We start from the raw sequence: 72,089 nt of genomic DNA on the forward strand, positions 1-72,089 counted from the left end.
CCCCCATTTGTACCGCTTTGGCCACCATAAGTGGGGCAGGGTATGCTCAGACGTGAGTCCCTTGCTCACTTTGCCACTGGATTCAGGCAAGCCGGGCTGAAGACGGCTGGAATGTCAGAAACCGGTCCTCGGAACACTTGTTTCCGGTCCAGGGGAGGCATGGCTTGGCAGTTCGGGCTGGACTGTTCCCATGAGGCACAGGGTCAGACTGATTTGCATGTAGCCATGTCTGAACTGGGGTGGCACAGTGGGCTAAAGAACGGTGATGGATCAAACCCAGATCTTTTGTCTGGGTGTGAGTGTTTGATTGATTCAGATGCTCCGTCCATCACCACCCCCTTTTGTACCGCTTTGGCCGCCATAAGTGTGGCAGGGTATGCTCAGACATGAGTCCCTCGCTCACTTTGCCACTGGATTCGAGCAAGCCGGGCTGAAGACGGCTGGAATGCCAGAAACCGGTCCTCGGAAGCTTGTTTCCGGTCCAGGGAAGGCCTGGCTTGGCAGTTCGAGCTGGACTGTTCCCATGAGGCACAGGGTCAGACTGATTTGCATGTAGCCATGTCTGAACTGGGGTGGCAGAGTGGGCTAAAGAATGGTGATGGATCAAACCCAGATCTTTTGACTGGGTGTGAGTGTTTGATTGATTTAGATGCTCCGTCCATCACCACCCCCTTTTGTACCGCTTTGGCCGCCATAAGTGTGGCAGGGTATGCTCAGACGCGAGTCCCTTGCTCACTTTGCCACTGGATTCAAGCAAGCCGGGCTGAAGACGGCTGGAATGCCAGAAATCGGTCCTCGGAAGCTTGTTTCCGGTCCAGGGAAGGCATGGATTGGCAGTTCGGGCTGGACTGTTTCCATGAGGCACAGGGTCAGACTGATTTGCATGTAGCCATGTCTGAACTGGGGTGGCAGAGTGGGCTAAAGAACGGTGATGGATGAAACCCAGATCTTTTGACTGGGTGTGAGTGTTTGATTGATTTAGATGCTCCGTCCATCACCACCCCCTTTTGTACCTCTTTGGCCGCCATAAGTGTGGCAGGGTATGCTCAGACGTGAGTCCCTTGCTCACTTTGCCACTGGATTCAAGCAAGCTGGGCTGAAGACGGCTGGAATGCCAGAAACTGGTCCTCAGAAGCTTGTTTCCGGTCCAGGCAAGGCATGGCTTGGCAGTTCGGGATGGACTGTTCCCATGAGGCACAGGGTCAGACTGATTTGCATGTAGCCATGTCTGAACTGGGGTGGCAGAGTGGGCTAAAGAACGGTGATAAATCAAACCCAGATCTTTTGACTGGGTGTGAGTGTTTGATTGATTTAGATGCTCCGTCCATCACCACCCCCTTTTGTACCGCTTTGGCCACCATAAGTGTGGCAGGGTATGCTCAGACGTGAGTCCCTTGCTCACTTTGCCACTGGATTCAAGCAAGCCGGGCTGAAGACGGCTGGAATGCCAGAAACCAGTCCTCAGAAGCTTGTTTCCAGTCCAGGGAAGGCATGGCTTGGCAGTTGGGGCTGGACTGTTCCCATGAGGCACAGGGTCAGACTGATTTGCATGTAGCCATGTCTGAACTGGGGTGGCAGAGTGGGCTAAAGAACGGTGATGGATGAAACCCAGATCTTTTGACTGGGTGTGAGTGTTTGATTGATTCAGATGCTCCGTCCATCACCACCCCCTTTTGTACCGCTTTGGCCGTCATAAGTGTGGCAGGGTATGCTCAGACGTGAGTCCCTTGCTCACTTTGCCACTGGATTCAAGCAAGCCGGGCTGAAGACGGCTGGAATGCCAGAAACCGGTCCTCAGAAGCTTGTTTCCAGTCCAGGGAAGGCATGGCTTGGCAGTTGGGGCTGGACTGTTCCCATGAGGCACAGGGTCAGACTGATTTGCATGTAGCCATGTCTGAACTGGGGTGGCAGAGTGGGCTAAAGAGTGGTGATGGATCAAACCCAGATCTTTTGACTGGGTGTGAGTGTTTGATTGATTCAGATGCTCCGTCCATCACCACCCCCTTTTGTACCGCTTTGGCCGCCATAAGTGTGGCAGGGTATGCTCAGACATGAGTCCCTTGCTCACTTTGCTACTGGATTCAAGCAAGCCGGGCTGAAGACGGCTGGAATGCCAGAAACCGGTCCTCGGAAGCTTGTTTCCGGTCCAGGGAAGGCATGGCTTAGCAGTTCGGGCTGGACTGTTCCCATGAGGCACAGGGTCAGACTGATTTGCATGTAGCCATGTCTGAACTGGGGTGGCAGAGAGGGCTAAAGAACGGTGACTGATCAAACCCAGATATTTTGACTGGATGTGAGTGTTTGATTGATTCAGATGCTCCGTCCATCACCACCCCCTTTTGTACCGCTTTGGGCTCCATAAGTGTGGCAGGGTATGCTCAGACGTGCGACCCTTGCTCACTTTGCCACTGGATTCAAGCAAGCCGGGCTGAAGACGGCTGGAATGCCAGAAACCGGTCCTCGGAAGCTTGTTTCTGGTCCAGGGAAGGCATGGCTTGGCAGTTCGGGCTGGACTGTTCCCATGAGTTATAGTCAACAGTTGGTCCTAGACGTAGATTCAACATGCAACACAGTTCCTATGATACTACGTTTCAAATTATTTCTTTTTCAATCAACTTTGGGTTAAATCACTAAGGTTGATGTAAAACGTAACATGATAGATATAATAGCCCAGAATGTCAATTGGTACATGAAAAACACACCTGAAACAATGAAGTCTCAGTAGAGTCCGAGGACTCTCTTATTTAATATATATCTCGAAAAATGACAGATTATAAAATTATTTACAAAAGGTTGTAATATCAATGAATATTACAACCTTTTGTAAATAATTTTATAACTTCATTGATATTACAACCTTTTGTAAATAATTTTATAACTTCATTGATATTACAACCTTTTGTAAACAATTTTATAATCTGTCATTTTTCGAGATATATATTAAATAAGAGAGTCCTCGGACTCTACTGAGACTTCATTGTTTCAGGTGTGTTTTTCATGTACCAATTGACATTCTGGGCTATTATATCTATCATGTTACGTTTTACATCAACGTTAGCGATTTAACCCAAAGTTGATTGAAAAAGAAATAATTTGAAACGTAGTATCATAGGAACTGTGTTGCATGTTGAATCTACGTCTAGGACCAACTGTTGACTATAACACTTGATACCCAGGTCCTTCGACTACAATTGGGTTACCCCCTGTTTTAGGACTGTTCCCATGAGGCACAGGGTCAGACTGATTTGCATGTAGCCATGTCTGAACTGGGGTGGCAGAGTGGGCTAAAGAACGGTGATGGATCAAACCCAGATCTTTTGACTGGGTGTGAGTGTTTGATTGATTCAGATGCTCCGTCCATCACCACCCCCATTTGTACCGCTTTGGCCACCATAAGTGGGGCAGGGTATGCTCAGACGTGAGTCCCTTGCTCACTTTGCCACTGGATTCAGGCAAGCCGGGCTGAAGACGGCTGGAATGTCAGAAACCGGTCCTGGGAACACTTTTTTCCGGTCCAGGGGAGGCATGGCTTGGCAGTTCGGGCTGGACTGTTCCCATGAGGCACAGGGTCAGACTGATTTGCATGTAGCCATGTCTGAACTGGGGTGGCACAGTGGGCTAAAGAACGGTGATGGATCAAACCCAGATCTTTTGACTGGGTGTGAGTGTTTGATTGATTCAGATGCTCCGTCCATCACCACCCCCATTTGTACCGCTTTGGCCACCATAAGTGGGGCAGGGTATGCTCAGACGTGAGTCCCTTGCTCACTTTGCCACTGGATTCAGGCAAGCCGGGCTGAAGACGGCTGGAATGTCAGAAACCGGTCCTCGGAACACTTGTTTCCGGTCCAGGGGAGGCATGGCTTGGCAGTTCGGGCTGGACTGTTCCCATGAGGCACAGGGTCAGACTGATTTGCATGTAGCCATGTCTGAACTGGGGTGGCACAGTGGGCTAAAGAACGGTGATGGATCAAACCCAGATCTTTTGTCTGGGTGTGAGTGTTTGATTGATTCAGATGCTCCGTCCATCACCACCCCCTTTTGTACCGCTTTGGCCGCCATAAGTGTGGCAGGGTATGCTCAGACATGAGTCCCTCGCTCACTTTGCCACTGGATTCGAGCAAGCCGGGCTGAAGACGGCTGGAATGCCAGAAACCGGTCCTCGGAAGCTTGTTTCCGGTCCAGGGAAGGCCTGGCTTGGCAGTTCGAGCTGGACTGTTCCCATGAGGCACAGGGTCAGACTGATTTGCATGTAGCCATGTCTGAACTGGGGTGGCAGAGTGGGCTAAAGAATGGTGATGGATCAAACCCAGATCTTTTGACTGGGTGTGAGTGTTTGATTGATTTAGATGCTCCGTCCATCACCACCCCCTTTTGTACCGCTTTGGCCGCCATAAGTGTGGCAGGGTATGCTCAGACGCGAGTCCCTTGCTCACTTTGCCACTGGATTCAAGCAAGCCGGGCTGAAGACGGCTGGAATGCCAGAAATCGGTCCTCGGAAGCTTGTTTCCGGTCCAGGGAAGGCATGGATTGGCAGTTCGGGCTGGACTGTTTCCATGAGGCACAGGGTCAGACTGATTTGCATGTAGCCATGTCTGAACTGGGGTGGCAGAGTGGGCTAAAGAACGGTGATGGATGAAACCCAGATCTTTTGACTGGGTGTGAGTGTTTGATTGATTTAGATGCTCCGTCCATCACCACCCCCTTTTGTACCTCTTTGGCCGCCATAAGTGTGGCAGGGTATGCTCAGACGTGAGTCCCTTGCTCACTTTGCCACTGGATTCAAGCAAGCTGGGCTGAAGACGGCTGGAATGCCAGAAACTGGTCCTCAGAAGCTTGTTTCCGGTCCAGGCAAGGCATGGCTTGGCAGTTCGGGATGGACTGTTCCCATGAGGCACAGGGTCAGACTGATTTGCATGTAGCCATGTCTGAACTGGGGTGGCAGAGTGGGCTAAAGAACGGTGATAAATCAAACCCAGATCTTTTGACTGGGTGTGAGTGTTTGATTGATTTAGATGCTCCGTCCATCACCACCCCCTTTTGTACCGCTTTGGCCACCATAAGTGTGGCAGGGTATGCTCAGACGTGAGTCCCTTGCTCACTTTGCCACTGGATTCAAGCAAGCCGGGCTGAAGACGGCTGGAATGCCAGAAACCAGTCCTCAGAAGCTTGTTTCCAGTCCAGGGAAGGCATGGCTTGGCAGTTGGGGCTGGACTGTTCCCATGAGGCACAGGGTCAGACTGATTTGCATGTAGCCATGTCTGAACTGGGGTGGCAGAGTGGGCTAAAGAACGGTGATGGATGAAACCCAGATCTTTTGACTGGGTGTGAGTGTTTGATTGATTCAGATGCTCCGTCCATCACCACCCCCTTTTGTACCGCTTTGGCCGTCATAAGTGTGGCAGGGTATGCTCAGACGTGAGTCCCTTGCTCACTTTGCCACTGGATTCAAGCAAGCCGGGCTGAAGACGGCTGGAATGCCAGAAACCGGTCCTCAGAAGCTTGTTTCCAGTCCAGGGAAGGCATGGCTTGGCAGTTGGGGCTGGACTGTTCCCATGAGGCACAGGGTCAGACTGATTTGCATGTAGCCATGTCTGAACTGGGGTGGCAGAGTGGGCTAAAGAGTGGTGATGGATCAAACCCAGATCTTTTGACTGGGTGTGAGTGTTTGATTGATTCAGATGCTCCGTCCATCACCACCCCCTTTTGTACCGCTTTGGCCGCCATAAGTGTGGCAGGGTATGCTCAGACATGAGTCCCTTGCTCACTTTGCTACTGGATTCAAGCAAGCCGGGCTGAAGACGGCTGGAATGCCAGAAACCGGTCCTCGGAAGCTTGTTTCCGGTCCAGGGAAGGCATGGCTTAGCAGTTCGGGCTGGACTGTTCCCATGAGGCACAGGGTCAGACTGATTTGCATGTAGCCATGTCTGAACTGGGGTGGCAGAGAGGGCTAAAGAACGGTGACTGATCAAACCCAGATATTTTGACTGGATGTGAGTGTTTGATTGATTCAGATGCTCCGTCCATCACCACCCCCTTTTGTACCGCTTTGGGCTCCATAAGTGTGGCAGGGTATGCTCAGACGTGCGACCCTTGCTCACTTTGCCACTGGATTCAAGCAAGCCGGGCTGAAGACGGCTGGAATGCCAGAAACCGGTCCTCGGAAGCTTGTTTCTGGTCCAGGGAAGGCATGGCTTGGCAGTTCGGGCTGGACTGTTCCCATGAGTTATAGTCAACAGTTGGTCCTAGACGTAGATTCAACATGCAACACAGTTCCTATGATACTACGTTTCAAATTATTTCTTTTTCAATCAACTTTGGGTTAAATCACTAAGGTTGATGTAAAACGTAACATGATAGATATAATAGCCCAGAATGTCAATTGGTACATGAAAAACACACCTGAAACAATGAAGTCTCAGTAGAGTCCGAGGACTCTCTTATTTAATATATATCTCGAAAAATGACAGATTATAAAATTATTTACAAAAGGTTGTAATATCAATGAATATTACAACCTTTTGTAAATAATTTTATAACTTCATTGATATTACAACCTTTTGTAAATAATTTTATAACTTCATTGATATTACAACCTTTTGTAAACAATTTTATAATCTGTCATTTTTCGAGATATATATTAAATAAGAGAGTCCTCGGACTCTACTGAGACTTCATTGTTTCAGGTGTGTTTTTCATGTACCAATTGACATTCTGGGCTATTATATCTATCATGTTACGTTTTACATCAACGTTAGCGATTTAACCCAAAGTTGATTGAAAAAGAAATAATTTGAAACGTAGTATCATAGGAACTGTGTTGCATGTTGAATCTACGTCTAGGACCAACTGTTGACTATAACACTTGATACCCAGGTCCTTCGACTACAATTGGGTTACCCCCTGTTTTAGGACTGTTCCCATGAGGCACAGGGTCAGACTGATTTGCATGTAGCCATGTCTGAACTGGGGTGGCAGAGTGGGCTAAAGAACGGTGATGGATCAAACCCAGATCTTTTGACTGGGTGTGAGTGTTTGATTGATTCAGATGCTCCGTCCATCACCACCCCCATTTGTACCGCTTTGGCCACCATAAGTGGGGCAGGGTATGCTCAGACGTGAGTCCCTTGCTCACTTTGCCACTGGATTCAGGCAAGCCGGGCTGAAGACGGCTGGAATGTCAGAAACCGGTCCTGGGAACACTTTTTTCCGGTCCAGGGGAGGCATGGCTTGGCAGTTCGGGCTGGACTGTTCCCATGAGGCACAGGGTCAGACTGATTTGCATGTAGCCATGTCTGAACTGGGGTGGCACAGTGGGCTAAAGAACGGTGATGGATCAAACCCAGATCTTTTGACTGGGTGTGAGTGTTTGATTGATTCAGATGCTCCGTCCATCACCACCCCCTTTTGTACCGCTCTGGCCGCCATAAGTGTGGCAGGGTATGCTCAGACATGAGTCCCTCGCTCACTTTGCCACTGGATTCAAGCAAGCCGGGCTGAAGACGGCTGGAATGCCAGAAACCGGTCCTCGGAAGCTTGTTTCCGGTCCAGGGAAGGCATGGCGTGGCAGTTCGGGCTGGACTGTTCCCATGAGGCACAGGGTCAGACTGATTTGCATGTAGCCATGTCTGAACTGGAGTGGCTGAGTGGGCTAAAGAACGGTGATGGATCAAACCCAGATCTTTTGACTGGGTGTGAGTGTTTGATTGATTCAGATGCTCCGTCCATCACCACCCCCATTTGTACCGCTTTGGCCACCATAAGTGGGGCAGGGTATGCTCAGACGTGAGTCCCTTGCTCACTTTGCCACTGGATTCAGGCAAGCCGGGCTGAAGACGGCTGGAATGTCAGAAACCGGTCCTCGGAACACATGTTTCCGGTCGAGGGGAGGCATGGCTTGGCAGTTCAGGCTGGACTGTTCCCATGAGGCACAGGGTCAGACTGATTTGCATGTAGCCATGTCTGAACTGGGGTGGCACAGTGGGCTAAAGAACGGTGATGGATCAAACCCAGATCTTTTGACTGGGTGTGAGTGTTTGATTGATTCAGATGCTCCGTCCATCACCACCCCCTTTTGTACCGCTCTGGCCGCCATAAGTGTGGCAGGGTATGCTCAGACATGAGTCCCTCGCTCACTTTGCCACTGGATTCGAGCAAGCCGGGCTGAAGACGGCTGGAATGCCAGAAACCGGTCCTCGGAAGCTTGTTTCCGGTCCAGGGAAGGCCTGGCTTGGCAGTTCGAGCTGGACTGTTCCCATGAGGCACAGGGTCAGACTGATTTGCATGTAGCCATGTCTGAACTGGGGTGGCAGAGTGGGCTAAAGAATGGTGATGGATCAAACCCAGATCTTTTGACTGGGTGTGAGTGTTTGATTGATTTAGATGCTCCGTCCATCACCACCCCCTTTTGTACCGCTTTGGCCGCCATAAGTGTGGCAGGGTATGCTCAGACGCGAGTCCCTTGCTCACTTTGCCACTGGATTCAAGCAAGCCGGGCTGAAGACGGCTGGAATGCCAGAAACCGGTCCTCGGAAGCTTGTTTCGGGTCCAGGGAAGGCAAGGATTGGCAGTTCGGGCTGGACTGTTTCCCTGAGGCACAGGGTCAGACTGATTTGCATGTAGCCATGTCTGAACTGGGGTGGCAGAGTGGGCTAAAGAACGGTGATGGATGAAACCCAGATCTTTTGACTGGGTGTGAGTGTTTGATTGATTTAGATGCTCCGTCCATCACCATCCCCTTTTGTACCTCTTTGGCCGCCATAAGTGTGGCAGGGTATGCTCAGACGTGAGTCCCTTGCTCACTTTGCCACTGGATTCAAGCAAGCTGGGCTGAAGACGGCTGGAATGCCAGAAACTGGTCCTCAGAAGCTTGTTTCCGGTCCAGGCAAGGCATGGCTTGGCAGTTCGGGATGGACTATTTCCATGAGGCACAGGGTCAGACTGATTTGCATGTAGCCATGTCTGAACTGGGGTGGCAGAGTGGGCTAAAGAACGGTGATAAATCAAACCCAGATCTTTTGACTGGGTGTGAGTGTTTGATTGATTTAGATGCTCCGTCCATCACCACCCCCTTTTGTACCGCTTTGGCCACCATAAGTGTGGCAGGGTATGCTCAGACGTGAGTCCCTTGCTCACTTTGCCACTGGATTCAAGCAAGCCGGGCTGAAGACGGCTGGAATGCCAGAAACCAGTCCTCAGAAGCTTGTTTCCAGTCCAGGGAAGGCATGGCTTGGCAGTTGGGGCTGGACTGTTCCCATGAGGCACAGGGTCAGACTGATTTGCATGTAGCCATGTCTGAACTGGGGTGGCAGAGTGGGCTAAAGAACGGTGATGGATGAAACCCAGATCTTTTGACTGGGTGTGAGTGTTTGATTGATTCAGATGCTCCGTCCATCACCACCCCCTTTTGTACTGCTTTGGCCGTCATAAGTGTGGCAGGGTATGCTCAGACGTGAGTCCCTTGCTCACTTTGCCACTGGATTCAAGCAAGCCGGGCTGAAGACGGCTGGAATGCCAGAAACCGGTCCTCAGAAGCTTGTTTCCAGTCCAGGGAAGGCATGGCTTGGCAGTTGGGGCTGGACTGTTCCCATGAGGCACAGGGTCAGACTGATTTGCATGTAGCCATGTCTGAACTGGGGTGGCAGAGTGGGCTAAAGAGTGGTGATGGATCAAACCCAGATCTTTTGACTGGGTGTGAGTGTTTGATTGATTCAGATGCTCCGTCCATCACCACCCCCTTTTGTACCGCTTTGGCCGCCATAAGTGTGGCAGGGTATGCTCAGACATGAGTCCCTTGCTCACTTTGCTACTGGATTCAAGCAAGCCGGGCTGAAGACGGCTGGAATGCCAGAAACCGGTCCTCGGAAGCTTGTTTCCGGTCCAGGGAAGGCATGGCTTAGCAGTTCGGGCTGGACTGTTCCCATGAGGCACAGGGTCAGACTGATTTGCATGTATCCATGTCTGAACTGGGGTGGCAGAGAGGGCTAAAGAACGGTGACTGATCAAACCCAGATATTTTGACTGGATGTGAGTGTTTGATTGATTCAGATGCTCCATCCATCACCACCCCCTTTTGTACCGCTTTGGGCTCCATAAGTGTGGCAGGGTATGCTCAGACGTGCGACCCTTGCTCACTTTGCCACTGGATTCAAGCAAGCCGGGCTGAAGACGGCTGGAATGCCAGAAACCGGTCCTCGGAAGCTTGTTTCTGGTCCAGGGAAGGCATGGCTTGGCAGTTCGGGCTGGACTGTTCCCATGAGTTATAGTCAACAGTTGGTCCTAGACGTAGATTCAACATGCAACACAGTTCCTATGATACTACGTTTCAAATTATTTCTTTTTCAATCAACTTTGGGTTAAATCGCTAAGGTTGATGTAAAACGTAACATGATAGATATAATAGCCCAGAATGTCAATTGGTACATGAAAAACACACCTGAAACAATGAAGTCTCAGTAGAGTCCGAGGACTCTCTTATTTAATATATATCTCGAAAAATGACAGATTATAAAATTATTTACAAAAGGTTGTAATATCAATGAATATTACAACCTTTTGTAAATAATTTTATAACTTCATTGATATTACAACCTTTTGTAAATAATTTTATAACTTCATTGATATTACAACCTTTTGTAAACAATTTTATAATCTGTCATTTTTCGAGATATATATTAAATAAGAGAGTCCTCGGACTCTACTGAGACTTCATTGTTTCAGGTGTGTTTTTCATGTACCAATTGACATTCTGGGCTATTATATCTATCATGTTACGTTTTACATCAACGTTAGCGATTTAACCCAAAGTTGATTGAAAAAGAAATAATTTGAAACGTAGTATCATAGGAACTGTGTTGCATGTTGAATCTACGTCTAGGACCAACTGTTGACTATAACACTTGATACCCAGGTCCTTCGACTACAATTGGGTTACCCCCTGTTTTAGGACTGTTCCCATGAGGCACAGGGTCAGACTGATTTGCATGTAGCCATGTCTGAACTGGGGTGGCAGAGTGGGCTAAAGAACGGTGATGGATCAAACCCAGATCTTTTGACTGGGTGTGAGTGTTTGATTGATTCAGATGCTCCGTCCATCACCACCCCCATTTGTACCGCTTTGGCCACCATAAGTGGGGCAGGGTATGCTCAGACGTGAGTCCCTTGCTCACTTTGCCACTGGATTCAGGCAAGCCGGGCTGAAGACGGCTGGAATGTCAGAAACCGGTCCTCGGAACACTTGTTTCCGGTCCAGGGGAGGCATGGCTTGGCAGTTCGGGCTGGACTGTTCTCATGAGGCACAGGGTCAGACTGATTTGCATGTAGCCATGTCTGAACTGGGGTGGCAGAGTGGGCTAAAGAACGGTGATGGATGAAACCCAGATCTTTTGACTGGGTGTGAGTGTTTGATTGATTCAGATGCTCCGTCCATCACCACCCCCTTTTGTACCGCTCTGGCCGCCATAAGTGTGGCAGGGTATGCTCAGACATGAGTCCCTCGCTCACTTTGCCACTGGATTCAAGCAAGCCGGGCTGAAGACGGCTGGAATGCCAGAAACCGGTCCTCGGAAGCTTGTTTCCGGTCCAGGGAAGGCATGGCGTGGCAGTTCGGGCTGGACTGTTCCCATGAGGCACAGGGTCAGACTGATTTGCATGTAGCCATGTCTGAACTGGAGTGGCTGAGTGGGCTAAAGAACGGTGATGGATCAAACCCAGATCTTTTGACTGGGTGTGAGTGTTTGATTGATTCAGATGCTCCGTCCATCACCACCCCCTTTTGTACCGCTTTGGCCGCCATAAGTGTGGCAGGGTATGCTCAGACATGAGTCCCTTGCTCACTTTGCCACTGGATTCAAGTAAGCCGGGCTGAAGATGGCTGGAATGCCAGAAACCGGTCCTCGGAAGCTTGTTTCCGGTCCAGGGAAGGCCTGGCTTGGCAGTTCGAGCTGCACTGTTCCCATGAGGCACAGGGTCAGACTGATTTGCATGTAGCCATGTCTGAACTGGGGTGGCAGAGTGGGCTAAAGAATGGTGATGGATCAAACCCAGATCTTTTGACTGGGTGTGAGTGTTTGATTGATTTAGATGCTCTGTCCATCACCACCCCCTTTTGTACCGCTTTGGCCGCCATAAGTGTGGCAGGGTATGCTCAGACGCGAGTCCCTTGCTCACTTTGCCACTGGATTCAAGCAAGCCGGGCTGAAGACGGCTGGAATGCCAGAAATCGGTCCTCGGAAGCTTGTTTCCGGTCCAGGGAAGGCATGGATTGGCAGTTCGGGCTGGACTGTTTCCATGAGGCACAGGGTCAGACTGATTTGCATGTAGCCATGTCTGAACTGGGGTGGCAGAGTGGGCTAAAGAACGGTGATGGATGAAACCCAGATCTTTTGACTGGGTGTGAGTGTTTGATTGATTTAGATGCTCCGTCCATCACCACCCCCTTTTGTACCGCTTTGGCCGCCATAAGTGTGGCAGGGTATGCTCAGACGTGAGTCCCTTGCTCACTTTGCCACTGGATTCAAGCAAGCTGGGCTGAAGACGGCTGGAATGCCAGAAACTGGTCCTCAGAAGCTTGTTTCCGGTCCAGGCAAGGCATGGCTTGGCAGTTCGGGATGGACTGTTCCCATGAGGCACAGGGTCAGACTGATTTGCATGTAGGCATGTCTGAACTGGGGTGGCAGAGTGGGCTAAAGAACGGTGATAAATCAAACCCAGATCTTTTGACTGGGTGTGAGTGTTTGATTGCTTTAGATGCTCCGTCCATCACCACCCCCTTTTGTACCGCTTTGGCCACCATAAGTGTGGCAGGGTATGCTCAGACGTGAGTCCCTTGCTCACTTTGCCACTGGATTCAAGCAAGCCGGGTTGAAGACGGCTGGAATGCCAGAAACCGGTCCTCAGAAGCTTGTTTCCAGTCCAGGGAAGGCATGGCTTTGCAGTTGGGGCTGGACTGTTCCCATGAGGCACAGGGTCAGACTGATTTGCATGTAGCCATGTCTGAACTGGGGTGGCAGAGTGGGCTAAAGAACGGTGATGGATGAAACCCAGATCTTTTGACTGGGTGTGAGTGTTTGATTGATTCAGATGCTCCGTCCATCACCACCCCCTTTTGTACCGCTTTGGCCGTCATAAGTGTGGCAGGGTATGCTCAGACGTGAGTCCCTTGCTCACTTTGCCACTGGATTCAAGCAAGCCGGGCTGAAGACGGCTGGAATGCCAGAAACCGGTCCTCAGAACCTTGTTTCCAGTCCAGGGAAGGCATGGCTTGGCAGTTGGGGCTGGACTGTTCCCATGAGGCACAGGGTCAGACTGATTTGCATGTAGCCATGTCTGAACTGGGGTGGCAGAGTGGGCTAAAGAGTGGTGATGGATCAAACCCAGATCTTTTGACTGGGTGTGAGTGTTTGATTGATTCAGATGCTCCGTCCATCACCACCCCCTTTTGTACCGCTTTGGCCGCCATAAGTGTGGCAGGGTATGCTCAGACATGAGTCCCTTGCTCACTTTGCTACTGGATTCAAGCAAGCCGGGCTGAAGACGGCTGGAATGCCAGAAACCGGTCCTCGGAAGCTTGTTTCCGGTCCAGGGAAGGCATGGCTTAGCAGTTCGGGCTGGACTGTTTCCATGAGGCACAGGGTCAGACTGATTTGCATGTAGCCATGTCTGAACTGGGGTGGCAGAGTGGGCTAAAGAACGGTGATGGATGAAACCCAGATCTTTTGACTGGGTGTGAGTGTTTGATTGATTTAGATGCTCCGTCCATCACCACCCCCTTTTGTACCGCTTTGGCCGCCATAAGTGTGGCAGGGTATGCTCAGACGTGAGTCCCTTGCTCACTTTGCCACTGGATTCAAGCAAGCTGGGCTGAAGACGGCTGGAATGCCAGAAACTGGTCCTCAGAAGCTTGTTTCCGGTCCAGGCAAGGCATGGCTTGGCAGTTCGGGATGGACTGTTCCCATGAGGCACAGGGTCAGACTGATTTGCATGTAGGCATGTCTGAACTGGGGTGGCAGAGTGGGCTAAAGAACGGTGATAAATCAAACCCAGATCTTTTGACTGGGTGTGAGTGTTTGATTGCTTTAGATGCTCCGTCCATCACCACCCCCTTTTGTACCGCTTTGGCCACCATAAGTGTGGCAGGGTATGCTCAGACGTGAGTCCCTTGCTCACTTTGCCACTGGATTCAAGCAAGCCGGGTTGAAGACGGCTGGAATGCCAGAAACCGGTCCTCAGAAGCTTGTTTCCAGTCCAGGGAAGGCATGGCTTTGCAGTTGGGGCTGGACTGTTCCCATGAGGCACAGGGTCAGACTGATTTGCATGTAGCCATGTCTGAACTGGGGTGGCAGAGTGGGCTAAAGAACGGTGATGGATGAAACCCAGATCTTTTGACTGGGTGTGAGTGTTTGATTGATTCAGATGCTCCGTCCATCACCACCCCCTTTTGTACCGCTTTGGCCGTCATAAGTGTGGCAGGGTATGCTCAGACGTGAGTCCCTTGCTCACTTTGCCACTGGATTCAAGCAAGCCGGGCTGAAGACGGCTGGAATGCCAGAAACCGGTCCTCAGAACCTTGTTTCCAGTCCAGGGAAGGCATGGCTTGGCAGTTGGGGCTGGACTGTTCCCATGAGGCACAGGGTCAGACTGATTTGCATGTAGCCATGTCTGAACTGGGGTGGCAGAGTGGGCTAAAGAGTGGTGATGGATCAAACCCAGATCTTTTGACTGGGTGTGAGTGTTTGATTGATTCAGATGCTCCGTCCATCACCACCCCCTTTTGTACCGCTTTGGCCGCCATAAGTGTGGCAGGGTATGCTCAGACATGAGTCCCTTGCTCACTTTGCTACTGGATTCAAGCAAGCCGGGCTGAAGACGGCTGGAATGCCAGAAACCGGTCCTCGGAAGCTTGTTTCCGGTCCAGGGAAGGCATGGCTTAGCAGTTCGGGCTGGACTGTTCCCATGAGGCACAGGGTCAGACTGATTTGCATGTAGCCATGTCTGAACTGGGGTGGCAGAGAGGGCTAAAGAACGGTGACTGATCAAACCCAGATATTTTGACTGGATGTGAGTGTTTGATTGATTCAGATGCTTCGTCCATCACCACCCCCTTTTGTACCGCTTTGGCCTCCATAAGTGTGGCAGGGTATGCTCAGACGTGCGACCCTTGCTCACTTTGCCACTGGATTCAAGCAAGCCGGGCTGAAGACGGCTGGAATGACAGAAACCGGTCCTCGGAAGCTTGTTTCCGGTCCAGGGAAGGCATGGCTTGGCAGTTCGGGCTGGACTGTTCCCATGAGTTATAGTCAACAGTTGGTCCTAGACGTAGATTCAACATGCAACACAGTTCCTATGATACTACGTTTCAAATTATTTCTTTTTCAATCAACTTTGGGTTAAATCGCTAAGGTTGATGTAAAACGTAACATGATAGATATAATAGCCCAGAATGTCAATTGGTACATGAAAAACACACCTGAAACAATGAAGTCTCAGTAGAGTCCGAGGACTCTCTTATTTAATATATATCTCGAAAAATGACAGATTATAAAATTATTTACAAAAGGTTGTAATATCAATGAATATTACAACCTTTTGTAAATAATTTTATAACTTCATTGATATTACAACCTTTTGTAAATAATTTTATAACTTCATTGATATTACAACCTTTTGTAAACAATTTTATAATCTGTCATTTTTCGAGATATATATTAAATAAGAGAGTTCTCGGACTCTACTGAGACTTCATTGTTTCAGGTGTGTTTTTCATGTTCCAATTGACATTCTGGGCTATTATATCTATCATGTTACATTTTACATCAACGTTAGCGATTTAACCCAAAGTTGATTGAAAAAGAAATAATTTGAAACGTAGTATCATAGGAACTGTGTTGCATGTTGAATCTACGTCTAGGACCAACTGTTGACTATAACACTTGATACCCAGGTCCTTCGACTACAATTGGGTTACCCCCTGTTTTAGGACTGTTCCCATGAGGCACAGGGTCAGACTGATTTGCATGTAGCCATGTCTGAACTGGGGTGGCAGAGTGGGCTAAAGAACGGTGATGGATCAAACCCAGATCTTTTGACTGGGTGTGAGTGTTTGATTGATTCAGATGCTCCGTCCATCACCACCCCCATTTGTACCGCTTTGGCCACCATAAGTGGGGCAGGGTATGCTCAGACGTGAGTCCCTTGCTCACTTTGCCACTGGATTCAGGCAAGCCGGGCTGAAGACAGCTGGAATGTCAGAAACCGGTCCTCGGAACACTTGTTTCCGGTCCAGGGGAGGCATGGCTTGGCAGTTCGGGCTGGACCGTTCCCATGAGGCACAGGGTCAGACTGATTTGCATGTAGCCATGTCTGAACTGGGGTGGCACAGTGGGCTAAAGAACGGTGATGGATCAAACCCAGATCTTTTGACTGGGTGTGAGTGTTTGATTGATTCAGATGCTCCGTCCATCACCACCCCCTTTTGTACCGCTCTGGCCGCCATAAGTGTGGCAAAGTATGCTCAGACATGAGTCCCTCGCTCACTTTGCCACTGGATTCAAGCAAGCCGGGCTGAAGACGGCTGGAATGCCAGAAACCGGTCCTCGGAAGCTTGTTTCCGGTCCAGGGAAGGCATGGCGTGGCAGTTCGGGCTGGACTGTTCCCATGAGGCACAGGGTCAGACTGATTTGCATGTAGCCATGTCTGAACTGGAGTGGCTGAGTGGGCTAAAGAACGGTGATGGATCAAACCCAGATCTTTTGACTGGGTGTGAGTGTTTGATTGATTCAGATGCTCCGTCCATCACCACCCCCTTTTGTACCGCTTTGGCCACCATAAGTGTGGCAGGGTATGCTCAGACATGAGTCCCTTGCTCACTTTGCCACTGGATTCAAGTAAGCCGGGCTGAAGATGGCTGGAATGCCAGAAACCGGTCCTCGGAAGCTTGTTTCCGGTCCAGGGAAGGCCTGGCTTGGCAGTTCGAGCTGGACTGTTCCCATGAGGCACAGGGTCAGACTGATTTGCATGTAGCCATGTCTGAACTGGGGTGGCAGAGTGGGCTAAAGAATGGTGATGGATCAAACCCAGATCTTTTGACTGGGTGTGAGTGTTTGATTGATTTAGATGCTCCGTCCATCACCACCCCCTTTTGTACCGCTTTGGCCGCCATAAGTGTGGCAGGGTATGCTCAGACGCGAGTCCCTTGCTCACTTTGCCACTGGATTCAAGCAAGCCGGGCTGAAGACGGCTGGAATGCCAGAAATAGGTCCTCGGAAGCTTGTTTCCGGTCCAGGGAAGGCATGGATTGGCAGTTCGGGCTGGACTGTTTCCATGAGGCACAGGGTCAGACTGATTTGCATATAGCCATGTCTGAACTGGGGTGGCAGAGTGGGCTAAAGAACGGTGATGGATGAAACCCAGATCTTTTGACTGGGTGTGAGTGTTTGATTGATTTAGATGCTCCGTCCATCACCACCCCCTTTTATACCGCTTTGGCCGCCATAAGTGTGGCAGGGTATGCTCAGACGTGAGTCCCTTGCTCACTTTGCCACTGGATTCAAGCAAGCTGGGCTGAAGACGGCTGGAATGCCAGAAACTGGTCCTCAGAAGCTTGTTTCCGGTCCAGGCAAGGCATGGCTTGGCAGTTCGGGATGGACTGTTCCCATGAGGCACAGGGTCAGACTGATTTGCATGTAGCCATGTCTGAACTGGGGTGGCAGAGTGGGCTAAAGAACGGTGATAAATCAAACCCAGATCTTTTGACTGGGTGTGAGTGTTTGATTGATTTAGATGCTCCGTCCATCACCACCCCCTTTTGTACCGCTTTGGCCACCATAAGTGTGGCAGGGTATGCTCAGACGTGAGTCCCTTGCTCACTTTGCCACTGGATTCAAGCAAGCCGGGCTGAAGACGGCTGGAATGCCAGAAACCGGTCCTCAGAAGATTGTTTCCAGTCCAGGGAAGGCATGGCTTGGAAGATGGGGCTGGACTGTTCCCATGAGGCACAGGGTCAGACTGATTTGCATGTAGCCATGTCTGAACTGGGGTGGCAGAGTGGGCTAAAGAGTGGTGATGGATCAAACCCAGATCTTTTGACTGGGTGTGAGTGTTTGATTGATTCAGATGCTCCGTCCATCACCACCCCCTTTTGTACCGCTTTGGCCGCCATAAGTGTGGCAGGGTATGCTCAGACATGAGTCCCTTGCTCACTTTGCTACTGGATTCAAGCAAGCCGGGCTGAAGACGGCTGGAATGCCAGAAACCGGTCCTCGGAAGCTTGTTTCCGGTCCAGGGAAGGCATGGCTTAGCAGTTCGGGCTGGACTGTTTCCATGAGGCACAGGGTCAGACTGATTTGCATGTAGCCATGTCTGAACTGGGGTGGCAGAGTGGGCTAAAGAACGGTGATGGATGAAACCCAGATCTTTTGACTGGGTGTGAGTGTTTGATTGATTTAGATGCTCCGTCCATCACCACCCCCTTTTGTACCGCTTTGGCCGCCATAAGTGTGGCAGGGTATGCTCAGACGTGAGTCCCTTGCTCACTTTGCCACTGGATTCAAGCAAGCTGGGCTGAAGACGGCTGGAATGCCAGAAACTGGTCCTCAGAAGCTTGTTTCCGGTCCAGGCAAGGCATGGCTTGGCAGTTCGGGATGGACTGTTCCCATGAGGCACAGGGTCAGACTGATTTGCATGTAGGCATGTCTGAACTGGGGTGGCAGAGTGGGCTAAAGAACGGTGATAAATCAAACCCAGATCTTTTGACTGGGTGTGAGTGTTTGATTGCTTTAGATGCTCCGTCCATCACCACCCCCTTTTGTACCGCTTTGGCCACCATAAGTGTGGCAGGGTATGCTCAGACGTGAGTCCCTTGCTCACTTTGCCACTGGATTCAAGCAAGCCGGGTTGAAGACGGCTGGAATGCCAGAAACCGGTCCTCAGAAGCTTGTTTCCAGTCCAGGGAAGGCATGGCTTTGCAGTTGGGGCTGGACTGTTCCCATGAGGCACAGGGTCAGACTGATTTGCATGTAGCCATGTCTGAACTGGGGTGGCAGAGTGGGCTAAAGAACGGTGATGGATGAAACCCAGATCTTTTGACTGGGTGTGAGTGTTTGATTGATTCAGATGCTCCGTCCATCACCACCCCCTTTTGTACCGCTTTGGCCGTCATAAGTGTGGCAGGGTATGCTCAGACGTGAGTCCCTTGCTCACTTTGCCACTGGATTCAAGCAAGCCGGGCTGAAGACGGCTGGAATGCCAGAAACCGGTCCTCAGAACCTTGTTTCCAGTCCAGGGAAGGCATGGCTTGGCAGTTGGGGCTGGACTGTTCCCATGAGGCACAGGGTCAGACTGATTTGCATGTAGCCATGTCTGAACTGGGGTGGCAGAGTGGGCTAAAGAGTGGTGATGGATCAAACCCAGATCTTTTGACTGGGTGTGAGTGTTTGATTGATTCAGATGCTCCGTCCATCACCACCCCCTTTTGTACCGCTTTGGCCGCCATAAGTGTGGCAGGGTATGCTCAGACATGAGTCCCTTGCTCACTTTGCTACTGGATTCAAGCAAGCCGGGCTGAAGACGGCTGGAATGCCAGAAACCGGTCCTCGGAAGCTTGTTTCCGGTCCAGGGAAGGCATGGCTTAGCAGTTCGGGCTGGACTGTTCCCATGAGGCACAGGGTCAGACTGATTTGCATGTAGCCATGTCTGAACTGGGGTGGCAGAGAGGGCTAAAGAACGGTGACTGATCAAACCCAGATATTTTGACTGGATGTGAGTGTTTGATTGATTCAGATGCTTCGTCCATCACCACCCCCTTTTGTACCGCTTTGGCCTCCATAAGTGTGGCAGGGTATGCTCAGACGTGCGACCCTTGCTCACTTTGCCACTGGATTCAAGCAAGCCGGGCTGAAGACGGCTGGAATGACAGAAACCGGTCCTCGGAAGCTTGTTTCCGGTCCAGGGAAGGCATGGCTTGGCAGTTCGGGCTGGACTGTTCCCATGAGTTATAGTCAACAGTTGGTCCTAGACGTAGATTCAACATGCAACACAGTTCCTATGATACTACGTTTCAAATTATTTCTTTTTCAATCAACTTTGGGTTAAATCGCTAAGGTTGATGTAAAACGTAACATGATAGATATAATAGCCCAGAATGTCAATTGGTACATGAAAAACACACCTGAAACAATGAAGTCTCAGTAGAGTCCGAGGACTCTCTTATTTAATATATATCTCGAAAAATGACAGATTATAAAATTATTTACAAAAGGTTGTAATATCAATGAATATTACAACCTTTTGTAAATAATTTTATAACTTCATTGATATTACAACCTTTTGTAAATAATTTTATAACTTCATTGATATTACAACCTTTTGTAAACAATTTTATAATCTGTCATTTTTCGAGATATATATTAAATAAGAGAGTTCTCGGACTCTACTGAGACTTCATTGTTTCAGGTGTGTTTTTCATGTTCCAATTGACATTCTGGGCTATTATATCTATCATGTTACATTTTACATCAACGTTAGCGATTTAACCCAAAGTTGATTGAAAAAGAAATAATTTGAAACGTAGTATCATAGGAACTGTGTTGCATGTTGAATCTACGTCTAGGACCAACTGTTGACTATAACACTTGATACCCAGGTCCTTCGACTACAATTGGGTTACCCCCTGTTTTAGGACTGTTCCCATGAGGCACAGGGTCAGACTGATTTGCATGTAGCCATGTCTGAACTGGGGTGGCAGAGTGGGCTAAAGAACGGTGATGGATCAAACCCAGATCTTTTGACTGGGTGTGAGTGTTTGATTGATTCAGATGCTCCGTCCATCACCACCCCCATTTGTACCGCTTTGGCCACCATAAGTGGGGCAGGGTATGCTCAGACGTGAGTCCCTTGCTCACTTTGCCACTGGATTCAGGCAAGCCGGGCTGAAGACAGCTGGAATGTCAGAAACCGGTCCTCGGAACACTTGTTTCCGGTCCAGGGGAGGCATGGCTTGGCAGTTCGGGCTGGACCGTTCCCATGAGGCACAGGGTCAGACTGATTTGCATGTAGCCATGTCTGAACTGGGGTGGCACAGTGGGCTAAAGAACGGTGATGGATCAAACCCAGATCTTTTGACTGGGTGTGAGTGTTTGATTGATTCAGATGCTCCGTCCATCACCACCCCCTTTTGTACCGCTCTGGCCGCCATAAGTGTGGCAAAGTATGCTCAGACATGAGTCCCTCGCTCACTTTGCCACTGGATTCAAGCAAGCCGGGCTGAAGACGGCTGGAATGCCAGAAACCGGTCCTCGGAAGCTTGTTTCCGGTCCAGGGAAGGCATGGCGTGGCAGTTCGGGCTGGACTGTTCCCATGAGGCACAGGGTCAGACTGATTTGCATGTAGCCATGTCTGAACTGGAGTGGCTGAGTGGGCTAAAGAACGGTGATGGATCAAACCCAGATCTTTTGACTGGGTGTGAGTGTTTGATTGATTCAGATGCTCCGTCCATCACCACCCCCTTTTGTACCGCTTTGGCCACCATAAGTGTGGCAGGGTATGCTCAGACATGAGTCCCTTGCTCACTTTGCCACTGGATTCAAGTAAGCCGGGCTGAAGATGGCTGGAATGCCAGAAACCGGTCCTCGGAAGCTTGTTTCCGGTCCAGGGAAGGCCTGGCTTGGCAGTTCGAGCTGGACTGTTCCCATGAGGCACAGGGTCAGACTGATTTGCATGTAGCCATGTCTGAACTGGGGTGGCAGAGTGGGCTAAAGAATGGTGATGGATCAAACCCAGATCTTTTGACTGGGTGTGAGTGTTTGATTGATTTAGATGCTCCGTCCATCACCACCCCCTTTTGTACCGCTTTGGCCGCCATAAGTGTGGCAGGGTATGCTCAGACGCGAGTCCCTTGCTCACTTTGCCACTGGATTCAAGCAAGCCGGGCTGAAGACGGCTGGAATGCCAGAAATAGGTCCTCGGAAGCTTGTTTCCGGTCCAGGGAAGGCATGGATTGGCAGTTCGGGCTGGACTGTTTCCATGAGGCACAGGGTCAGACTGATTTGCATATAGCCATGTCTGAACTGGGGTGGCAGAGTGGGCTAAAGAACGGTGATGGATGAAACCCAGATCTTTTGACTGGGTGTGAGTGTTTGATTGATTTAGATGCTCCGTCCATCACCACCCCCTTTTATACCGCTTTGGCCGCCATAAGTGTGGCAGGGTATGCTCAGACGTGAGTCCCTTGCTCACTTTGCCACTGGATTCAAGCAAGCTGGGCTGAAGACGGCTGGAATGCCAGAAACTGGTCCTCAGAAGCTTGTTTCCGGTCCAGGCAAGGCATGGCTTGGCAGTTCGGGATGGACTGTTCCCATGAGGCACAGGGTCAGACTGATTTGCATGTAGCCATGTCTGAACTGGGGTGGCAGAGTGGGCTAAAGAACGGTGATAAATCAAACCCAGATCTTTTGACTGGGTGTGAGTGTTTGATTGATTTAGATGCTCCGTCCATCACCACCCCCTTTTGTACCGCTTTGGCCACCATAAGTGTGGCAGGGTATGCTCAGACGTGAGTCCCTTGCTCACTTTGCCACTGGATTCAAGCAAGCCGGGCTGAAGACGGCTGGAATGCCAGAAACCGGTCCTCAGAAGATTGTTTCCAGTCCAGGGAAGGCATGGCTTGGAAGATGGGGCTGGACTGTTCCCATGAGGCACAGGGTCAGACTGATTTGCATGTAGCCATGTCTGAACTGGGGTGGCAGAGTGGGCTAAAGAACGGTGATGGATGAAACCCAGATCTTTTGACTGGGTGTGAGTGTTTGATTGATTCAGATGATCCGTCCATCACCACCCCCTTTTGTACCGCTTTGGCCGTCATAAGTGTGGCAGGGTATGCTCAGACGTGAGTCCCTTGCTCACTTTGCCACTGGATTCAAGCAAGCAGGGCTGAAGACGGCTGGAATACGAGAAACCGGTCCTCAGAAGCTTGTTTCCGGTCCAGGGAAGGCATGGCTTGGCAGTTCGGGCTAGACTGTTCCCATGAGGCACAGGGTCAGACTGATTTGCATGTAGCCATGTCTGAACTGGGGTGGCAGAGTGGGCTAAAGAACGGTGATGGATCAAACCCAGATCTTTTGACTGGGTGTGAGTGTTTGATTGATTCAGATGCTCCGTCCATCACCACCCCCATTTGTACCGCTTTGGCCACCATAACTGGGGCAGGGTATGCTCAGACGTGAGTCCCTTGCTCACTTTGCCACTGGATTCAGGCAAGCCGGGCTGAAGACGGCTGGAATGTCAGAAACCGGTCCTCGGAAGCTTGTTTCCGGTCCAGGGGAGGCATGGCTTGGCAGTTCGGGCTGGACTGTTCCCATGAGGCACAGGGTCAGACTGATTTGCATGTAGCCATGTCTGAACTGGGGTGGCACAGTGGGCTAAAGAACGGTGATGGATCAAACACAGATCTTTTGACTGGGTGTGAGTGTTTGATTGATTCAGATGCTCCGTCCATCACCACCCCCTTTTGTACCGCTTTGGCCGCCATAAGTGTGGCAGGGTATGCTCAGACATGAGTCCCTCGCTCACTTTGCCACTGGATTCAAGCAAGCCGGGCTGAAGACGGCTGGAATGCCAGAAACCGGTCCTCGGAAGCTTGTTTCCGGTCCAGGGAAGGCATGGCGTGGCAGTTCGGGCTGGACTGTTCCCATGAGGCACAGGGTCAGACTGATTTGCATGTAGCCATGTCTGAACTGGAGTGGCTGAGTGGGCTAAAGAACGGTGATGGATCAAACCCAGATCTTTTTACTGGGTGTGAGTGTTTGATTGATTTAGATGCTCCGTCCATCACCACCCCTTTTGTACCGCTTTGGCCGCCATAAGTGTGGCAGGGTATGCTCAGACGCGAGTGTCTTGCTCACTTTGCCACTGGATTCAAGCAAGCCGGGCTGAAGACGGCTGGAATGCCAGAAATCGGTCCTCGGAAGCTTGTTTCCGGTCCAGGGAAGGCATGGATTGGCAGTTCGGGCTGGACTGTTTCCATGAGGCACAGGGTCAGACTGATTTGCATGTAGCCATGTCTGAACTGGGATGGCAGAGTGGGCTAAAGAACGGTGATGGATCAAACCCAGATCTTTTGACTGGGTGTGAGTGTTTGATTGATTCAGATGCTCCGTCCATCACCACCCCCATTTGTACCGCTTTGGCCACCATAAGTGGGGCAGGGTATGCTCAGACGTGAGTCCCTTGCTCACTTTGCCACTGGATTCAGGCAAGCCGGGCTGAAGACGGCTGGAATGTCAGAAACCGGTCCTCGGAACACTTGTTTCCGGTCCAGGGGAGGCATGGCTTGGCAGTTCGGGCTGGACTGTTCTCATGAGGCACAGGGTCAGACTGATTTGCATGTAGCCATGTCTGAACTGGGGTGGCACAGTGGGCTAAAGAACGGTGATGGATCAAACCCAGATCTTTTGACTGGGTGTGAGTGTTTGATTGATTCAAATGCTCCGTCCATCACCACCCCCTTTTGTACCGCTCTGGCCGCCATAAGTGTGGCAGGGTATGCTCAGACATGAGTCCCTCGCTCACTTTGCCACTGGATTCAAGCAAGCCGGGCTGAAGACGGCTGGAATGCCAGAAACCGGTCCTCGGAAGCTTGTTTCCGGTCCAGGGAAGGCATGGCGTGGCAGTTCGGGCTGGACTGTTCCCATGAGGCACAGGGTCAGACTGATTTGCATGTAGCCATGTCTGAACTGGAGTGGCTGAGTGGGCTAAAGAACGGTGATGGATCAAACCCAGATCTTTTGACTGGGTGTGAGTGTTTGATTGATTCAGATGCTCCGTCCATCACCACCCCCTTTTGTACCGCTTTGGCCGCCATAAGTGTGGCAGGGTATGCTCAGACATGAGTCCCTTGCTCACTTTGCCACTGGATTCAAGTAAGCCGGGCTGAAGATGGCTGGAATGCCAGAAACCGGTCCTCGGAAGCTTGTTTCCGGTCCAGGGAAGGCCTGGCTTGGCAGTTCGAGCTGGACTGTTCCCATGAGGCACAGGGTCAGACTGATTTGCATGTAGCCATGTCTGAACTGGGGTGGCAGAGTGGGCTAAAGAATGGTGATGGATCAAACCCAGATCTTTTGACTGGGTGTGAGTGTTTGATTGATTTAGATGCTCTGTCCATCACCACCCCCTTTTGTACCGCTTTGGCCGCCATAAGTGTGGCAGGGTATGCTCAGACGCGAGTCCCTTGCTCACTTTGCCACTGGATTCAAGCAAGCCGGGCTGAAGACGGCTGGAATGCCAGAGATCGGTCCTCGGAAGCTTGTTTCCGGTCCAGGGAAGGCATGGATTGGCAGTTCGGGCTGGACTGTTTCCATGAGGCACAGGGTCAGACTGATTTGCATGTAGCCATGTCTGAACTGGGGTGGCAGAGTGGGCTAAAGAACGGTGATGGATGAAACCCAGATCTTTTGACTGGGTGTGAGTGTTTGATATATTTAGATGCTCCGTCCATCACCACCCCCTTTTGTACCGCTTTGGCCGCCATAAGTGTGGCAGGGTATGCTCAGACGTGAGTCCCTTGCTCACTTTGCCACTGGATTCAAGCAAGCTGGGCTGAAGACGGCTGGAATGCCAGAAACTGGTCCTCAGAAGCTTGTTTCCGGTCCAGGCAAGGCATGGCTTGGCAGTTCGGGATGGACTGTTCCCATGAGGCACAGGGTCAGACTGATTTGCATGTAGGCATGTCTGAACTGGGGTGGCAGAGTGGGCTAAAGAACGGTGATAAATCAAACCCAGATCTTTTGACTGGGTGTGAGTGTTTGATTGCTTTAGATGCTCCGTCCATCACCACCCCCTTTTGTACCGCTTTGGCCACCATAAGTGTGGCAGGGTATGCTCAGACGTGAGTCCCTTGCTCACTTTGCCACTGGATTCAAGCAAGCCGGGTTGAAGACGGCTGGAATGCCAGAACCGGTCCTCAGAAGCTTGTTTCCAGTCCAGGGAAGGCATGGCTTTGCAGTTGGGGCTGGACTGTTCCCATGAGGCACAGGGTCAGACTGATTTGCATGTAGCCATGTCTGAACTGGGGTGGCAGAGTGGGCTAAAGAACGGTGATGGATGAAACCCAGATCTTTTGACTGGGTGTGAGTGTTTGATTGATTCAGATGCTCCGTCCATCACCACCCCCTTTTGTACCGCTTTGGCCGTCATAAGTGTGGCAGGGTATGCTCAGACGTGAGTCCCTTGCTCACTTTGCCACTGGATTCAAGCAAGCCGGGCTGAAGACGGCTGGAATGCCAGAAACCGGTCCTCAGAACCTTGTTTCCAGGGAAGGCATGGCTTGGCAGTTGGGGCTGGACTGTTCCCATGAGGCACAGGGTCAGACTGATTTGCATGTAGCCATGTCTGAACTGGGGTGGCAGAGTGGGCTAAAGAGTGGTGATGGATCAAACCCAGATCTTTTGACTGGGTGTGAGTGTTTGATTGATTCAGATGCTCCGTCCATCACCACCCCCTTTTGTACCGCTTTGGCCGCCATAAGTGTGGCAGGGTATGCTCAGACATGAGTCCCTTGCTCACTTTGCTACTGAATTCAAGCAAGCCGGGCTGAAGACGGCTGGAATGCCAGAAACCGGTCCTCGGAAGCTTGTTTCCGGTCCAGGGAAGGCATGGCTTAGCAGTTCGGGCTGGACTGTTTCCATGAGGCACAGGGTCAGACTGATTTGCATGTAGCCATGTCTGAACTGGGGTGGCAGAGTGGGCTAAAGAACGGTGATGGATGAAACCCAGATCTTTTGACTGGGTGTGAGTGTTTGATTGATTTAGATGCTCCGTCCATCACCACCCCCTTTTGTACCGCTTTGGCCGCCATAAGTGTGGCAGGGTATGCTCAGACGTGAGTCCCTTGCTCACTTTGCCACTGGATTCAAGCAAGCTGGGCTGAAGACGGCTGGAATGCCAGAAACTGGTCCTCAGAAGCTTGTTTCCGGTCCAGGCAAGGCATGGCTTGGCAGTTCGGGATGGACTGTTCCCATGAGGCACAGGGTCAGACTGATTTGCATGTAGGCATGTCTGAACTGGGGTGGCAGAGTGGGCTAAAGAACGGTGATAAATCAAACCCAGATCTTTTGACTGGGTGTGAGTGTTTGATTGCTTTAGATGCTCCGTCCATCACCACCCCCTTTTGTACCGCTTTGGCCACCATAAGTGTGGCAGGGTATGCTCAGACGTGAGTCCCTTGCTCACTTTGCCACTGGATTCAAGCAAGCCGGGTTGAAGACGGCTGGAATGCCAGAAACCGGTCCTCAGAAGCTTGTTTCCAGTCCAGGGAAGGCATGGCTTTGCAGTTGGGGCTGGACTGTTCCCATGAGGCACAGGGTCAGACTGATTTGCATGTAGCCATGTCTGAACTGGGGTGGCAGAGTGGGCTAAAGAACGGTGATGGATGAAACCCAGATCTTTTGACTGGGTGTGAGTGTTTGATTGATTCAGATGCTCCGTCCATCACCACCCCCTTTTGTACCGCTTTGGCCGTCATAAGTGTGGCAGGGTATGCTCAGACGTGAGTCCCTTGCTCACTTTGCCACTGGATTCAAGCAAGCCGGGCTGAAGACGGCTGGAATGCCAGAAACCGGTCCTCAGAACCTTGTTTCCAGTCCAGGGAAGGCATGGCTTGGCAGTTGGGGCTGGACTGTTCCCATGAGGCACAGGGTCAGACTGATTTGCATGTAGCCATGTCTGAACTGGGGTGGCAGAGTGGGCTAAAGAGTGGTGATGGATCAAACCCAGATCTTTTGACTGGGTGTGAGTGTTTGATTGATTCAGATGCTCCGTCCATCACCACCCCCTTTTGTACCGCTTTGGCCGCCATAAGTGTGGCAGGGTATGCTCAGACATGAGTCCCTTGCTCACTTTGCTACTGGATTCAAGCAAGCCGGGCTGAAGACGGCTGGAATGCCAGAAACCGGTCCTCGGAAGCTTGTTTCCGGTCCAGGGAAGGCATGGCTTAGCAGTTCGGGCTGGACTGTTCCCATGAGGCACAGGGTCAGACTGATTTGCATGTAGCCATGTCTGAACTGGGGTGGCAGAGAGGGCTAAAGAACGGTGACTGATCAAACCCAGATATTTTGACTGGATGTGAGTGTTTGATTGATTCAGATGCTTCGTCCATCACCACCCCCTTTTGTACCGCTTTGGCCTCCATAAGTGTGGCAGGGTATGCTCAGACGTGCGACCCTTGCTCACTTTGCCACTGGATTCAAGCAAGCCGGGCTGAAGACGGCTGGAATGCCAGAAACCGGTCCCCGGAAGCTTGTTTCCGGTCCAGGGAAGGCATGGCTTGGCAGTTCGGGCTGGACTGTTCCCATGAGTTATAGTCAACAGTTGGTCCTAGACGTAGATTCAACATGCAACACAGTTCCTATGATACTACGTTTCAAATTATTTCTTTTTCAATCAACTTTGGGTTAAATCGCTAAGGTTGATGTAAAACGTAACATGATAGATATAATAGCCCAGAATGTCAATTGGTACATGAAAAACACACCTGAAACAATGAAGTCTCAGTAGAGTCCGAGGACTCTCTTATTTAATATATATCTCGAAAAATGACAGATTATAAAATTATTTACAAAAGGTTGTAATATCAATGAATATTACAACCTTTTGTAAATAATTGTATAACTTCATTGATATTACAACCTTTTGTAAATAATTTTATAACTTCATTGATATTACAACCTTTTGTAAACAATTTTATAATCCGTCATTTTTCGAGATATATATTAAATAAGAGAGTCCTCGGACTCTACTGAGACATCATTGTTTCAGGTGTGTTTTTCATGTACCAATTGACATTCTGGGCAATTATATCTATCATGTTACATTTTACATCAACGTTAGCGATTTAACCCAAAGTTGATTGAAAAAGAAATAATTTGAAACGTAGTATCATAGGAACTGTGTTGCATGTTGAATCTACGTCTAGGACCAACTGTTGACTATAACACTTGATACCCAGGTCCTTCGACTACAATTGGGTTACCCCCTGTTTTAGGACTGTTCCCATGAGGCACAGGGTCAGACTGATTTGCATGTAGCCATGTCTGAACTGGGGTGGCAGAGTGGGCTAAAGAACGGTGATGGATCAAACCCAGATCTTTTGACTGGGTGTGAGTGTTTGATTGATTCAGATGCTCCGTCCATCACCACCCCCATTTGTACCGCTTTGGCCACCATAAGTGGGGCAGGGTATGCTCAGACGTGAGTCCCTTGCTCACTTTGCCACTGGATTCAGGCAAGCCGGGCTGAAGACAGCTGGAATGTCAGAAACCGGTCCTCGGAACACTTGTTTCCGGTCCAGGGGAGGCATGGCTTGGCAGTTCGGGCTGGACTGTTCCCATGAGGCACAGGGTCAGACTGATTTGCATGTAGCCATGTCTGAACTGGGGTGGCACAGTGGGCTAAAGAACGGTGATGGATCAAACCCAGATCTTTTGACTGGGTGTGAGTGTTTGATTGATTCAGATGCTCCGTCCATCACCACCCCCTTTTGTACCGCTCTGGCCGCCATAAGTGTGGCAAAGTATGCTCAGACATGAGTCCCTCGCTCACTTTGCCACTGGATTCAAGCAAGCCGGGCTGAAGACGGCTGGAATGCCAGAAACCGGTCCTCGGAAGCTTGTTTCCGGTCCAGGGAAGGCATGGCGTGGCAGTTCGGGCTGGACTGTTCCCATGAGGCACAGGGTCAGACTGATTTGCATGTAGCCATGTCTGAACTGGAGTGGCTGAGTGGGCTAAAGAACGGTGATGGATCAAACCCAGATCTTTTGACTGGGTGTGAGTGTTTGATTGATTCAGATGCTCCGTCCATCACCACCCCCTTTTGTACCGCTTTGGCCGCCATAAGTGTGGCAGGGTATGCTCAGACATGAGTCCCTTGCTCACTTTGCCACTGGATTCAAGTAAGCCGGGCTGAAGATGGCTGGAATGCCAGAAACCGGTCCTCGGAAGCTTGTTTCCGGTCCAGGGAAGGCCTGGCTTGGCAGTTCGAGCTGGACTGTTCCCATGAGGCACAGGGTCAGACTGATTTGCATGTAGCCATGTCTGAACTGGGGTGGCAGAGTGGGCTAAAGAATGGTGATGGATCAAACCCAGATCTTTTGACTGGGTGTGAGTGTTTGATTGATTTAGATGCTCCGTCCATCACCACCCCCTTTTGTACCGCTTTGGCCGCCATAAGTGTGGCAGGGTATGCTCAGACGCGAGTCCCTTGCTCACTTTGCCACTGGATTCAAGCAAGCCGGGCTGAAGACGGCTGGAATGCCAGAAATCGGTCCTCGGAAGATTGTTTCCGGTCCAGGGAAGGCATGGATTGGCAGTTCGGGCTGGACTGTTTCCATGAGGCACAGGGTCAGACTGATTTGCATGTAGCCATGTCTGAACTGGGGTGGCAGAGTGGGCTAAAGAACGGTGATGGATGAAACCCAGATCTTTTGACTGGGTGTGAGTGTTTGATTGATTTAGATGCTCCGTCCATCACCACCCCCTTTTATACCGCTTTGGCCGCCATAAGTGTGGCAGGGTATGCTCAGACGTGAGTCCCTTGCTCACTTTGCCACTGGATTCAAGCAAGCTGGGCTGAAGACGGCTGGAATGCCAGAAACTGGTCCTCAGAAGCTTGTTTCCGGTCCAGGCAAGGCATGGCTTGGCAGTTCGGGATGGACTGTTCCCATGAGGCACAGGGTCAGACTGATTTGCATGTAGCCATGTCTGAACTGGGGTGGCAGAGTGGGCTAAAGAACGGTGATAAATCAAACCCAGATCTTTTGACTGGGTGTGAGTGTTTGATTGATTTAGATGCTCCGTCCATCACCACCCCCTTTTGTACCGCTTTGGCCACCATAAGTGTGGCAGGGTATGCTCAGACGTGAGTCCCTTGCTCACTTTGCCACTGGATTCAAGCAAGCCGGGCTGAAGACGGCTGGAATGCCAGAAACCGGTCCTCAGAAGATTGTTTCCAGTCCAGGGAAGGCATGGCTTGGCAGTTGGGGCTGGACTGTTCCCATGAGGCACAGGGTCAGACTGATTTGCATGTAGCCATGTCTGAACTGGGGTGGCAGAGTGGGCTAAAGAACGGTGATGGATGAAACCCAGATCTTTTGACTGGGTGTGAGTGTTTGATTGATTCAGATGATCCGTCCATCACCACCCCCTTTTGTACCGCTTTGGCCGTCATAAGTGTGGCAGGGTATGCTCAGACGTGAGTCCCTTGCTCACTTTGCCACTGGATTCAAGCAAGCAGGGCTGAAGACGGCTGGAATACGAGAAACCGGTCCTCAGAAGCTTGTTTCCGGTCCAGGGAAGGCATGGCTTGGCAGTTCGGGCTAGACTGTTCCCATGAGGCACAGGGTCAGACTGATTTGCATGTAGCCATGTCTGAACTGGGGTGGCAGAGTGGGCTAAAGAACGGTGATGGATCAAACCCAGATCTTTTGACTGGGTGTGAGTGTTTGATTGATTCAGATGCTCCATCCATCACCACCCCCATTTGTACCGCTTTGGCCACCATAACTGGGGCAGGGTATGCTCAGACGTGAGTCCCTTGCTCACTTTGCCACTGGATTCAGGCAAGCCGGGCTGAAGACGGCTGGAATGTCAGAAACCGGTCCTCGGAAGCTTGTTTCCGGTCCAGGGGAGGCATGGCTTGGCAGTTCGGGCTGGACTGTTCCCATGAGGCACAGGGTCAGACTGATTTGCATGTAGCCATGTCTGAACTGTGGTGGCACAGTGGGCTAAAGAACGGTGATGGATCAAACACAGATCTTTTGACTGGGTGTGAGTGTTTGATTGATTCAGATGCTCCGTCCATCACCACCCCCTTTTGTACCGCTTTGGCCGCCATAAGTGTGGCAGGGTATGCTCAGACATGAGTCCCTCGCTCACTTTGCCACTGGATTCAAGCAAGCCGGGCTGAAGACGGCTGGAATGCCAGAAACCGGTCCTCGGAAGCTTGTTTCCAGTCCAGGGAAGGCATGGCTTTGCAGTTGGGGCTGGACTGTTCCCATGAGGCACAGGGTCAGACTGATTTGCATGTAGCCATGTCTGAACTGGGGTGGCAGAGTGGGCTAAAGAACGGTGATGGATGAAACCCAGATCTTTTGACTGGGTGTGAGTGTTTGATTGATTCAGATGCTCCGTCCATCACCACCCCCTTTTGTACCGCTTTGGCCGTCATAAGTGTGGCAGGGTATGCTCAGACGTGAGTCCCTTGCTCACTTTGCCACTGGATTCAAGCAAGCCGGGCTGAAGACGGCTGGAATGCCAGAAACCGGTCCTCAGAACCTTGTTTCCAGTCCAGGGAAGGCATGGCTTGGCAGTTGGGGCTGGACTGTTCCCATGAGGCACAGGGTCAGACTGATTTGCATGTAGCCATGTCTGAACTGGGGTGGCAGAGTGGGCTAAAGAGTGGTGATGGATCAAACCCAGATCTTTTGACTGGGTGTGAGTGTTTGATTGATTCAGATGCTCCGTCCATCACCACCCCCTTTTGTACCGCTTTGGCCGCCATAAGTGTGGCAGGGTATGCTCAGACATGAGTCCCTTGCTCACTTTGCTACTGGATTCAAGCAAGCCGGGCTGAAGACGGCTGGAATGCCAGAAACCGGTCCTCGGAAGCTTGTTTCCGGTCCAGGGAAGGCATGGCTTAGCAGTTCGGGCTGGACTGTTCCCATGAGGCACAGGGTCAGACTGATTTGCATGTAGCCATGTCTGAACTGGGGTGGCAGAGAGGGCTAAAGAACGGTGACTGATCAAACCCAGATATTTTGACTGGATGTGAGTGTTTGATTGATTCAGATGCTTCGTCCATCACCACCCCCTTTTGTACCGCTTTGGCCTCCATAAGTGTGGCAGGGTATGCTCAGACGTGCGACCCTTGCTCACTTTGCCACTGGATTCAAGCAAGCCGGGCTGAAGACGGCTGGAATGCCAGAAACCGGTCCTCGGAAGCTTGTTTCCGGTCCAGGGAAGGCATGGCTTGGCAGTTCGGGCTGGACTGTTCCCATGAGTTATAGTCAACAGTTGGTCCTAGACGTAGATTCAACATGCAACACAGTTCCTATGATACTACGTTTCAAATTATTTCTTTTTCAATCAACTTTGGGTTAAATCGCTAAGGTTGATGTAAAACGTAACATGATAGATATAATAGCCCAGAATGTCAATTGGTACATGAAAAACACACCTGAAACAATGAAGTCTCAGTAGAGTCCGAGGACTCTCTTATTTAATATATATCTCGAAAAATGACAGATTATAAAATTATTTACAAAAGGTTGTAATATCAATGAATATTACAACCTTTTGTAAATAATTTTATAACTTCATTGATATTACAACCTTTTGTAAATAATTTTATAACTTCATTGATATTACAACCTTTTGTAAACAATTTTATAATCCGTCATTTTTCGAGATATATATTAAATAAGAGAGTCCTCGGACTCTACTGAGACTTCATTGTTTCAGGTGTGTTTTTCATGTACCAATTGACATTCTGGGCTATTATATCTATCATGTTACATTTTACATCAACGTTAGCGATTTAACCCAAAGTTGATTGAAAAAGAAATAATTTGAAACGTAGTATCATAGGAACTGTGTTGCATGTTGAATCTACGTCTAGGACCAACTGTTGACTATAACACTTGATACCCAGGTCCTTCGACTACAATTGGGTTACCCCCTGTTTTAGGACTGTTCCCATGAGGCACAGGGTCAGACTGATTTGCATGTAGCCATGTCTGAACTGGGGTGGCAGAGTGGGCTAAAGAACGGTGATGGATCAAACCCAGATCTTTTGACTGGGTGTGAGTGTTTGATTGATTCAGATGCTCCGTCCATCACCACCCCCATTTGTACCGATTTGGCCACCATAAGTGGGGCAGGGTATGCTCAGACGTGAGTCCCTTGCTCACTTTGCCACTGGATTCAGGCAAGCCGGGCTGAAGACAGCTGGAATGTCAGAAACCGGTCCTCGGAACACTTGTTTCCGGTCCAGGGGAGGCATGGCTTGGCAGTTCGGGCTGGACTGTTCCCATGAGGCACAGGGTCAGACTGATTTGCATGTAGCCATGTCTGAACTGGGGTGGCACAGTGGGCTAAAGAACGGTGATGGATCAAACCCAGATCTTTTGACTGGGTGTGAGTGTTTGATTGATTCAGATGCTCCGTCCATCACCACCCCCTTTTGTACCGCTCTGGCCGCCATAAGTGTGGCAAAGTATGCTCAGACATGAGTCCCTCGCTCACTTGGCCACTGGATTCAAGCAAGCCGGGCTGAAGACGGCTGGAATGCCAGAAACCGGTCCTCGGAAGCTTGTTTCCGGTCCAGGGAAGGCATGGCGTGGCAGTTCGGGCTGGACTGTTCCCATGAGGCACAGGGTCAGACTGATTTGCATGTAGCCATGTCTGAACTGGAGTGGCTGAGTGGGCTAAAGAACGGTGATGGATCAAACCCAGATCTTTTGACTGGGTGTGAGTGTTTGATTGATTCAGATGCTCCGTCCATCACCACCCCCTTTTGTACCGCTTTGGCCGCCATAAGTGTGGCAGGGTATGCTCAGACATGAGTCCCTTGCTCACTTTGCCACTGGATTCAAGTAAGCCGGGCTGAAGATGGCTGGAATGCCAGAAACCGGTCCTCGGAAGCTTGTTTCCGGTCCAGGGAAGGCCTGGCTTGGCAGTTCGAGCTGGACTGTTCCCATGAGGCACAGGGTCAGACTGATTTGCATGTAGCCATGTCTGAACTGGGGTGGCAGAGTGGGCTAAAGAATGGTGATGGATCAAACCCAGATCTTTTGACTGGGTGTGAGTGTTTGATTGATTTAGATGCTCCGTCCATCACCAACCCCTTTTGTACCGCTTTGGCCGCCATAAGTGTGGCAGGGTATGCTCAGACGCGAGTCCCTTGCTCACTTTGCCACTGGATTCAAGCAAGCCGGGCTGAAGACGGCTGGAATGCCAGAAATCGGTCCTCGGAAGCTTGTTTCCGGTCCAGGGAAGGCATGGATTGGCAGTTCGGGCTGGACTGTTTCCATGAGGCACAGGGTCAGACTGATTTGCATGTAGCCATGTCTGAACTGGGGTGGCAGAGTGGGCTAAAGAACGGTGATGGATGAAACCCAGATCTTTTGACTGGGTGTGAGTGTTTGATTGATTTAGATGCTCCGTCCATCACCACCCCCTTTTATACCGCTTTGGCCGCCATAAGTGTGGCAGGGTATGCTCAGACGTGAGTCCCTTGCTCACTTTGCCACTGGATTCAAGCAAGCTGGGCTGAAGACGGCTGGAATGCCAGAAACTGGTCCTCAGAAGCTTGTTTCCGGTCCAGGCAAGGCATGGCTTGGCAGTTCGGGATTGACTGTTCCCATGAGGCACAGGGTCAGACTGATTTGCATGTAGCCATGTCTGAACTGGGGTGGCAGAGTGGGCTAAAGAACGGTGATAAATCAAACCCAGATCTTTTGACTGGGTGTGAGTGTTTGATTGATTTAGATGCTCCGTCCATCACCACCCCCTTTTGTACCGCTTTGGCCACCATAAGTGTGGCAGGGTATGCTCAGACGTGAGTCCCTTGCTCACTTTGCCACTGGATTCAAGCAAGCCGGGCTGAAGACGGCTGGAATGCCAGAAACCGGTCCTCAGAAGATTGTTTCCAGTCCAGGGAAGGCATGGCTTGGCAGTTGGGGCTGGACTGTTCCCATGAGGCACAGGGTCAGACTGATTTGCATGTAGCCATGTCTGAACTGGGGTGGCAGAGTGGGCTAAAGAACGGTGATGGATGAAACCCAGATCTTTTGACTGGGTGTGAGTGTTTGATTGATTCAGATGATCCGTCCATCACCACCCCCTTTTGTACCGCTTTGGCCGTCATAAGTGTGGCAGGGTATGCTCAGACGTGAGTCCCTTGCTCACTTTGCCACTGGATTCAAGCAAGCAGGGCTGAAGACGGCTGGAATACGAGAAACCGGTCCTCAGAAGCTTGTTTCCGGTCCAGGGAAGGCATGGCTTGGCAGTTCGGGCTAGACTGTTCCCATGAGGCACAGGGTCAGACTGATTTGCATGTAGCCATGTCTGAACTGGGGTGGCAGAGTGGGCTAAAGAACGGTGATGGATCAAACCCAGATCTTTTGACTGGGTGTGAGTGTTTGATTGATTCAGATGCTCCGTCCATCACCACCCCCATTTGTACCGCTTTGGCCACCATAACTGGGGCAGGGTATGCTCAGACGTGAGTCCCTTGCTCACTTTGCCACTGGATTCAAGCAAGCCGGGCTGAAGACGGCTGGAATGCCAGAAACCGGTCCTCGGAAGCTTGTTTCCGGTCCAGGGAAGGCGTGGCGTGGCAGTTCGGGCTGGACTGTTCCCATGAGGCACAGGGTCAGACTGATTTGCATGTAGCCATGTCTGAACTGGAGTGGCTGAGTGGGCTAAAGAACGGTGATGGATCAAACCCAGATCTTTTGACTGGGTGTGAGTGTTTGATTGATTTAGATGCTCCGTCCATCACCACCCCTTTTGTACCGCTTTGGCCGCCATAGGTGTGGCAGGGTATGCTCAGACGCGAGTGTCTTGCTCACTTTGCCACTGGATTCAAGCAAGCCGGGCTGAAGACGGCTGGAATGCCAGAAATCGGTCCTCGGAAGCTTGTTTCCGGTCCAGGGAAGGCATGGATTGGCAGTTCGGGCTGGACTGTTTCCATGAGGCACAGGTTCAGACTGATTTACATGTAGCCATGTCTGAACTGGGGTGGCAGAGTGGGCTAAAGAACGGTGATGGATGAAACCCAGATCTTTTGACTGGGTGTGAGTGTTTGATTGATTTAGATGCTCCGTCCATCACCACCCCCTTTTGTACCGCTTTGGCCACCATAAGTGTGGCAGGGTATGCTCAGACGTGAGTCCCTTGCTCACTTTGCCACTGGATTCAAGCAAGCCAGGCTGAAGACGGCTGGAATGCCAGAAACCGGTCCTCAGAAGCTTGTTTCCAGTCCAGGGAAGGCATGGCTTGGCAGTTCGGGCTGGACTGTTCCCATGAGGCACAGGGTCAGACTGATTTGCATGTAGCCATGTCTGAACTGGGGTGGCAGAGTGGGCTAAAGAACGGTGATGGATGAAACCCAGATCTTTTGTCTGGGTGTGAGTGTTTGATTGATTCAGATGCTCCGTCCATCACCACCCCCTTTTGTACCGCTTTGGCCGTCATAAGTGTGGCAGGGTATGCTCAGACGTGAGTCCCTTGCTCACTTTGCCACTGGATTCAAGCAAGCCGGGCTGAAGACGGCTGGAATGCGAGAAACCGGTCCTCAGAAGCTTGTTTCCGGTCCAGGGAAGGCATGGCTTGGCAGTTCGGGCTGGACTGTTCCCATGAGGCACAGGGTCAGACTGATTTGCATTTAGCCATGTCTCAACTAGGGTGGCAGAGTGGGCTAAAGAACGGTGATGGATCAAACCCAGATCTTTTGACTGGGTGGAGTGTTTGATTGATTCAGATGCTCCGTCCATCACCACCCCGTTTTGTACCACTTTGGAAGCCATAAGTGTGGCAGGGTATGCTCAGACGTGAGTCCCTTGCTCACTTTGCCACTGGATTCAAGCATGCCGAGCTGAAGACGGCTGGAATGCCAGAAACCGGTCCTCGGAAGCTTGTTTCCGGTCCAGGGAAGGCATGGCTTGGCAGTTCAGGCTGGACTGTATCCATGAGGCACAGGGTCAGACTGATTTGCATGTAGCCATGTCTGAACTGGGGTGGCAGAGTGGGCTAAAGAACGGTGATGAAATCATCCCAGATTTTTTGACTGGGTGTGAGTGTTTGATTGATTCAGATGCTACGTCCATCACCACCCCCTTTTGTACCACTTTGGCCGCCATAAGTGTGGCAGGGTATGCTCAGACATGAGTCCCTTGCTCACTTTGCCACTGGATTCAAGCAAGCCGGGCTGAAGACGGCTGAAATGCCAGAAACCGGTCTTCGGGAGCTTGTTTCCAGTCCAGGGAAGGCATGGCTTGGCAGTTCGGGCTGGACTGTTCTCATGAGGCACAGGGTCAGACTGATTTGCATGTAGCCATGTCTGAACTGGGGTGGCAGAGTGGGTTAAAGAATGGTGATGGATCAAACCCAGATCTTTTGACTGGGTGTGAGTGTTTGATTGATTCAGATGCTCCGTCCATCACCACCCCCATTTGTACCGCTTTGGACACCATAACTGGGGCAGGGTATGCTCAGACGTGAGTCCCTTGCTCACTTTGCCACTGGATTCAGGCAAGCCGGGCTGAAGACGGCTGGAATGTCAGAAACCGGTCCTCGGAAGCTTGTTTCCGGTCCAGGGAAGGCATGGCGTGGCAGTTCGGGCTGGACTGTTCCCATGAGGCACAGGGTCAGACTGATTTGCATGTAGCCATGTCTGAACTGGAGTGGCTGAGTGGGCTAAAGAATGGTGATGGATCAAACCCAGATCTTTTGACTGGGTGTGAGTGTTTGATTGATTCAGATGCTCCATCCATCACCACCCCCTTTTGTACCGCTTTGGCCGCCATAAGTGTGGCAGGGTATGCTCAGACATGAGTCAATTGCTCACTTTGCCACTGGATTCAAGTAAGCCGGGCTGAAGATGGCTGGAATGCCAGAAACCGGTCCTCGGAAGCTTGTTTCCGGTCCAGGGAAGGCCTGGCTTGGCAGTTCGAGCTGGACTGTTCCCATGAGGCACAGGGTCAGACTGATTTGCATGTAGCCATGTCTGAACTGGGGTGGCAGAGTGGGCTAAAGAACGGTGATGGATGAAACCCAGATCTTTTGTCTGGGTGTGAGTGTTTGATTGATTCAGATGCTCCGTCCATCACCACCCCCTTTTGTACAGCTTTGGCCGTCATAAGTGTGGCAGGGTATGCTCAGACGCGAGTGTCTTGCTCACTTTGCCACTGGATTCAAGCAAGCCGGGCTGAAGACGGCTGGAATGCGAGAAACCGGTCCTCAGAAGCTTGTTTCCGGTCCAGGGAAGGCATGGCTTGGCAGTTCGGGCTGGACTGTTCCCATGAGGCACAGGTTCAGACTGATTTACATGTAGCCATGTCTGAACTGGGGTGGCAGAGTGGGCTAAAGAACGGTGATGGATGAAACCCAGATCTTTTGACTGGGTGTGAGTGTTTGATTGATTTAGATGCTCCGTCCATCACCACCCCCTTTTGTACCGCTTTGGCCACCATAAGTGTGGCAGGGTATGCTCAGACGTGAGTCCCTTGCTCACTTTGCCACTGGATTCAAGCAAGCCAGGCTGAAGACGGCTGGAATGCCAGAAACCGGTCCTCAGAAGCTTGTTTCCAGTCCAGGGAAGGCATGGCTTGGCAGTTCGGGCTGGACTGTTCCCATGAGGCACAGGGTCAGACTGATTTGCATGTAGCCATGTCTGAACTGGGGTGGCAGAGTGGGCTAAAGAACGGTGATGGATGAAACCCAGATCTTTTGTCTGGGTGTGAGTGTTTGATTGATTCAGATGCTCCGTCCATCACCACCCCCTTTTGTACCGCTTTGGCCGTCATAAGTGTGGCAGGGTATGCTCAGACGTGAGTCCCTTGCTCACTTTGCCACTGGATTCAAGCAAGCCGGGCTGAAGACGGCTGGAATGCGAGAAACCGGTCCTCAGAAGCTTGTTTCCGGTCCAGGGAAGGCATGGCTTGGCAGTTCGGGCTGGACTGTTCCCATGAGGCACAGGGTCAGACTGATTTGCATTTAGCCATGTCTCAACTAGGGTGGCAGAGTGGGCTAAAGAACGGTGATGGATCAAACCCAGATCTTTTGACTGGGTGGAGTGTTTGATTGATTCAGATGCTCCGTCCATCACCACCCCGTTTTGTACCACTTTGGAAGCCATAAGTGTGGCAGGGTATGCTCAGACGTGAGTCCCTTGCTCACTTTGCCACTGGATTCAAGCATGCCGAGCTGAAGACGGCTGGAATGCCAGAAACCGGTCCTCGGAAGCTTGTTTCCGGTCCAGGGAAGGCATGGCTTGGCAGTTCAGGCTGGACTGTATCCATGAGGCACAGGGTCAGACTGATTTGCATGTAGCCATGTCTGAACTGGGGTGGCAGAGTGGGCTAAAGAACGGTGATGAAATCATCCCAGATTTTTTGACTGGGTGTGAGTGTTTGATTGATTCAGATGCTACGTCCATCACCACCCCCTTTTGTACCACTTTGGCCGCCATAAGTGTGGCAGGGTATGCTCAGACATGAGTCCCTTGCTCACTTTGCCACTGGATTCAAGCAAGCCGGGCTGAAGACGGCTGAAATGCCAGAAACCGGTCTTCGGGAGCTTGTTTCCAGTCCAGGGAAGGCATGGCTTGGCAGTTCGGGCTGGACTGTTCTCATGAGGCACAGGGTCAGACTGATTTGCATGTAGCCATGTCTGAACTGGGGTGGCAGAGTGGGTTAAAGAATGGTGATGGATCAAACCCAGATCTTTTGACTGGGTGTGAGTGTTTGATTGATTCAGATGCTCCGTCCATCACCACCCCCATTTGTACCGCTTTGGACACCATAACTGGGGCAGGGTATGCTCAGACGTGAGTCCCTTGCTCACTTTGCCACTGGATTCAGGCAAGCCGGGCTGAAGACGGCTGGAATGTCAGAAACCGGTCCTCGGAAGCTTGTTTCCGGTCCAGGGAAGGCATGGCGTGGCAGTTCGGGCTGGACTGTTCCCATGAGGCACAGGGTCAGACTGATTTGCATGTAGCCATGTCTGAACTGGAGTGGCTGAGTGGGCTAAAGAATGGTGATGGATCAAACCCAGATCTTTTGACTGGGTGTGAGTGTTTGATTGATTCAGATGCTCCATCCATCACCACCCCCTTTTGTACCGCTTTGGCCGCCATAAGTGTGGCAGGGTATGCTCAGACATGAGTCAATTGCTCACTTTGCCACTGGATTCAAGTAAGCCGGGCTGAAGATGGCTGGAATGCCAGAAACCGGTCCTCGGAAGCTTGTTTCCGGTCCAGGGAAGGCCTGGCTTGGCAGTTCGAGCTGGACTGTTCCCATGAGGCACAGGGTCAGACTGATTTGCATGTAGCCATGTCTGAACTGGGGTGGCAGAGTGGGCTAAAGAACGGTGATGGATGAAACCCAGATCTTTTGTCTGGGTGTGAGTGTTTGATTGATTCAGATGCTCCGTCCATCACCACCCCCTTTTGTACAGCTTTGGCCGTCATAAGTGTGGCAGGGTATGCTCAGACGCGAGTGTCTTGCTCACTTTGCCACTGGATTCAAGCAAGCCGGGCTGAAGACGGCTGGAATGCGAGAAACCGGTCCTCAGAAGCTTGTTTCCGGTCCAGGGAAGGCATGGCTTGGCAGTTCGGGCTGGACTGTTCCCATGAGGCACAGGGTCAGACTGATTTGCATTTAGCCATGTCTCAACTAGGGTGGCAGAGTGGGCTAAAGAACGGTGATGGATCAAACCCAGATCTTTTGACTGGGTGGAGTGTTTGATTGATTCAGATGCTCCGTCCATCACCACCCCGTTTTGTACCACTTTGGAAGCCATAAGTGTGGCAGGGTATGCTCAGACGTGAGTCCCTTGCTCACTTTGCCACTGGATTCAAGCATGCCGAGCTGAAGACGGCTGGAATGCCAGAAACCGGTCCTCGGAAGCTTGTTTCCGGTCCAGGGAAGGCATGGCTTGGCAGTTCAGACTGGACTGTATCTATGAGGCACAGGGTCAGACTGATTTGCATGTAGCCATGTCTGAACTGGGGTGGCAGAGTGGGCTAAAGAACGGTGATGAAATCATCCCAGATTTTTTGACTGGGTGTGAGTGTTTGATTGATTCAGATGCTATGTCCATCACCACCCCCTTTTGTACCACTTTGGCCGCCATAAGTGTGGCAGGGTATGCTCAGACATGAGTCCCTTGCTAACTTTGCCACTGGATTCAAGCAAGCCGGGCTGAAGACGGCTGGAATGCCAGAAACCGGTCTTCGGGAGCTTGTTTCCGGTCCAGGGAAGGCATGGCTTGGCAGTTCGGGCTGGACTGTTCCCATGAGGCACAGGGTCAGACTGATTTGCATGTAGCCATGTCTGAACTGGAGTGGCAGAGTGGGCTAAAGAACGGTGATGGATCAAACCCAGATCTTTTGACTGGGTGTGAGTGTTTGATTGATTCAGATGCTCCGTCCATCACCACCCCCTTTTGTACCGCGTTGGCCGCCATAAGTGTGGCAGGGTATGCTCAGACGTGAGTCCCTTGCTCACTTTGCCACAGGATTCAAGCAAGCCGGGCTGAAGACGGCTGGAATGCCAGAAACCGGTCCTCAGAAGCTTGTTTCCTGTCCAGGGAAGGCATGGCTTGGCAGTTCGGGCTGGACTGTTCCCATGAAGCACAGGGTCAGACTGATTTGCATGTAGCCATGTCTGAACTGGGGTGGCAGAGTGGGTTAAAGAATGGTGATGGATCAAACCCAGATCTTTTGACTGGGTGTGAGTGTTTGATTGATTCAGATGCTCCGTCCATCACCACCCCCTTTTGTACCGCTTTGGCTGCCATAAACGTGGCAGGGTATGCTCAGACGCGAGTCCCTTGCTCACTTTGCCACTGGATTCAAGCAAGCCGGGCTGAAGACGGCTGGAATGCCAGAAACCGGTCCTCGGAAGCTTGTTTCTGGTCCAGGGAAGGCATGGCGTGGCAGTTCGGGCTGGACTGTTCCCATGAGGCACAGGGTCAGAATGCTTTGCATGTAGCCATGTCTGAACTGGGGTGGCAGAGTGGGCTAAAGAACAGTGATGGATCAAACCCAGATCTTTTGACTGGGTGGAGTGTTTGATTGATTCAGATGCTCCGTCCATCACCACCCCGTTTTGTACCACTTTGGAAGCCATAAGTGTGGCAGGGTATGCTCAGACGTGAGTCCCTTGCTCACTTTGCCACTGGATTCAAGCATGCCGAGCTGAAGACGGCTGGAATGCCAGAAACTGGTCCTCGGAAGCTTGTTTCCGGTCCAGGGAAGGCATGGCTTGGCAGTTCAGGCTGGACTGTATCCATGAGGCACAGGGTCAGACTGATTTGCATGTAGCCATGTCTGAACTGGGGTGGCAGAGTGGGCTAAAGAACGGTGATGAAATCATCCCAGATTTTTTGACTGGGTGTGAGTGTTTGATTGATTCAGATGCTACGTCCATCACCACCCCCTTTTGTACCACTTTGGCCGCCATAAGTGTGGCAGGGTATGCTCAGACATGAGTCCCTTGCTCACTTTGCCACTGGATTCAAGCAAGCCGGGCTGAAGACGGCTGAAATGCCAGAAACCGGTCTTCGGGAGCTTGTTTCCAGTCCAGGGAAGGCATGGCTTGGCAGTTCGGGCTGGACTGTTCTCATGAGGCACAGGGTCAGACTGATTTGCATGTAGCCATGTCTGAACTGGGGTGGCAGAGTGGGTTAAAAAATGGTGATGGATCAAACCCAGATCTTTTGACTGGGTGTGAGTGTTTGATTGATTCAGATGCTCCGTCCATCACCACCCCCATTTGTACCGCTTTGGACACCATAACTGGGGCAGGGTATGCTCAGACGTGAGTCCCTTGCTCACTTTGCCACTGGATTCAGGCAAGCCGGGCTGAAGACGGCTGGAATGTCAGAAACCGGTCCTCGGAAGCTTGTTTCCGGTCCAGGGAAGGCATGGCGTGGCAGTTCGGGCTGGACTGTTCCCATGAGGCACAGGGTCAGACTGATTTGCATGTAGCCATGTCTGAACTGGAGTGGCTGAGTGGGCTAAAGAACGGTGATGGATCAAACCCAGATCTTTTGACTCGGTGTGAGTGTTTGATTGATTCAGATGCTCCATCCATCACCACCCCCTTTTGTACCGCTTTGGCCGCCATAAGTGTGGCAGGGTATGCTCAGACATGAGTCAATTGCTCACTTTGCCACTGGATTCAAGTAAGCCGGGCTGAAGATGGCTGGAATGCCAGAAACCGGTCCTCGGAAGCTTGTTTCCGGTCCAGGGAAGGCCTGGCTTGGCAGTTCGAGCTGGACTGTTCCCATGAGGCACAGGGTCAGACTGATTTGCATGTAGCCATGTCTGAACTGGGGTGGCAGAGTGGGCTAAAGAATGGTGATGGATCAAACCCAGATCTTTTGACTGGGTTTGAGTGTTTGATTGATTTAGATGCTCCGTCCATCACCACCCCCTTTTGTACCCCTTTGGCCGCCATAAGTGTGGCAGGGTATGCTCAGACGCGAGTGTCTTGCTCACTTTGCCACTGGATTCAAGCAAGCCGGGCTGAAGACGGCTGGAATGCCAGAAATCGGTCCTCGGAAGCTTGTTTCCGGTCCAGGGAAGGCATGGATTGGCAGTTCGGGCTGGACTGTTTCCATGAGGCACAGGGTCAGACTGATTTACATGTGCCATGTCTGAACTGGGGTGGCAGAGTGGGCTAAAGAACGGTGATGGATGAAACCCAGATCTTTTGTCTGGGTGTGAGTGTTTGATTGATTCAGATGCTCCGTCCATCACCACCCCCTTTTGTACCACTTTGGCCGCCATAAGTGTGGCAGGGTATGCTCAGACATGAGTCCCTTGCTCACTTTGCCACTGGATTCAAGCAAGCCGGGCTGAAGACGGCTGGAATGCCAGAAACCGGTCTTCGGGAGCTTGTTTCCGGTCCAGGGAAGGCATGGCTTGGCAGTTCGGGCTGGACTGTTCCCATGAGGCACAGGGTCAGACTGATTTGCATGTAGCCATGTCTGAACTGGAGTGGCAGAGTGGGCTAAAGAACGGTGATGGATCAAACCCAGATCTTTTGACTGGGTGTGAGTGTTTGATTGATTCAGATGCTCCGTCCATCACCACCCCCTTTTGTACCGCGTTGGCCGCCATAAGTGTGGCAGGGTATGCTCAGACGTGAGTCCCTTGCTCACTTTGCCACAGGATTCAAGCAAGCCGGGCTGAAGACGGCTGGAATGCCAGAAAGTGGTCCTCAGAAGCTTGTTTCCTGTCCAGGGAAGGCATGGCTTGGCAGTTCGGGCTGGACTGTTCCCATGAAGCACAGGGTCAGACTGATTTGCATGTAGCCATGTCTGAACTGGGGTGGCAGAGTGGGTTAAAGAATGGTGATGGATCAAACCCAGATCTTTTGACTGGGTGTGAGTGTTTGATTGATTCAGATGCTCCGTCCATCACCACCCCCTTTTGTACCGCTTTGGCTGCCATAAACGTGGCAGGGTATGCTCAGACGCGAGTCCCTTGCTCACTTTGCCACTGGATTCAAGCAAGCCGGGCTGAAGACGGCTGGAATGCCAGAAACCGGTCCTCGGAAGCTTGTTTCCGGTCCAGGGAAGGCATGGCGTGGCAGTTCGGGCTGGACTGTTCCCATGAGGCACAGGGTCAGAATGCTTTGCATGTAGCCATGTCTGAACTGGGGTGGCAGAGTGGGCTAAAGAACAGTGATGGATCAAACCCAGATCTTTTGACTGGGTGTGAGTGTTTGATTGATTTAGATGCTCCGTCCATCACCACCCCCTTTTGTACCGCTTTGGCCGCCATAAGTGTGGCAGGGTATGCTCAGACGTGAGTCCCTTGCTCACTTTGCCACTGGATTCAAGCAAGCCGGGCTGAAGACGGCTGGAATGCCAGAAACCGGTCCTCGGAAGCTAGTTTCCGGTCCAGGGAAGGCATGGCTTGGCAGTTCAGGCTGGACTGTTCCCATGAGGCACAGGGTCAGACTGATTTGCATGTAGCCATGTCTGAACTGGGGTGGCAGAGTGGGCTAAAGAATGGTGATGGATCAAACCCAGATCTTTTGACTGGGTGTGAGTGTTTTATTGATTTAGATGCTCCGTCCATCACCACCCCCTTTTGTACCGCTTTGGCCGCCATAAGTGTGGCAGGGTATGCTCAGACGCGAGTCCCTTGCTCACTTTGCCACTGGATTCAAGCAAGCCGGGCTGAAGACGGCTGGAATGCCAGAAATCGGTCCTCGGAAGCTTGTTTCCGGTCCAGGGAAGGCATGGATTGGCAGTTCGGGCTGGACTGTTTCCATGAGGCACAGGGTCAGACTGATTTGCATGTAGCCATGTCTGAACTGGGGTGGCAGAGTGGGCTAAAGAACGGTGATGGATGAAACCCAGATCTTTTGACTGGGTGTGAGTGTTTGATTGATTTAGATGCTCCGTCCATCACCACCCCCTTTTATACCGCTTTGGCCGCCATAAGTGTGGCAGGGTATGCTCAGACGTGAGTCCCTTGCTCACTTTGCCACTGGATTCAAGCAAGCTGGGCTGAAGACGGCTGGAATGCCAGAAACTGGTCCTCAGAAGCTTGTTTCCGGTCCAGGCAAGGCATGGCTTGGCAGTTCGGGATGGACTGTTCCCATGAGGCACAGGGTCAGACTGATTTGCATGTAGCCATGTCTGAACTGGGGTGGCAGAGTGGGCTAAAGAACGGTGATAAATCAAACCCAGATCTTTTGACTGGGTGTGAGTGTTTGATTGATTTAGATGCTCCGTCCATCACCACCCCCTTTTGTACCGCTTTGGCCACCATAAGTGTGGCAGGGTATGCTCAGACGTGAGTCCCTTGCTCACTTTGCCACTGGATTCAAGCAAGCCGGGCTGAAGACGGCTGGAATGCCAGAAACCGGTCCTCAGAAGATTGTTTCCAGTCCAGGGAAGGCATGGCTTGGCAGTTGGGGCTGGACTGTTCCCATGAGGCACAGGGTCAGACTGATTTGCATGTAGCCATGTCTGAACTGGGGTGGCAGAGTGGGCTAAAGAACGGTGATGGATGAAACCCAGATCTTTTGACTGGGTGTGAGTGTTTGATTGATTCAGATGATCCGTCCATCACCACCCCCTTTTGTACCGCTTTGGCCGTCATAAGTGTGGCAGGGTATGCTCAGACGTGAGTCCCTTGCTCTTGCTCACTTTGCCACTGGATTCAAGCAAGCAGGGCTGAAGACGGCTGGAATACGAGAAACCGGTCCTCAGAAGCTTGTTTCCGGTCCAGGGAAGGCATGGCTTGGCAGTTCGGGCTAGACTGTTCCCATGAGGCACAGGGTCAGACTGATTTGCATGTAGCCATGTCTGAACTGGGGTGGCAGAGTGGGCTAAAGAACGGTGATGGATCAAACCCAGATCTTTTGACTGGGTGTGAGTGTTTGATTGATTCAGATGCTCCGTCCATCACCACCCCCATTTGTACCGCTTTGGCCACCATAACTGGGGCAGGGTATGCTCAGACGTGAGTCCCTTGCTCACTTTGCCACTGGATTCAGGCAAGCCGGGCTGAAGACGGCTGGAATGTCAGAAACCGGTCCTCGGAAGCTTGTTTCCGGTCCAGGGGAGGCATGGCTTGGCAGTTCGGGCTGGACTGTTCCCATGAGGCACAGGGTCAGACTGATTTGCATGTAGCCATGTCTGAACTGGGGTGGCACAGTGGGCTAAAGAACGGTGATGGATCAAACACAGATCTTTTGACTGGGTGTGAGTGTTTGATTGATTCAGATGCTCCGTCCATCACCACCCCCTTTTGTAACGCTTTGGCCGCCATAAGTGTGGCAGGGTATGCTCAGACATGAGTCCCTCGCTCACTTTGCCACTGGATTCAAGCAAGCCGGGCTGAAGACGGCTGGAATGCCAGAAACCGGTCCTCGGAAGCTTGTTTCCGGTCCAGGGAAGGCATGGCGTGGCAGTTCGGGCTGGACTGTTCCCATGAGGCACAGGGTCAGACTGATTTGCATGTAGCCATGTCTGAACTGGAGTGGCTGAGTGGGCTAAAGAACGGTGATGGATCAAACCCAGATCTTTTGACTGGGTGTGAGTGTTTGATTGATTCAGATGCTCCATCCATCACCACCCCCTTTTGTACCGCTTTGGCCGCCAAAAGTGTGGCCGGGTATGCTCAGACATGAGTCAATTGCTCACTTTGCCACTGGATTCAAGTAAGCCGGGCTGAAGATGGCTGGAATGCCAGAAACCGGTCCTCGGAAGCTTGTTTCCGGTCCAGGGAAGGCCTGGCTTGGCAGTTCGAGCTGGACTGTTCCCATGAGGCACAGGGTCAGACTGATTTGCATGTAGCCATGTCTGAACTGGGGTGGCAGAGTGGGCTAAAGAATGGTGATGGATCAAACCCAGATCTTTTGACTGGGTTTGAGTGTTTGATTGATTTAGATGCTCCGTCCATCACCACCCCTTTTGTACCGCTTTGGCCGCCATAAGTGTGGCAGGGTATGCTCAGACGCGAGTGTCTTGCTCACTTTGCCACTGGATTCAAGCAAGCCGGGCTGAAGACGGCTGGAATGCCAGAAATCGGTCCTCGGAAGCTTGTTTCCGGTCCAGGGAAGGCATGGATTGGCAGTTCGGGCTGGACTGTTTCCATGAGGCACAGGGTCAGACTGATTTACATGTAGCCATGTCTGAACTGGGGTGGCAGAGTGGGCTAAAGAACGGTGATGGATGAAACCCAGATCTTTTGACTGGGTGTGAGTGTTTGATTGATTTAGATGCTCCGTCCATCACCACCCCCTTTTGTACCGCTTTGGCCACCATAAGTGTGGCAGGGTATGCTCAGACGTGAGTCCCTTGCTCACTTTGCCACTGGATTCAAGCAAGCCAGGCTGAAGACGGCTGGAATGCCAGAAACCGGTCCTCAGAAGCTTGTTTCCAGTCCAGGGAAGGCATGGCTTGGCAGTTCGGGCTGGACTGTTCCCATGAGGCACAGGGTCAGACTGATTTGCATGTAGCCATGTCTGAACTGGGGTGGCAGAGTGGGCTAAAGAACGGTGATGGATGAAACCCAGATCTTTTGTCTGGGTGTGAGTGTTTGATTGATTCAGATGCTCCGTCCATCACCACCCCCTTTTGTACCGCTTTGGCCGTCATAAGTGTGGCAGGGTATGCTCAGACGTGAGTCTCTTGCTCACTTTGCCACTGGATTCAAGCAAGCCGGGCTGAAGACGGCTGGAATGCGAGAAACCGGTCCTCAGAAGCTTGTTTCCGGTCCAGGGAAGGCATGGCTTGGCAGTTCGGGCTGGACTGTTCCCATGAGGCACAGGGTCAGACTGATTTGCATTTAGCCATGTCTCAACTAGGGTGGCAGAGTGGGCTAAAGAACGGTGATGGATCAAACCCAGATCTTTTGACTGGGTGGAGTGTTTGATTGATTCAGATGCTCCGTCCATCACCACCCCGTTTTGTACCACTTTGGAAGCCATAAGTGTGGCAGGGTATGCTCAGACGTGAGTCCCTTGCTCACTTTGCCACTGGATTCAAGCATGCCGAGCTGAAGACGGCTGGAATGCCAGAAACCGGTCCTCGGAAGCTTGTTTCCGGTCCAGGGAAGGCATGGCTTGGCAGTTCAGGCTGGACTGTATCCATGAGGCACAGGGTCAGACTGATTTGCATGTAGCCATGTCTGAACTGGGGTGGCAGAGTGGGCTAAAGAACGGTGATGAAATCATCCCAGATTTTTTGACTGGGTGTGAGTGTTTGATTGATTCAGATGCTACGTCCATCACCACCCCCTTTTGTACCACTTTGGCCGCCATAAGTGTGGCAGGGTATGCTCAGACATGAGTCCCTTGCTCACTTTGCCACTGGATTCAAGCAAGCTGGGCTGAAGACGGCTGAAATGCCAGAAACCGGTCTTCGGGAGCTTGTTTCCAGTCCAGGGAAGGCATGGCTTGGCAGTTCGGGCTGGACTGTTCTCATGAGGCACAGGGTCAGACTGATTTGCATGTAGCCATGTCTGAACTGGGGTGGCAGAGTGGGTTAAAGAATGGTGATGGATCAAACCCAGATCTTTTGACTGGGTGTGAGTGTTTGATTGATTCAGATGCTACGTCCATCACCACCCCCATTTGTACCGCTTTGGACACCATAACTGGGGCAGGGTATGCTCAGACGTGAGTCCCTTGCTCACTTTGCCACTGGATTCAGGCAAGCCGGGCTGAAGACGGCTGGAATGTCAGAAACCGGTCCTCGGAAGCTTGTTTCCGGTCCAGGGAAGGCATGGCGTGGCAGTTCGGGCTGGACTGTTCCCATGAGGCACAGGGTCAGACTGATTTGCATGTAGCCATGTCTGAACTGGAGTGGCTGAGTGGGCTAAAGAACGGTGATGGATCAAACCCAGATCTTTTGACTGGGTGTGAGTGTTTGATTGATTCAGATGCTCCATCCATCACCACCCCCTTTTGTACCGCTTTGGCCGCCATAAGTGTGGCAGGGTATGCTCAGACATGAGTCAATTGCTCACTTTGCCACTGGATTCAAGTAAGCCGGGCTGAAGATGGCTGGAATGCCAGAAACCGGTCCTCGGAAGCTTGTTTCCGGTCCAGGGAAGGCCTGGCTTGGCAGTTCGAGCTGGACTGTTCCCATGAGGCACAGGGTCAGACTGATTTGCATGTAGCCATGTCTGAACTGGGGTGGCAGAGTGGGCTAAAGAATGGTGATGGATCAAACCCAGATCTTTTGACTGGGTTTGAGTGTTTGATTGATTTAGATGCTCCGTCCATCACCACCCCCTTTTGTACCGCTTTGGCCGCCATAAGTGTGGCAGGGTATGCTCAGACGCGAGTGTCTTGCTCACTTTGCCACTGGATTCAAGCAAGCCGGGCTGAAGACGGCTGGAATGCCAGAAATCGGTCCTCGGAAGCTTGTTTCCGGTCCAGGGAAGGCATGGATTGGCAGTTCGGGCTGGACTGTTTCCATGAGGCACAGGGTCAGACTGATTTACATGTAGCCATGTCTGAACTGGGGTGGCAGAGTGGGCTAAAGAACGGTGATGGATGAAACCCAGATCTTTTGTCTGGGTGTGAGTGTTTGATTGATTCAGATGCTCCGTCCATCACCACCCCCTTTTGTACAGCTTTGGCCGTCATAAGTGTGGCAGGGTATGCTCAGACGTGAGTCCCTTGCTCACTTTGCCACTGGATTCAAGCAAGCCAGGCTGAAGACGGCTGGAATGCGAGAAACCGGTCCTCAGAAGCTTGTTTCCGGTCCAGGGAAGGCATGGCTTGGCAGTTCGGGCTGGACTGTTCCCATGAGGCACAGGGTCAGACTGATTTGCATTTAGCCATGTCTCAACTAGGGTGGCAGAGTGGGCTAAAGAACGGTGATGGATCAAACCCAGATCTTTTGACTGGGTGGAGTGTTTGATTGATTCAGATGCTCCGTCCATCACCACCCCGTTTTGTACCACTTTGGAAGCCATAAGTGTGGCAGGGTATGCTCAGACGTGAGTCCCTTGCTCACTTTGCCACTGGATTCAAGCATGCCGAGCTGAAGACGGCTGGAATGCCAGAAACCGGTCCTCGGAAGCTTGTTTCCGGTCCAGGGAAGGCTTGGCTTGGCAGTTCAGGCTGGACTGTATCCATGAGGCACAGGGTCAGACTGATTTGCATGTAGCCATGTCTGAACTGGGGTGGCAGAGTGGGCTAAAGAACGGTGATGAAATCATCCCAGATTTTTTGACTGGGTGTGAGTGTTTGATTGATTCAGATGCTACGTCCATCACCACCCCCTTTTGTACCACTTTGGCCGCCATAAGTGTGGCAGGGTATGCTCAGACATGAGTCCCTTGCTCACTTTGCCACTGGATTCAAGCAAGCCGGGCTGAAGACGGCTGGAATGCCAGAAACCGGTCTTCGGGAGCTTGTTTCCGGTCCAGGGAAGGCATGGCTTGGCAGTTCGGGCTGGACTGTTCCCATGAGGCACAGGGTCAGACTGATTTGCATGTAGCCATGTCTGAACTGGAGTGGCAGAGTGGGCTAAAGAACGGTGATGGATCAAACCCAGATCTTTTGACTGGGTGTGAGTGTTTGATTGATTCAGATGCTCCGTCCATCACCACCCCCTTTTGTACCGCGTTGGCCGCCATAAGTGTGGCAGGGTATGCTCAGACGTGAGTCCCTTGCTCACTTTGCCACAGGATTCAAGCAAGCCGGGCTGAAGACGGCTGGAATGCCAGAAACTGGTCCTCAGAAGCTTGTTTCCTGTCCAGGGAAGGCATGGCTTGGCAGTTCGGGCTGGACTGTTCCCATGAAGCACAGGGTCAGACTGATTTGCATGTAGCCATGTCTGAACTGGGGTGGCAGAGTGGGTTAAAGAATGGTGATGGATCAAACCCAGATCTTTTGACTGGGTGTGAGTGTTTGATTGATTCAGATGCTCCGTCCATCACCACCCCCTTTTGTACCGCTTTGGCTGCCATAAACGTGGCAGGGTATGCTCAGACGCGAGTCCCTTGCTCACTTTGCCACTGGATTCAAGCAAGCCGGGCTGAAGACGGCTGGAATGCCAGAAACCGGTCCTCGGAAGCTTGTTTCCGGTCCAGGGAAGGCATGGCGTGGCAGTTCGGGCTGGACTGTTCCCATGAGGCACAGGGTCAGAATGCTTTGCATGTAGCCATGTCTGAACTGGGGTGGCAGAGTGGGCTAAAGAACAGTGATGGATCAAACCCAGATCTTTTGACTGGGTGGAGTGTTTGATTGATTCAGATGCTCCGTCCATCACCACCCTGTTTTGTACCACTTTGGAAGCCATAAGTGTGGCAGGGTATGCTCAGACGTGAGTCCCTTGCTCACTTTGCCACTGGATTCAAGCATGCCGAGCTGAAGACGGCTGGAATGCCAGAAACTGGTCCTCGGAAGCTTGTTTCCGGTCCAGGGAAGGCATGGCTTGGCAGTTCAGGCTGGACTGTATCCATGAGGCACAGGGTCAGACTGATTTGCATGTAGCCATGTCTGAACTGGGGTGGCAGAGTGGGCTAAAGAACGGTGATGAAATCATCCCAGATTTTTTGACTGGGTGTGAGTGTTTGATTGATTCAGATGCTACGTCCATCACCACCCCCTTTTGTACCACTTTGGCCGCCATAAGTGTGGCAGGGTATGCTCAGACATGAGTCCCTTGCTCACTTTGCCACTGGATTCAAGCAAGCCGGGCTGAAGACGGCTGAAATGCCAGAAACCGGTCTTCGGGAGCTTGTTTCCAGTCCAGGGAAGGCATGGCTTGGCAGTTCGGGCTGGACTGTTCTCATGAGGAACAGGGTCAGACTGATTTGCATGTAGCCATGTCTGAACTGGGGTGGCAGAGTGGGTTAAAGAATGGTGATGGATCAAACCCAGATCTTTTGACTGGGTGTGAGTGTTTGATTGATTCAGATGCTCCGTCCATCACCACCCCCATTTGTACCGCTTTGGACACCATAACTGGGGCAGGGTATGCTCAGACGTGAGTCCCTTGCTCACTTTGCCACTGGATTCAGGCAAGCCGGGCTGAAGACGGCTGGAATGTCAGAAACCGGTCCTCGGAAGCTTGTTTCCGGTCCAGGGAAGGCATGGCGTGGCAGTTCGGGCTGGACTGTTCCCATGAGGCACAGGGTCAGACTGATTTGCATGTAGCCATGTCTGAACTGGAGTGGCTGAGTGGGCTAAAGAACGGTGATGGATCAAACCCAGATCTTTTGACTGGGTGTGAGTGTTTGATTGATTCAGATGCTCCATCCATCACCACCCCCTTTTGTACCGCTTTGGCCGCCATAAGTGTGGCAGGGTATGCTCAGACATGAGTCAATTGCTCACTTTGCCACTGGATTCAAGTAAGCCGGGCTGAAGATGGCTGGAATGCCAGAAACCGGTCCTCGGAAGCTTGTTTCCGGTCCAGGGAAGGCCTGGCTTGGCAGTTCGAGCTGGACTGTTCCCATGAGGCACAGGGTCAGACTGATTTGCATGTAGCCATGTCTGAACTGGGGTGGCAGAGTGGGCTAAAGAATGGTGATGGATCAAACCCAGATCTTTTGACTGGGTGGAGTGTTTGATTGATTCAGATGCTCCGTCCATCACCACCCCGTTTTGTACCACTTTGGAAGCCATAAGCGTGGCAGGGTATGCTCAGACGTGAGTCCCTTGCTCACTTTGCCACTGGATTCAAGCATGCCGAGCTGAAGACGGCTGGAATGCCAGAAACCGGTCCTCGGAAGCTTGTTTCCGGTCCAGGGAAGGCATGGCTTGGCAGTTCAGGCTGGACTGTATCCATGAGGCACAGGGTCAGACTGATTTGCATGTAGCCATGTCTGAACTGGGGTGGCAGAGTGAGCTAAAGAACGGTGATGAAATCATCCCAGATTTTTTGACTGGGTGTGAGTGTTTGATTGATTCAGATGCTACGTCCATCACCACCCCCTTTTGTACCACTTTGGCCGCCATAAGTGTGGCAGGGTATGCTCAGACATGAGTCCCTTGCTCACTTTGCCACTGGATTCAAGCAAGCCGGGCTGAAGACGGCTGGAATGCCAGAAACCGGTCTTCGGGAGCTTGTTTCCGGTCCAGGGAAGGCATGGCTTGGCAGTTCGGGCTGGACTGTTCCCATGAGGCACAGGGTCAGACTGATTTGCATGTAGCCATGTCTGAACTGGAGTGGCAGAGTGGGCTAAAGAACGGTGATGGATCAAACCCAGATCTTTTGACTGGGTGTGAGTGTTTGATTGATTCAGATGCTCCGTCCATCACCACCCCCTTTTGTACCGCGTTGGCCGCCATAAGTGTGGCAGGGTATGCTCAGACGTGAGTCCCTTGCTCACTTTGCCACAGGATTCAAGCAAGCCGGGCTGAAGACGGCTGGAATGCCAGAAAGTGGTCCTCAGAAGCTTGTTTCCTGTCCAGGGAAGGCATGGCTTGGCAGTTCGGGCTGGACTGTTCCCATGAAGCACAGGGTCAGACTGATTTGCATGTAGCCATGTCTGAACTGGGGTGGCAGAGTGGGTTAAAGAATGGTGATGGATCAAACCCAGATCTTTTGACTGGGTGTGAGTGTTTGATTGATTCAGATGCTCCGTCCATCACCACCCCCTTTTGTACCGCTTTGGCTGCCATAAACGTGGCAGGGTATGCTCAGACGCGAGTCCCTTGCTCACTTTGCCACTGGATTCAAGCAAGCCGGGCTGAAGACGGCTGGAATGCCAGAAACCGGTCCTCGGAAGCTTGTTTCCGGTCCAGGGAAGGCATGGCGTGGCAGTTCGGGCTGGACTGTTCCCATGAGGCACAGGGTCAGAATGCTTTGCATGTAGCCATGTCTGAACTGGGGTGGCAGAGTGGGCTAAAGAACAGTGATGGATCAAACCCAGATCTTTTGACTGGGTGTGAGTGTTTGATTGATTTAGATGCTCCGGCCATCACCACCCCCTTTTGTACCGCTTTGGCCGCCATAAGTGTGGCAGGGTATGCTCAGACGTGAGTCCCTTGCTCACTTTGCCACTGGATTCAAGCAAGCCGGGCTGAAGACGGCTGGAATGCCAGAAACCGGTCCTCGGAAGCTAGTTTCCGGTCCAGGGAAGGCATGGCTTGGCAGTTCAGGCTGGACTGTTCCCATGAGGCACAGGGTCAGACTGATTTGCATGTAGCCATGTCTGAACTGGGGTGGCAGAGTGGGCTAAAGAATGGTGATGGATCAAACCCAGATCTTTTGACTGGGTGTGAGTGTTTTATTGATTTAGATGCTCCGTCCATCACCACCCCCTTTTGTACCGCTTTGGCCGCCATAAGTGTGGCAGGGTATGCTCAGACGCGAGTCCCTTGCTCACTTTGCCACTGGATTCAAGCAAGCCGGGCTGAAGACGGCTGGAATGCCAGAAATCGGTCCTCGGAAGCTTGTTTCCGGTCCAGGGAAGGCATGGATTGGCAGTTCGGGCTGGACTGTTTCCATGAGGCACAGGGTCAGACTGATTTGCATGTAGCCATGTCTGAACTGGGGTGGCAGAGTGGGCTAAAGAACGGTGATGGATGAAACCCAGATCTTTTGACTGTTTGTGAGTGTTTGATTGATTTAGATGCTCCGTCCATCACCACCCCCTTTTATACCGCTTTGGCCGCCATAAGTGTGGCAGGGTATGCTCAGACGTGAGTCCCTTGCTCACTTTGCCACTGGATTCAAGCAAGCTGGGCTGAAGACGGCTGGAATGCCAGAAACTGGTCCTCAGAAGCTTGTTTCCGGTCCAGGCAAGGCATGGCTTGGCAGTTCGGGATGGACTGTTCCCATGAGGCACAGGGTCAGACTGATTTGCATGTAGCCATGTCTGAACTGGGGTGGCAGAGTGGGCTAAAGAACGGTGATAAATCAAACCCAGATCTTTTGACTGGGTGTGAGTGTTTGATTGATTTAGATGCTCCGTCCATCACCACCCCCTTTTGTACCGCTTTGGCCACCATAAGTGTGGCAGGGTATGCTCAGACGTGAGTCCCTTGCTCACTTTGCCACTGGATTCAAGCAAGCCGGGCTGAAGACGGCTGGAATGCCAGAAACCGGTCCTCAGAAGATTGTTTCCAGTCCAGGGAAGGCATGGCTTGGCAGTTGGGGCTGGACTGTTCCCATGAGGCACAGGGTCAGACTGATTTGCATGTAGCCATGTCTGAACTGGGGTGGCAGAGTGGGCTAAAGAACGGTGATGGATGAAACCCAGATCTTTTGACTGGGTGTGAGTGTTTGATTGATTCAGATGATCCGTCCATCACCACCCCCTTTTGTACCGCTTTGGCCGTCATAAGTGTGGCAGGGTATGCTCAGACGTGAGTCCCTTGCTCACTTTGCCACTGGATTCAAGCAAGCAGGGCTGAAGACGGCTGGAATACGAGAAACCGGTCCTCAGAAGCTTGTTTCCGGTCCAGGGAAGGCATGGCTTGGCAGTTCGGGCTAGACTGTTCCCATGAGGCACAGGGTCAGACTGATTTGCATGTAGCCATGTCTGAACTGGGGTGGCAGAGTGGGCTAAAGAACGGTGATGGATCAAACCCAGATCTTTTGACTGGGTGTGAGTGTTTGATTGATTCAGATGCTCCGTCCATCACCTCCCCCATTTGTACCGCTTTGGCCACCATAACTGGGGCAGGGTATGCTCAGACGTGAGTCCCTTGCTCACTTTGCCACTGGATTCAGGCAAGCCGGGCTGAAGACGGCTGGAATGTCAGAAACCGGTCCTCGGAAGCTTGTTTCCGGTCCAGGGGAGGCATGGCTTGGCAGTTCGGGCTGGACTGTTCCCATGAGGCACAGGGTCAGACTGATTTGCATGTAGCCATGTCTGAACTGGGGTGGCACAGTGGGCTAAAGAACGGTGATGGATCAAACACAGATCTTTTGACTGGGTGTGAGTGTTTGATTGATTCAGATGCTCCGTCCATCACCACCCCCTTTTGTAACGCTTTGGCCGCCATAAGTGTGGCAGGGTATGCTCAGACATGAGTCCCTCGCTCACTTTGCCACTGGATTCAAGCAAGCCGGGCTGAAGACGGCTGGAATGCCAGAAACCGGTCCTCGGAAGCTTGTTTCCGGTCCAGGGAAGGCATGGCGTGGCAGTTCGGGCTGGACTGTTCCCATGAGGCACAGGGTCAGACTGATTTGCATGTAGCCATGTCTGAACTGGAGTGGCTGAGTGGGCTAAAGAACGGTGATGGATCAAACCCAGATCTTTTGACTGGGTGTGAGTGTTTGATTGATTCAGATGCTCCATCCATCACCACCCCCTTTTGTACCGCTTTGGCCGCCAAAAGTGTGGCCGGGTATGCTCAGACATGAGTCAATTGCTCACTTTGCCACTGGATTCAAGTAAGCCGGGCTGAAGATGGCTGGAATGCCAGAAACCGGTCCTCGGAAGCTTGTTTCCGGTCCAGGGAAGGCCTGGCTTGGCAGTTCGAGCTGGACTGTTCCCATGAGGCACAGGGTCAGACTGATTTGCATGTAGCCATGTCTGAACTGGGGTGGCAGAGTGGGCTAAAGAATGGTGATGGATCAAACCCAGATCTTTTGACTGGGTTTGAGTGTTTGATTGATTTAGATGCTCCGTCCATCACCACCCCTTTTGTACCGCTTTGGCCGCCATAAGTGTGGCAGGGTATGCTCAGACGCGAGTGTCTTGCTCACTTTGCCACTGGATTCAAGCAAGCCGGGCTGAAGACGGCTGGAATGCCAGAAATCGGTCCTCGGAAGCTTGTTTCCGGTCCAGGGAAGGCATGGATTGGCAGTTCGGGCTGGACTGTTTCCATGAGGCACAGGGTCAGACTGATTTACATGTAGCCATGTCTGAACTGGGGTGGCAGAGTGGGCTAAAGAACGGTGATGGATGAAACCCAGATCTTTTGACTGGGTGTGAGTGTTTGATTGATTTAGATGCTCCGTCCATCACCACCCCCTTTTGTACCGCTTTGGCCACCATAAGTGTGGCAGGGTATGCTCAGACGTGAGTCCCTTGCTCACTTTGCCACTGGATTCAAGCAAGCCAGGCTGAAGACGGCTGGAATGCCAGAAACCGGTCCTCAGAAGCTTGTTTCCAGTCCAGGGAAGGCATGGCTTGGCAGTTCGGGCTGGACTGTTCCCATGAGGCACAGGGTCAGACTGATTTGCATGTAGCCATGTCTGAACTGGGGTGGCAGAGTGGGCTAAAGAACGGTGATGGATGAAACCCAGATCTTTTGTCTGGGTGTGAGTGTTTGATTGATTCAGATGCTCCGTCCATCACCACCCCCTTTTGTACCGCTTTGGCCGTCATAAGTGTGGCAGGGTATGCTCAGACGTGAGTCTCTTGCTCACTTTGCCACTGGATTCAAGCAAGCCGGGCTGAAGACGGCTGGAATGCGAGAAACCGGTCCTCAGAAGCTTGTTTCCGGTCCAGGGAAGGCATGGCTTGGCAGTTCGGGCTGGACTGTTCCCATGAGGCACAGGGTCAGACTGATTTGCATTTAGCCATGTCTCAACTAGGGTGGCAGAGTGGGCTAAAGAACGGTGATGGATCAAACCCAGATCTTTTGACTGGGTGGAGTGTTTGATTGATTCAGATGCTCCGTCCATCACCACCCCGTTTTGTACCACTTTGGAAGCCATAAGTGTGGCAGGGTATGCTCAGACGTGAGTCCCTTGCTCACTTTGCCACTGGATTCAAGCATGCCGAGCTGAAGACGGCTGGAATGCCAGAAACCGGTCCTCGGAAGCTTGTTTCCGGTCCAGGGAAGGCATGGCTTGGCAGTTCAGGCTGGACTGTATCCATGAGGCACAGGGTCAGACTGATTTGCATGTAGCCATGTCTGAACTGGGGTGGCAGAGTGGGCTAAAGAACGGTGATGAAATCATCCCAGATTTTTTGACTGGGTGTGAGTGTTTGATTGATTCAGATGCTACGTCCATCACCACCCCCTTTTGTACCACTTTGGCCGCCATAAGTGTGGCAGGGTATGCTCAGACATGAGTCCCTTGCTCACTTTGCCACTGTATTCAAGCAAGCTGGGCTGAAGACGGCTGAAATGCCAGAAACCGGTCTTCGGGAGCTTGTTTCCAGTCCAGGGAAGGCATGGCTTGGCAGTTCGGGCTGGACTGTTCTCATGAGGCACAGGGTCAGACTGATTTGCATGTAGCCATGTCTGAACTGGGGTGGCAGAGTGGGTTAAAGAATGGTGATGGATCAAACCCAGATCTTTTGACTGGGTGTGAGTGTTTGATTGATTCAGATGCTACGTCCATCACCACCCCCATTTGTACCGCTTTGGACACCATAACTGGGGCAGGGTATGCTCAGACGTGAGTCCCTTGCTCACTTTGCCACTGGATTCAGGCAAGCCGGGCTGAAGACGGCTGGAATGTCAGAAACCGGTCCTCGGAAGCTTGTTTCCGGTCCAGGGAAGGCATGGCGTGGCAGTTCGGGCTGGACTGTTCCCATGAGGCACAGGGTCAGACTGATTTGCATGTAGCCATGTCTGAACTGGAGTGGCTGAGTGGGCTAAAGAACGGTGATGGATCAAACCCAGATCTTTTGACTGGGTGTGAGTGTTTGATTGATTCAGATGCTCCATCCATCACCACCCCCTTTTGTACCGCTTTGGCCGCCATAAGTGTGGCAGGGTATGCTCAGACATGAGTCAATTGCTCACTTTGCCACTGGATTCAAGTAAGCCGGGCTGAAGATGGCTGGAATGCCAGAAACCGGTCCTCGGAAGCTTGTTTCCGGTCCAGGGAAGGCCTGGCTTGGCAGTTCGAGCTGGACTGTTCCCATGAGGCACAGGGTCAGACTGATTTGCATGTAGCCATGTCTGAACTGGGGTGGCAGAGTGGGCTAAAGAATGGTGATGGATCAAACCCAGATCTTTTGACTGGGTTTGAGTGTTTGATTGATTTAGATGCTCCGTCCATCACCACCCCCTTTTGTACCGCTTTGGCCGCCATAAGTGTGGCAGGGTATGCTCAGACGCGAGTGTCTTGCTCACTTTGCCACTGGATTCAAGCAAGCCGGGCTGAAGACGGCTGGAATGCCAGAAATCGGTCCTCGGAAGCTTGTTTCCGGTCCAGGGAAGGCATGGATTGGCAGTTCGGGCTGGACTGTTTCCATGAGGCACAGGGTCAGACTGATTTACATGTAGCCATGTCTGAACTGGGGTGGCAGAGTGGGCTAAAGAACGGTGATGGATGAAACCCAGATCTTTTGTCTGGGTGTGAGTGTTTGATTGATTCAGATGCTCCGTCCATCACCACCCCCTTTTGTACAGCTTTGGCCGTCATAAGTGTGGCAGGGTATGCTCAGACGTGAGTCCCTTGCTCACTTTGCCACTGGATTCAAGCAAGCCAGGCTGAAGACGGCTGGAATGCGAGAAACCGGTCCTCAGAAGCTTGTTTCCGGTCCAGGGAAGGCATGGCTTGGCAGTTCGGGCTGGACTGTTCCCATGAGGCACAGGGTCAGACTGATTTGCATTTAGCCATGTCTCAACTAGGGTGGCAGAGTGGGCTAAAGAACGGTGATGGATCAAACCCAGATCTTTTGACTGGGTGGAGTGTTTGATTGATTCAGATGCTCCGTCCATCACCACCCCGTTTTGTACCACTTTGGAAGCCATAAGTGTGGCAGGGTATGCTCAGACGTGAGTCCCTTGCTCACTTTGCCACTGGATTCAAGCATGCCGAGCTGAAGACGGCTGGAATGCCAGAAACCGGTCCTCGGAAGCTTGTTTCCGGTCCAGGGAAGGCTTGGCTTGGCAGTTCAGTCTGGACTGTATCCATGAGGCACAGGGTCAGACTGATTTGCATGTAGCCATGTCTGAACTGGGGTGGCAGAGTGGGCTAAAGAACGGTGATGAAATCATCCCAGATTTTTTGACTGGGTGTGAGTGTTTGATTGATTCAGATGCTACGTCCATCACCACCCCCTTTTGTACCACTTTGGCCGCCATAAGTGTGGCAGGGTATGCTCAGACATGAGTCCCTTGCTCACTTTGCCACTGGATTCAAGCAAGCCGGGCTGAAGACGGCTGGAATGCCAGAAACCGGTCTTCGGGAGCTTGTTTCCGGTCCAGGGAAGGCATGGCTTGGCAGTTCGGGCTGGACTGTTCCCATGAGGCACAGGGTCAGACTGATTTGCATGTAGCCATGTCTGAACTGGAGTGGCAGAGTGGGCTAAAGAACGGTGATGGATCAAACCCAGATCTTTTGACTGGGTGTGAGTGTTTGATTGATTCAGATGCTCCGTCCATCACCACCCCCTTTTGTACCGCGTTGGCCGCCATAAGTGTGGCAGGGTATGCTCAGACGTGAGTCCCTTGCTCACTTTGCCACAGGATTCAAGCAAGCCGGGCTGAAGACGGCTGGAATGCCAGAAACTGGTCCTCAGAAGCTTGTTTCCTGTCCAGGGAAGGCATGGCTTGGCAGTTCGGGCTGGACTGTTCCCATGAAGCACAGGGTCAGACTGATTTGCATGTAGCCATGTCTGAACTGGGGTGGCAGAGTGGGTTAAAGAATGGTGATGGATCAAACCCAGATCTTTTGACTGGGTGTGAGTGTTTGATTGATTCAGATGCTCCGTCCATCACCACCCCCTTTTGTACCGCTTTGGCTGCCATAAACGTGGCAGGGTATGCTCAGACGCGAGTCCCTTGCTCACTTTGCCACTGGATTCAAGCAAGCCGGGCTGAAGACGGCTGGAATGCCAGAAACCGGTCCTCGGAAGCTTGTTTCCGGTCCAGGGAAGGCATGGCGTGGCAGTTCGGGCTGGACTGTTCCCATGAGGCACAGGGTCAGAATGCTTTGCATGTAGCCATGTCTGAACTGGGGTGGCAGAGTGGGCTAAAGAACAGTGATGGATCAAACCCAGATCTTTTGACTGGGTGGAGTGTTTGATTGATTCAGATGCTCCGTCCATCACCACCCCGTTTTGTACCACTTTGGAAGCCATAAGTGTGGCAGGGTATGCTCAGACGTGAGTCCCTTGCTCACTTTGCCACTGGATTCAAGCATGCCGAGCTGAAGACGGCTGGAATGCCAGAAACTGGTCCTCGGAAGCTTGTTTCCGGTCCAGGGAAGGCATGGCTTGGCAGTTCAGGCTGGACTGTATCCATGAGGCACAGGGTCAGACTGATTTGCATGTAGCCATGTCTGAACTGGGGTGGCAGAGTGGGCTAAAGAACGGTGATGAAATCATCCCAGATTTTTTGACTGGGTGTGAGTGTTTGATTGATTCAGATGCTACGTCCATCACCACCCCCTTTTGTACCACTTTGGCCGCCATAAGTGTGGCAGGGTATGCTCAGACATGAGTCCCTTGCTCACTTTGCCACTGGATTCAAGCAAGCCGGGCTGAAGACGGCTGAAATGCCAGAAACCGGTCTTCGGGAGCTTGTTTCCAGTCCAGGGAAGGCATGGTTTGGCAGTTCGGGCTGGACTGTTCTCATGAGGCACAGGGTCAGACTGATTTGCATGTAGCCATGTCTGAACTGGGGTGGCAGAGTGGGTTAAAGAATGGTGATGGATCAAACCCAGATCTTTTGACTGGGTGTGAGTGTTTGATTGATTCAGATGCTCCGTCCATCACCACCCCCATTTGTACCGCTTTGGACACCATAACTGGGGCAGGGTATGCTCAGACGTGAGTCCCTTGCTCACTTTGCCACTGGATTCAGGCAAGCCGGGCTGAAGACGGCTGGAATGTCAGAAACCGGTCCTCGGAAGCTTGTTTCCGGTCCAGGGAAGGCATGGCGTGGCAGTTCGGGCTGGACTGTTCCCATGAGGCACAGGGTCAGACTGATTTGCATGTAGCCATGTCTGAACTGGAGTGGCTGAGTGGGCTAAAGAACGGTGATGGATCAAACCCAGATCTTTTGACTGGGTGTGAGTGTTTGATTGATTCAGATGCTCCATCCATCACCACCCCCTTTTGTACCGCTTTGGCCGCCATAAGTGTGGCAGGGTATGCTCAGACATGAGTCAATTGCTCACTTTGCCACTGGATTCAAGTAAGCCGGGCTGAAGATGGCTGGAATGCCAGAAACCGGTCCTCGGAAGCTTGTTTCCGGTCCAGGGAAGGCCTGGCTTGGCAGTTCGAGCTGGACTGTTCCCATGAGGCACAGGGTCAGACTGATTTGCATGTAGCCATGTCTGAACTGGGGTGGCAGAGTGGGCTAAAGAATGGTGATGGATCAAACCCAGATCTTTTGACTGGGTTTGAGTGTTTGATTGATTTAGATGCTCCGTCCATCACCACCCCCTTTTGTACCGCTTTGGCCGCCATAAGTGTGGCAGGGTATGCTCAGACGCGAGTGTCTTGCTCACTTTGCCACTGGATTCAAGCAAGCCGGGCTGAAGACGGCTGGAATGCCAGAAATCGGTCCTCGGAAGCTTGTTTCCGGTCCAGGGAAGGCATGGATTGGCAGTTCGGGCTGGACTGTTTCCATGAGGCACAGGGTCAGACTGATTTACATGTAGCCATGTCTGAACTGGGGTGGCAGAGTGGGCTAAAGAACGGTGATGGATGAAACCCAGATCTTTTGTCTGGGTGTGAGTGTTTGATTGATTCAGATGCTCCGTCCATCACCACCCCCTTTTGTACAGCTTTGGCCGTTATAAGTGTGGCAGGGTATGCTCAGACGTGAGTCCCTTGCTCACTTTGCCACTGGATTCAAGCAAGCCGGGCTGAAGACGGCTGGAATGCGAGAAACCGGTCCTCAGAAGCTTGTTTCCGGTCCAGGGAAGGCATGGCTTGGCAGTTCGGGCTGGACTGTTCCCATGAGGCACAGGGTCAGACTGATTTGCATTTAGCCATGTCTCAACTAGGGTGGCAGAGTGGGCTAAAGAACGGTGATGGATCAAACCCAGATCTTTTGACTGGGTGGAGTGTTTGATTGATTCAGATGCTCCGTCCATCACCACCCCGTTTTGTACCACTTTGGAAGCCATAAGCGTGGCAGGGTATGCTCAGACGTGAGTCCCTTGCTCACTTTGCCACTGGATTCAAGCATGCCGAGCTGAAGACGGCTGGAATGCCAGAAACCGGTCCTCGGAAGCTTGTTTCCGGTCCAGGGAAGGCATGGCTTGGCAGTTCAGGCTGGACTGTATCCATGAGGCACAGGGTCAGACTGATTTGCATGTAGCCATGTCTGAACTGGGGTGGCAGAGTGGGCTAAAGAACGGTGATGAAATCATCCCAGATTTTTTGACTGGGTGTGAGTGTTTGATTGATTCAGATGCTACGTCCATCACCACCCCCTTTTGTACCACTTTGGCCGCCATAAGTGTGGCAGGGTATGCTCAGACATGAGTCCCTTGCTCACTTTGCCACTGGATTCAAGCAAGCCGGGCTGAAGACGGCTGGAATGCCAGAAACCGGTCTTCGGGAGCTTGTTTCCGGTCCAGGGAAGGCATGGCTTGGCAGTTCGGGCTGGACTGTTCCCATGAGGCACAGGGTCAGACTGATTTGCATGTAGCCATGTCTGAACTGGAGTGGCAGAGTGGGCTAAAGAACGGTGATGGATCAAACCCAGATCTTTTGACTGGGTGTGAGTGTTTGATTGATTCAGATGCTCCGTCCATCACCACCCCCTTTTGTACCGCGTTGGCCGCCATAAGTGTGGCAGGGTATGCTCAGACGTGAGTCCCTTGCTCACTTTGCCACAGGATTCAAGCAAGCCGGGCTGAAGACGGCTGGAATGCCAGAAACTGGTCCTCAGAAGCTTGTTTCCTGTCCAGGGAAGGCATGGCTTGGCAGTTCGGGCTGGACTGTTCCCATGAAGCACAGGGTCAGACTGATTTGCATGTAGCCATGTCTGAACTAGGGTGGCAGAGTGGGTTAAAGAATGGTGATGGATCAAACCCAGATCTTTTGACTGGGTGTGAGTGTTTGATTGATTCAGATGCTCCGTCCATCACCACCCCCTTTTGTACCGCTTTGGCTGCCATAAACGTGGCAGGGTATGCTCAGACGCGAGTCCCTTGCTCACTTTGCCACTGGATTCAAGCAAGCCGGGCTGAAGACGGCTGGAATGCCAGAAACCGGTCCTCGGAAGCTTGTTTCCGGTCCAGGGAAGGCATGGCGTGGCAGTTCGGGCTGGACTGTTCCCATGAGGCACAGGGTCAGAATGCTTTGCATGTAGCCATGTCTGAACTGGGGTGGCAGAGTGGGCTAAAGAACAGTGATGGATCAAACCCAGATCTTTTGACTGGGTGTGAGTGTTTGATTGATTTAGATGCTCCGTCCATCACCACCCCCTTTTCTACCGCTTTGGCCGCCATAAGTGTGGCAGGGTATGCTCAGACGTGAGTCCCTTGCTCACTTTGCCACTGGATTCAAGCAAGCCGGGCTGAAGACGGCTGGAATGCCAGAAACCGGTCCTCGGAAGCTAGTTTCCGGTCCAGGGAAGGCATGGCTTGGCAGTTCAGGCTGGACTGTTCCCATGAGGCACAGGGTCAGACTGATTTGCATGTAGCCATGTCTGAACTGGGGTGGCAGAGTGGGCTAAAGAATGGTGATGGATCAAACCCAGATCTTTTGACTGGGTGTGAGTGTTTCATTGATTCAGATGCTGCGTCCATCACCACCCCCTTTTGTACTGTTCTAGCTTCAGGCCAGATCAAAGGGTTAAGTGGGAAAGTGGGGAGCGGTCAAACAGAATTTCCACATAGAGCAAATTTACACCAAGTCGCCTCTTGAATTAAGATACTTACATTTCTTCATCAATGAAATAGAATGTGCACAAACGTATACAAAATCCATACAAACCGCGATCGAAGGCCTTCCTGATGAGTGCAAATAAAAAAAAATTAAGGATTTGAAGAACTGGTCCGTTGAAAACGTTAATATTAAATGTGCCTTTTTCCTTGACATACTGGCAAGAACCAATTAGAAAAAAAAATGGCAGCAGGCTAATGATTAATTCTCCCGAGGGGCTTCCGCTATTCTAAAACAGTCAATTACAGATCGTAATAATGCATAAATAAATTAGAAGAGCTATGCTGAATGACATGGTGATGTGAATCAGGTAATATGAATTCAAATGCTGGAAACTGTAAGATCAGCGGTCAGAGAGCAGGGACTCCCCAGAAAAGAACACAGCAAGACAACAAAACCATTTTTGACCCTGCCCTGATGATTGAAGGTGAAGGAAGCAGAAGAAGTTGTTTATTAATCTGATGAAGACTCATGGAACACATGCATATCCTCCAGGTGAAAGTGTGTGCCAGATCTAAACGATATTCCTTATTTAACATTCCTCAGCAATCGCTTAAGCACCGAAAGGTAGACTGGAAGGGCAGAGCGACAGGAAGGGTTCAATAGCCATAATAAGAGAATAAATACTAACTGGTAGAGTCGAGAGTGACTTCGAAGGGGGGGGGGTCAGAACCATAGCTACCAATAGTGCCGCAGGTGCAGTGGCACTATGCCCAAGTACCCCATGGGACCCAAACTGTGGCTTTTTTTGCTAGAAAACTGTGGCTAGGGGGTGCTTTTTCACTGGCATACATGTGGGCTAACGACAGTCCTGCTACTCCACAGAGTAGAGTTCTCTAGTGACTGAGATACCAGCAGAACTTCTTGATCACAAAGGGATACCATTATTAGTTTTTGGTAAATGTGTGCACTGTTGTCGTGTAGTTCCTGCAAATCTATATAGGATCTAAGTGTTTAGACAACATAAACTAAGCGATTGGTGTCCATACTGATTGCAGACACCTCCATAGGATATGTTAGTCTGTAGACCAGCTAGCTCAGAGCGCCAATATGAGCCCATCTTACCAAGGAGTGAATAGCTTCTACCCAGGCAACTATCGAACATGGCAACTCTGACCCCTCAGGGATCGTGGAAACAGTATGGTACATTTCGCTCAGTCACTCACGCTCATTTTGTCTCAGAGAAATGCACAGAATAAACAGTGAGGACATTTTCAATAAGTATTTATTGAACCAGCATCATTCTAGCTTAAAATATACGTGTGCTGTGACAGCAAATTAGACAGAAACAGATATATACGATTATGATCACCAGCAGAGTAAAGAAAAGGTAGAATTCTACCATAGTGCTAAAACATTACATGACAGTAATTATGCATACTCCTATGATGCAAACCCTAACTAGATGTACATAAGTGGGCCTGGCATATATGTAGGTGTTTAGCCAAGAATCCCCTTAGAATAAAACCAACGCCATTACCTGATGTGTGAGATTAAAGGACCCCATCTTGGTCTCAAGAAGGACACCCATGATGTATGTCAGACCACCAGGTGCTTGAGTGTTTGCGTGCAGGAACCTCATCGTCTTGTGTCAGCATGTCAGCATGGAAGTCTTTTTCTCCTCTGGTTTGCTTAGGGAAGATGTAGTGCTTATATACCCAAAAGGTACACTCAGGGGTTCTACCTTGAAGTGTACTATGGGCATGTTGGGCAAGGATGACAATAGAGGTGACCCCCATACAGAGTTATTAAGCAGAAGATGGCAATCCTACTGTGATACTGAGAATCCTCATGCATAATACATGAGGCTAGTTTTTGGAGAAAGCCGCATGACAGTCATGTAGCACCTAACTAGGTTACAGGTCAGCACCAGACCAGCTATGTAGAACAATGGCAGCACAGATGTAGGTAAAATGTTCTGTAACTACCTAGGCCTTTATTTGGGTACATTGGGGTTCATAACACTGTGATATACAATGGCAAGGTGTACTCAAAGTGCTCACTACTTCCAATATATTCTCCTTATAAATCAATGAATCATTTAATTGACAGATAATTAAAATCATATCAATATAGTCTTAATTAAACGTCTTAATTAAAAGGTAGCAATTACCAGTGTAAAACAAAAAAAAAGAATACACACCTGCTGGCCCTGCACTCTACGGATAAACGAAAGTCATCCATTAGTCCCAAATGTGTCAGTTTTATGTTTCTTTATATAAATGCTTCATGTTATAACCCGCTGCACAGTTCTAATAAACTTAAATAATTATCAGCATGCCATCTCCCTCGAATACAGGGCAAGACTGAACCGCTGCAGGTCTGCAGAGCAAGCCTTCTAAACAGGCATTAGCAATGCCAATAGGTCTGACTTTAATGAATGGTGCATACGGCTGTGATGCATTGCCGGTAAATTGGATGGAAATGGATCTGCATTCATGTGGAAGCAAATAACTGTGAAATAATATTGCGTTGGTTAAAATTTCAGGTGACCATTGCACGGTCAAGACAGAACTTAAAATCCATATAGTTTAATGAATGCACCATAAATTATTAGGTAAGGGAAGACACTTTAATACTATTACAATGTCATGTGTGTGCCTCTGAAGATTAAATCTCAGACATCTGTATAAATAAACAAGATGATCACAGCTGTGTGAGTGCAAGCACATTCCCTGTGTAAGCACATAACCTCTGCACAATCAAAACATTGTCTTCCTGGCTCCCATCATATGGACAAAGCCAAATCCTCTCTCCTGGTAATTCCCACATATCTGTCTTAGGGCAGCTGCGCTGTCACACAAGATCACAAAGTGGAGAGCATAAAAACTAAACTGAGCATGCCAAAGGCTGGGCGGCAGCAGAAAAAAAATGCAATACTTTCACAAGAAATTACACATGCTAATAGAGTGAAGATATTTCCATGACAGTTTAAATGTGCTCAAATCTATCTGCCCACATTTTGATGCACCAACAGCTTTAAGTTCAAGTTCAAGTTCGGGCATTTATATAGCGCACTACTCACCCAGAGGGTCTCAAGGCGCTAGAGGGAGGGGTTCACTATTTGTCGAATAGCCAGGTTTTCAGTTATTTTCTGAAGGAGATGTGGTTCTGAGTAAGGCGGAGGTGGGTGGGGAGTGAGTTCCAGGTTTTGGCAGCCAGGAAGGAGAATGATCTGCCACCCATGGTGGTTTTTCGGATGCGCGGGACTGCGGCGAGGGCTTGATTGGATGATCTTAGTTGGCGGGTGGGAATGTAGAAGGACAGTCGGGTGTTGAGGCATTCGGGTCCCAGATTATAAAGGGCCTTGTGTGCGTGGGTAAAAAGGCGGAAAGTAATTCTCTTGTTGACGGGAAGCCAGTGGAGATTTTTTAGGTGTCCGGTGATGTGCTCTTGGCGCGGGATGTCTAATATGAGTCTCGCTGACGCGTTTTGGATACGCTGGAGCTTTTTCTGCAATTTTGTTGTAATTCCGGCGTAAAGTGTGTTGCCATAGTGTAGTCGACTCGTGACCAGTGCATGGGTGACAGTCTTTCTTGTCTCGAGGAGGATCCAGCGGAAGATCTTTTTGAGAATGCGGAGGACGTTGAAGCAGGAGGACGATACGGGGTTGACTTGTCTGGACATTGAGAGAGAGGAGTCTAGAATGAAGCCAAGGTTACGTGCATGGTCTGTGGGTGTGGGTGCTGAACCCAAAGCGGAAGGCCACCATGAGTCGTCCCAAGCTGAGGGGGAGGATCCTAGGATGAGCACCTCCGTTTTGTCTGAGTTGAGTTTTAGGCGGCTCTGTTTCATCCATTCGGCTACTTCTTTCATACCTTCGTGAAGATTTGTTCTGGCGGTGTTGGGGTCTTTGGTGAGTGAAAGGATTAGCTGGGTGTCGTCGGCGTAGGAGATGATGTTGAGGTTGTGTTGACGAGCGATGGAGGCGAGAGGACTCATGTAGATGTTGAAGAGGGTGGGACTGAGTGAGGAACCTTGAGGAACGCCGCAGATGACTTCGGTGGGCTCTGAGTAGAATGGGGGGAGTCGGACTCTCTGGGTTCTCCCAGCTAGGAAAGAGATGATCCAGTCCAAGGCTTTTCCTTGTATGCCGATGTTGTTGAGGCGTTGTATGAGGGTGCTGTGACAGACAGTGTCGAAGGCGGCGGAGAGGTCGAGTAGAATGAGGGCCACTGTTTCTCCGTTGTCTAGGAGTGCTCGGATGTCGTCGGTCGCCGCAATGAGGGCTGTTTCGGTGCTGTGTTTGGCTCGAAAGCCATTCTGTGAGGGATCCAGGGAGTAGTTGGATTCAAGGAAGGCGGCGAGTTGGCTGTTGACGGCTTTCTCGATGACTTTGGCCGGGAAAGGGAGGAGGGATATGGGTCGGTAGTTTTTCAGTTCTGAGGGGTCTGCTGTGGGTTTTTTCAGAAGGGCGCTGAGTTCGGCGTGTTTCCAGATTTCTGGAAAGGTGGCAGAGTTGAAAGAGCAGTTGATGACATCGCGGAGTTGGGGAGCGATGATGGAGTCAGCTTTGTTGAAGATGTAGTGGGGACAGGGGTCAGAAGGCGAGCCAGAGTGTATTGAGTTCATGAGGCGAAGGGTGTCTTCAATGGTGATTGGGTTCCAGGAGCTGAGGTTGTTAGTTGGAGGGGTGGGATCTGAAGGGGGGATGGCGGGATGGTCACTGGGAGTATTCTTGAGGCTGTTGTGGATGTCGGCAATTTTGTTGTAGAAGAAGGAGGATAGCGCATCGCAGAGGTCTTGGGAGTTAGTGATATCGTTGGATGCTGCGGAAGGGCTGGTGAATTCTTTGACGATATTGAAGAGTTCCTTGCTGTTATGAGAATTGTTGTCGAGACGGTCCTTGAATGCTGATTTCTTGGCGGATCGAATCAGTTGGTGGTGTTTGCGGGGGGCTGTCTTGAGGGAGGCCATGTTGTCTGGGGTTGGTTCTTTTCTCCAATACTTCTCCAGGGTGCGGCATGTCTTTTTGGATTTTTTAAGGTCATCATTGAACCAGGGAGCCTTTTTGCTGGATGATTTCAACTGGTGTTTTTTCAGGGGTGCTAGTTCGTCCGCACTGTGGGTAATCCATTGTCTGAGGTTGGTGGCCGCTTGGTCTGGGTCCATTGCTAGGGTGGGAGGGTTTTGGTTGAGTGATGTGAGGAGTTGGTCGGTGGTGATTTTATTCCATTTTCTCCGGGGAATGGGTTGTGGACGGTTGTGGGATAGGGTGGTTTTGTAGCTGAAGTGAACACAGCTGTGATCCGTCCAGTGGAGAGCTGTAGTGCGATCGAAGGAGATGTGCTTGCTGGAGGTGAAGATAGGGTCGAGAGTGTGTCCAGCTGTGTGAGTGGGGGTGTCAACAAGTTGTTTGAGTCTGAGATTGGACAGGTTGTCCAGAAGGGTGGTGGTGTTGTTGTTGAGTATGTTTTCAAGGTGGTAGTTGAGGTCTCCTAGAAGAATGTAGTTCTCGGAGGCGAGGGCGTGCGGGCTGACGAAGTCTGTGATGTCGTCGCTGAATTGAGATCGGGTGCCTGGAGGCCTGTAAATGAGGGTGCCTCTAAGGGTGGTCCTGGGGTCGGTGTGGATCTGAAAGTGGAGATGTTCGGCGGTTGCAAGATTGTCGTCAGAGCTGGTTGTGATTTTGATAGTGTTTCTATGGACGATGGCGATGCCTCCTCCAGTTTTTTTATTGGTGCGGTCTTTTCGAATGATCTTGTAAGTGTCCGGTATGGCTATGGCGATGTCGGGGGCAGAAGATGCGTTCATCCATGTTCCAGTAAGGAAGGCGACGTCAGGTGACGCAGTGTCGATTAGGTCCCAGAGTTCTGTTGCATGTCTGCGGACTGAGCGGGTGTTCAGTAGGATGCATTTCAGGCTGTTGAGTTCGGAGCTGTGTGTGGAGGAAGTGGGTTTGGTGAGGGTCCTGAAGCAGTTGAACTTGCAGGAGAGGCAGGCGAATGGGCCGTGGGTACGTCCTGGGGAAGCTTCGCAGCATAGTGGGGTGCGTCCGGGGTTGAGGGCGAGGAGAGTAGCGGCATCATATGTGACTCTAGAGGGTTGGGAGCGGCGGGGACCAGGGGGTCTGGCGCTGGGCGCGGTCCAGGCGCGGACGGGCGTAGACGGGCTTACC

This window comes from Lissotriton helveticus, chromosome 10 (assembly GCF_964261635.1).
Source record: "Lissotriton helveticus chromosome 10, aLisHel1.1, whole genome shotgun sequence".
In the NCBI taxonomy this organism is placed as follows: Eukaryota; Metazoa; Chordata; class Amphibia; order Caudata; family Salamandridae; genus Lissotriton; species Lissotriton helveticus.